General features: G+C 42.7%; 1 protein-coding gene and 1 long non-coding RNA gene across 4 annotated transcripts in view; one reads left to right on the top strand and one right to left on the bottom strand.

Moving 5' to 3' along the window:
* Positions 1 to 29,126: 29,126 nt before the first annotated feature.
* Positions 29,127 to 34,452, bottom strand: LOC309396346. Its single transcript, XR_014176090.1, has 3 exons — positions 34,332 to 34,452; positions 33,456 to 33,497; positions 29,127 to 29,416 (listed from the first exon to the last, which is right to left on the bottom strand). It is a non-coding gene; the product is annotated as an uncharacterized lncRNA (long non-coding RNA).
* Positions 34,453 to 67,225: 32,773 nt separating this feature from the next.
* B3GAT1 (beta-1,3-glucuronyltransferase 1) overlaps positions 67,226 to 72,089 on the top strand; it is a 53,479-nt gene continuing 48,615 nt past the window's right edge. For 2 of the 3 annotated variants that reach the window (XM_081960596.1, XM_081960594.1), the window contains exon 1: positions 67,227 to 67,601. The gene's annotated coding sequence lies outside the window, so the exon portion shown is untranslated. Of the gene's footprint in view, positions 67,602 to 72,089 lie in introns of all 3 variants that reach the window. The other variant, XM_081960595.1, reaches the window with a different exon arrangement.

Below are 72,089 nucleotides of genomic sequence, written 5' to 3'. Positions count from 1 at the left end.
TAAACACGCTAATCCCAGAGTGGCAATTTTGCCTTGCAGCCTAAGCTGCTTGTCTGCCAGGCTGCTCCTGGCTGCGCTTTAATCCAGCTTCAGACATTCCAGTCCAGATTGCAGGGATGGTTGGCGGAGAGCCAGGCTGGCGCTCAATCTGGACGACAGCCACTGTATGCCACTGATTGGCCATTCCTCTGCTTTTGGCTCTTCCGCATCCCTGTCGGGAAGGTGAGCCTGACTGCCTGGCACCTGTGTGGGTTAATGTTAGCAGAATCTGCTTTTTTTTAAAAATTGGAGGTTGTTCCTTCGTCACGAGTGTCAAAGACTTCCCTTTGATTTCCCCAGATGTTCCCCACAACATCCCTGAAAGAATAATTGAATAACAGAGTCAGAAGGGGTCTCTAGAGGTCTTCTTGTCCAACCCCCTGCAGGACACTCTAGTCTATACCATTTCAGACAAATGGCTGTGCAATCTTTTCTTAAAAACCTCCAGTGTTGGAGCACCCACCACTTTTGGAGGCAAGTCCCTTCATTTCTGCTCCTCCTATTATCCAAGATAAACGGACTCCTCCTCCCCCTCCTCCTACTGGAACAACTTTCCTCCAGAAGTTCTGAATGCTCCAACACTGGAATCTTTAAGGAAAGATTGGACAACCACTTGTCTGAAGTGGTGTAGGCTTTCCTGCCTAAGCAGGGGGTTGGACTAGAAGACCTCCAAGGTCCCTTCCAACTCTGTGATTCTATTCTATTCTATTCTACATTCCAATATCTGTTCTGTTTGTTCTGTTCTATTTTCTATTCTATTCTACTCTATTCCTCCTCCTGCCATCATTGAAGCAATATGGATCAGATTATTATTATTCTTTTCATTCCTAGATTCTTCAGGAAGTCAATGGCAAGGTAAGCAAAGCATAGCAATTGTGACCAGCAGAGAACATAGCTGTCTGGTATCCCAGGATGAAATGACTGTACAGCGTAGACATCAGCTGCTGGAGGGACGTGGCGAAGCCAAGCCTTGCAGCCAATAAAAGCTAGGCTGCTACTAGAGCAGAATGACTTGCTGAAGACTAACTGCTCTGGAGAGCTGGACCTGGCTCAGAGTAAGACACCAGCAGTTTTGAATCAAAGCTAGAAAACACAGGGCGGATTTGCAATGGGCTGGGAGTGGGAGGAAGACAAGGTTATCCACTGCATACTCAAGAGATGGTCAACCAAGCAGGAAGGGCAAAGATCTGCCCATTGATAGTATCCTTTAACTCAGTTTCCCTAGCAAACTGCTTTCAGTATCGGGGACTTAAACCAGTAGTGGGATTCAAGTGTAACAACCGATTCACTGAGTGTGCACATGCTTCTGGTAGGCCCATTTTTCACCCTCCCCAGGCTTACCTCGAGCCACCTGGAGAGCAAAAACGGCCTCCCCCAGGCTCCGGAGGCCGGGAATACCCCCATTTCCACCCCACCCCACCCTCCCAGAGCCTCCATGCACTTGATGCACTTATCTGACATCAAAAACTGGCCACATGGAGACTTCTGGGAAGGGTGGGGTGGGGTGGGAAGGGTCAGCCAGTCTTTGCAACTACCGGTTCTGCAAACCAGATTAAAATTAACATCCAGTTCGCCCGAACCGGTCCGAACTGGCTGAATCCCACCCCTAGACGTAACTATCTGTTGTATTCATGCTAGTATGTGTATCAACACAGAGAAGAGAGTTGTTAAAGAGACCGGCCCTCTCTGGAAGAGCCATTGCTGATTCTTCCCCCTGCCCTTCTGCAAGCTTGCATCTTCTGGGTGATGGAAACGTGGTGAATAATGAAGTGTCATGTTTGTCTAATGGATTTATCGCTCATTGTAAATGCAGCTTCATCAACAAAAGTAGGTAAAAATCAATCAAGAGACACAAAAGCAAAAGGCTCGACTTGGCGCTTATCCACTGCCTCTGCGTATTGGATTTTTGGATCTCCAAAGAAAGCTCAGAGCAAAATTTTTCTGCCTTGTAACTTTTGGGCAGCTCTTGGCTGAATATGCGGCAATGAGAAGGTCAACTGATGCCAAGACTTGGCCTCCTGTTTTAGGTCCCCTTTCAAGCCTCTGTTTTCACTAGCTGCGAAGCAGGGATAACCTCCTCCTGAGAAGCATTTGATTGAAAAAGATGAAATTGTTGTCCGACTCCTTAACATCCAACTCAACTACTTCTTTACAGAATCAGCAGGAGGAAGGCACCGTCATGCTAAGTGTTGTACAAGGTAGGCCTGGTTGACTAAAGGTGGCCCTGTATCTCCTGATCACATCGGTGATCAAGAAATATGAATAACAGAATAACAAGAGTTGGAAGGGACCTTGGAGGTCTTCTAGTCCAACCCTCTGCTCAAGCAGGAGACCCTCTACCATTTCAGACAACGGTTGTCCAATCTTTTCTTTTAAAGTGTCCAGTTTTGGAGCACCCACAACTTCTAAAGGAAAGTCATTCCATTGATGAATTGTTCTAAATGTCAGGAAATTTCTCCTTAACTTTAGGTTGCTTCTCTCCTTGATTAGTCTCCACCCATTGCTTCTTCTCCTGCCCTCAGGTGCTTTGGAAGAGAAGAGAAGAGAAGAGAAGAGAATGTAGAGGATAATAGAATAGAATAAAATAGAATAGAATTAATAGAGAATAGAGTAGAGTAGAAGAGAAGAGAATGTAGAGGAGAATAGAATAGAGAATGAAAGAATAGAACAGAACAGAATAGAATAGGAATCTTTATTGAGAAGGGAAGAGAAGATGAATCTTTATTGAGAAGGGAAGAGAAGGGAAGATGAATCTTTATTGAGAAGAGAAGGGAAGGGAAGGGAAGGGAAGGGAAGAAGAGTTGGAAGGGACCTTGGAAGTTTTCTAATCCAACCTCCTGCTAGGCAGGAAACCCTATATCATTGTACACAATGTTGTCCAATTTTTTCTTTAAAACTTCCAGTGTTGGAGCGTTCACAACTCCTGAAGGAAAGTCATTCCATTGATTAATTGTTCTCACTGTCAGGAAATTCCTCCCAAGTTCTCAGTTGGTTCTCTCCTTGATTGGTTTCCATTGCTTCTTCTTTTTTTGCCTTCAGGTGCTTTGGAGAACAGATTGACCCCTCTTCTCTGTGGCATCCCCTTAGAACCTGCTATCATGTCACCCCTAACCCTTTTTCCCATTAAACTAGACACACCCAATTCCAGAAATTGTTCTTTGTATATGATGATCACTGGAGATATTTGACACCGGGTGTGAGATGCTGCACAGCCTCAAAGCAAGTCAGCAAACGATGTGGCTTTCCATCAAATCAAACAGAGCAATATGTGAGAACAGTGATTATGTTAGTCCAGGGTGGCAAAACAGTATCAGAAAAAATCAGATTAGCACCTTTTCTGATTCATAAATTTTTATGCACAGGCATATGCTTTTCATCACAAAGATGAAATACCGATGGATAAAATTTGTTAGTTGGAAAAGTGCTACCAGACTCCTGGTTTGGTAGGGAAGACTATGGAAAGAGACAAGTGATAACAATTTACTGTCCATCAATAACTGAACTAAGTGGCCAGGGGCAGAGTTCAGCCATTTAAAGGCATTTATGGGCTCATTAGGATTCCTGTCAGCCCCATAGTTCTAAGATGAGATGTCTAAATACTTCAGCGATCAACAAAACAGTTCTATGCTTACGAGAAGCTTTGAAAAGTCCCATTGATCTTTTTACTTCTTCCCTTTGACATTCGTGATGTATCCCCAGTGGGGGACACCTTGGCACATCAAGGGAATGGAGTGGAATCAGTGGTAGTGGTGGTGGCGGGAGGTTCTGTGCACGCGCCTGGACGTCATCACGTCCCGTTTTTGACGCTAGGTGCATGTGCACACTCACATTTGCGAACCGGTAACAAAGGTTAAGTTGATTTCACCTTGGAGTGGAGTGGAGTGGAGTAGAGTACAATAGAATAGAATATAGAGCAGAGCAGAGGAGTGGAGTAGCGTAGCATGGAGTCGCATAGAATAGAGTAGAGTAGAATAGAATAGAATAGAATAGAATAATATATAGAGTAGAGTAGAATAGAATAGAATAGAATAGAACAGAATATAGAGCAGAGCAGAGCAGAGGATTGGAGTGGAGTGGAGTAGCATAGCATGGAGTAGCATAGAATAGAATAGAATAGAATAGAATAGAATAGAATAGAATAGAATAGAATAATGTAGAGTAGAGTAGACTAGAGTGGCGTGTTGTGGCATGGCGAAGAATAGAATAGAATTGGATTGGATTGAATTGAATTGAATTACTATGTAATGGGTCTAGTGATGTTTGTGATGGGACCCCTCACAAGTCCCTCATCGATTGTGACCCCCCCATCACAAGTCTTAATGACCACATGAAGCCCTTATAAGCAGAACATCAATGCTGACATTCCCTAAATTCCACTGAAGATGTTACCTAGCCTGGTAACAAAATGTTCCAAAACCAACCCACAATTTCAGAGAACGAACCTCTACCCTCACCCCTTCTGTTTACTTGAGGGAACAAAGCCATTCAATTTGTTGTTGTTTTTCTCTGCAACCAAATGCTCATTTGATATCATTGGCAGTGCCTCCAGACCTTAGCCAAAGAATCTGGTGCCTGTTTCCTTCCAAAAAAGCTGGCAGTTCTTAGATATTTGTAACAAGGAACAAAACAAACTGAATTACCCTCAGTCTTGTTTGCAATGCACTTTGGCTGCTTATTAGTGACTGGCAAGCCTCCATGATGTCCTGGTTTGTTAATGGAATTGGATAAGAGGCAATTAAAGTTTATTTTTAAGAGATAATACTGATTTGCACAAGGAATACTTCCTTGCAGCCTCAAGTTCTGGAAAGTTACAGACGTTGCAGAGATAAATTGGAGAAGTGAATCCTTTTTCGTTGTGAAATTCTGTTGCAGCTAAGTCAGCATATGGGAATTCTGGGCAGAGCGGAGATGTTCGCCTTCGCTCACCCAGAAAAAAACAAAAGTCAGCTATATTTCTGGTAGCATCTGGTAGAAGTGGAGATGAAAACTAGTGGAGGTTCAACTGATCGTCACTTCTGCTTGAACAATATTTCAACCAGTCACAGAAAAGGTTAGATTAGTTCCACCAGTCATGGTGCAGAGGAGTGGTGGGTTCCAGATCCCGTTGCAACTGGTACGGTGCAATGGGGCCCGGCATCCACCACATCAACACGTGCAGCGCGTGCATGCACCCTTACCTCCTGCGACGCTCCATGACGCCTCCGCGACACTCCAGCTGCTCGGCGGAGCGTCGCCCAGGCACTGTACACTCTCTGCGGGTGCACAGAAGTGTCGAAGAGCTCAAATAGAGGTAAGGAGGGCAGGCAAGCGGGTCGGCCCTCCGGAGCACCATACCGGAACGGTACCGGTGTTCGTGGCAGGCACTGGTATGCCCATACTGGGGCGTACCGCCTGTAACCCACCATTGGTGCAGAGATCAAAACTAACCTCTCTAAGCCTTTTTAAACCCTGGACTGGAGGAACTCTTGACATACGTTCTGTCTATGTTCCGACCTGAGCTTAGTTGCACAACATAATCTGCCATAACGTCCTACCTGTTAATGACTACTTTGACTTCAGCTGCAAGAACACAAGGGCTATCAACAGATACAAACTAAATGTAATCTGTTCTAATCTTGATTGCAGGAAAAACGATTTCAGCAATAGAGTATTAAATGTGTGGAACATCCTACCCGATCCTGTTGTTAGTTCCTCTAACCCCCGTACCTTTGACCTTAAGCTGGACCTTACGCATTTCTTAAGAGGTCCCTAAGGGGGCGTGCATAAGCGCACCAGCATGCCTCCCGTCCCTGTCCTACTGTCCCCATTGATATGTACTCTTTTTATGTGTTTATGGCTGTTTTTCGCTTATTTATATCCATTTATTTGTGCCATTTTTCATGTGTTTTCATACTTGTTTCTTTGTATTTGTTGACAAATAAACAAACAAACAAACAAACAAATACTTTTCAGGTCTCAAGGAAGCCCTCTATAAAAACTGCAATTGAAGGGAAAAAGAGAGAGGTGATCCAGAGCTGGGATTCTACCGTTTCGCCCGAACCAGTAGCGGAAATCGCTGTTGGCCCCGCCCACCCGCCTTGGCTCTACGGCATCCCATTCAGGCCCTTTTTAAGCGAAGAGCAATCTCTTCTCTTCCTTCTGGTTTTCGCTGGCAGAGCACAGGCGCCCCCAACACAAGTGATGTCGAGCTGGCCATGCCCACCCTGCCCATGCCCCCCCACAGCCACCCCCAAGGTCAATCACAACCCTGATGCAGGAAAATGGAATCGAGTTTGACACCCCTGCCCTAGACAGTCTCCTGCAAATATTGAATGTAGTTCTGTTTTTCTGGACTCCCAGAAGTGGAGATGGAGTTTAAGGCTTCAGATCTACCTAAATCAGTAATTTGCAACGGCAATTTCCAATCCCTTCTGTAGCCCTGGATGGGGAGATCTGCCCCCTTTAGCTCATGGTCTTTGAGACCTTTCCAACATCTGACTGGAGCCCATAAAATGCTGGCATCTCTTACCAACTCTGAAGCTCTCTATTGATTCTGGCTGCCCAGCACATTGAACTGAGCGTCATGCGCCCAGGTCCCCCGGCCACATCAAGCTGCCAAATCCGTTGCTCTTCTGAGCCTGGCACTCTATTGATCTTTGAATGTTATGCCATATGAATGATGGATTATCGCATATCAAACTTTGCAGTGTTCATTTAACACTGCTGAATAAAACATTACTCACAGATTAACTGAGCAGTTTTTAAGTGAACAACCATTTTCATCTGTTTTAAATTTTCATGGCTACTTTTCTGGAGAACAAGTACATGCTTAATAATTGAGAGGTACGAGGACTGCTAATCTCGTTGTATTTTAATGAGGCCTCTGCTGCAGCTTGGTCATTTAGGAAAACTCGGGCGTTTTATAAGAATTCACGACTCCCTCCCTCCTTTTGTTCTTCTCCGAAATTACTCCTGTTACCCTTGCACCCGTGGAATAAACTGCTTGTGAAACAGCAAAAAAGTGGGAGACGGCTGTGAGCTCAGAAAATGAAATATTAGATCAGCTGGAAAGGACGGGAAGAAGGGGCTGCTTTATCAAAGACAAGGAGAGAAAATGTCAGGCATTCAAACAGCCGACCGAAACGGGAAGGAAATATAAAGGTTTCCAAACATCCGTTCTCAAAAAGGGACCCACACAGTCGATTTGATTATTAAATAAATAGATTTCCACATCGGGGAATATTTGTTTAAATGGCTGGAAGAAGTGTCCATATGGGTTCAGTTCCAAGTGGGGAAAGAGACACTGGATTTATGGAAGTTGCTTGGAAAGGAGGTTTTAATGGACAGGAACACATGGTTTGAGGTCCAGGGGAAAAGGGGGAATCACATGCCCCGAAGATGTTGAAGAAAAAAAGGCCGTGATGCTGAGAGTCCCTGGGTTTTACACCCTCTCCTGGGTCCCACTTCCTGTTCCTGTCCTTGTGTAAGAAATGTATTCTGATTGGTTGTCAGACTTCCAGGGGCGGAGGGTGGTGGTCTTACTTAATTTTGTAGGCTGTCCTGAGACCCAAGCTTGTTTGCCTTGCTGGCTGATGTAATCTTCCCAGGTGTCATGTGGTGAGAAGGGTGGAGGGTTAATCCTACCTTGGTTATGTAGAATAGACTGGCTCAGGCCTTAATGGCCCATTGACAAAGGGGCGGGGGGGGCAGGAAACTGCAGGGAGCTACTTTGTCTTTAAAAACATGTTTCACCCTTTTCTCATCCAGGGAAATATAATATTCTGCCTTTTTAATATTTCCTAGAATATTTCATTCTTCTGGGAGAGGGGTGGGTGGGTGGGTGCTTCAATATCATACAGCATTTTTGTTAATTACAGATGGGAGGGCTTATAACTATTTGTAGACCCATTACATAAGAGGAGGGGAATGCGCTAAAGTTTTATGTATCTTTCAGCCTTCAGACGGTGGATGGGGTTTTTTATGTGTAATGTTAGATGTATTTGATATTTTGGAAGGGGTTGTACACACAAGGTTTTTGTTAGTGTTGAAAATTTGATAGGTCTGCTTTTTTTATTTTTATTCGATCTTTGGTGATAAAAGAATTTTTAAAAAGAGGGGGGGGGAAACCATGCAATAGAAGAAATAGTTCTAATTCTAGAACGCCCCACAGAATATTTTTTAGACTAAAAGAGAATGAAGCCAAAACCGTTAGAATTAAGCTTACCTTGAGCTGCCCCACTTCAGACTCATGATGGTAAATCACGTGGCAAAACACAGGCAATGCCCCTTTCATTTAGTAACTTAGCATGTAGCACCTAGCTCTGCTTTTCTTTTTATAGGAAGACAAATCACAAGATGGCTCCCAATTCTGAAAGCAAAACAGAATGTACAATGGGACCGTAGGCAGCAACAAGCCTAAAGCAGAGCAATAAAACAGGAAAAGCAGCAGGAAGTTAATGCATTAAAAAAATCCCTGTAGCAATAGCTTGAAAAACGCTAGGAAATCTCCAAACGACCCTTGCAAATAAAGCACATGTCAAAACGTGCCTGGTTGACACAAGGTGCACTCTAGAGATTGGAAGGAGGGAAGATAATTAATCACATTTGTATTATTATATTGTAAATTTTGCTTTCTGGTGGTTCGCCACCCAAAGGCATTCGCTTCAGATGAGCACCAGTGGGAGATGCTGAGTTCTAATCCCATTTTAGATACGAAAGACAACTGGGTGACTTTGGGCCAATCACCAGGAGACTGTGAGTTCTAGTCCTGCCTTTAGGCATGAAAGCCAGTTGGATGACTTTGGGCCAATCACCAGGAGACTGTGAGTTCTAGTCCTGCCTTTAGGCATGAAAGCCAGCTGGATGACTTTGGGCCAATCACCAGGAGACTGTGAGTTCTAGTCCTGCCTTTAGGCATGAAAGCCAGCTGGATGACTTTGGGCCAATCACCAGGAGACTGTGAGTTCTAGTCCTGCCTTTAGGCATGAAAGCCAGCTGGATGACTTTGGGCCAATCACCAGGAGACTGTGAGTTCTAGTCCTGCCTTTAGGCATGAAAGCCAGCTGGATGACTTTGGGCCAATCACCAGGAGACTGTGAGTTCTAGTCCTGCCTTTAGGCATGAAAGCCAGTTGGATGACTTTGGGCCAATCACCAGGAGACTGTGAGTTCTAGTCCTGCCTTTAGGCATGAAAGCCAGCTGTATGGCTTTCGGCCAATCGCCAGGAGACTGTGAGTTCTAGTCTCGCCTTTAGACATGAAAGTTAGCTGGATGACTTTGGGTCAATCACCAGGAGACTGTGAGTTCTAGTCCTGCCTTTAGGCATGAAAGCCAGCTGGATGACTTTGGGCCAATCACCAGGAGACTGTGAGTTCTAGTCCTGCCTTTAGGCATGAAAGCCAGCTGGATGACTTTGGGCCAATCACCAGGAGACTGTGAGTTCTAGTCCTGCCTTTAGGCATGAAAGCCAGTTGGATGACTTTGGGCCAATCACCAGGAGACTGTGAGTTCTAGTCCTGCCTTTAGGCATGAAAGCCAGCTGGATGACTTTGGGCCAATCACCAGGAGACTGTGAGTTCTAGTCCTGCCTTTAGGCATGAAAGCCAGCTGGATGACTTTGGGCCAATCACCAGGAGACTGTGAGTTCTAGTCCTGCCTTTAGGCATGAAAGCCAGTTGGATGACTTTGGGCCAATCACCAGGAGACTGTGAGTTCTAGTCCTGCCTTTAGGCATGAAAGCCAGCTGGATGACTTTGAGCCAATCACCAGGAGACTGTGAGTTCTAGTCCTGCCTTTAGGCATGAAAGCCAGTTGGATGACTTTGGGCCAATCACCAGGAGACTGTGAGTTCTAGTCCTGCCTTTAGGCATGAAAGCCAGCTGGATGACTTTGGGCCAATCACCAGGAGACTGTGAGTTCTAGTCCTGCCTTTAGGCATGAAAGCCAGCTGGATGACTTTGGGCCAATCACCAGGAGACTGTGAGTCCTAGTCCTGCCTTTAGTCATGAAAGCCAGCTGGGTGGGCCAATCACCACGAGATTGCCATTAGTCACTTGTCACTAGTTCTCATTTTGTTTTTTCCCCCACTTTACAGGGCTAATCCTGTAAGGAAGGCAGGAAGGAAACATTCTGGAGTTGTTTCTAGCCTAATCTTTATTGCCCTGCTTACAGAAACTGCCTCTCCAGTTAACCCTTATGACATTGTCACAGCTAAGGCGAAGCGGCCATCAACGTGAGTGACGTTGAGTTGTCCATGCCCACCCAGTCACATGACCACTGAGCCACACCTACCCAGCTGGTCATTTAAGCGGTTGTTAAATTATTTGAATCCCACCGCTGCTTCCACGTGCTCTCAACATTCATGCTGAATATTTCAAGTTTCTTGTTTTGTGTTAGCAATTATTTGAGTTTTCAAACGGATTTGGTGATAAGGAAAACATTTCTGACCAGCTGCCGTTATTATCCTTTCAGTGAGAAGGTGGTTATTTCTCCCGATTGCAGTCATTTCTTCACGTGATTCTTTTTTTTTCTTTTTCCCAAATTAGCCATAGATCAGTCCAACCAATTAGGGGGCATAGAGAGAAAGAGCAGAGTTCTTCGCTCTCCTTCCCTTCTTAGTTGAAGACAAATGATTAGATGTATAAGGACCGACTTCCTTTGAAACAGATACCAGTGTCAGACCACTTTTTCCAAAGTTGCTTCTCAGACAGATTTTATTGCAAGTTGACAACGCTGGGAACCAATTCAAGCTGCAAGTAAATACGGGCAAACAAATGGCTTTTATTTGTTTATATCCCGCCTTTATTATTTTTACAAATAATTCAAAGCAGCGAAGGTATCCAATACACTTCTTCCTCCCTCTGTGGCTTTAATAACTAAGGTGGAACTAGAATTCACCAACACCTGGTGATTGGTTCACAGTCAACCAACTGACTTTCATGCTTAAAGTGGGACTAGAACTTACCTTCTCCTAGTGATTGGCCTGAAGTCACCTAGACAGTTTTCCTGCCTAAGGCAGGACTAGAACTCACAAAATCACCCAGCGAGCTTTCATGCCTAATATGGGACTGGAACTCCCAGTCTCCTTTGATTGGCCCAAAGTCACCCAGCTGGCTTTCATACCTAAGGCAGGACTAAAATGTATCGTTTCCTGGTTTCTAGGCCAGCACCTTACCCACTACTCCGAGAGCCTCGGTGTTACAGTGGTTAGAGTGCAGTACTTCTGCTGCCTGCTATTTGGCAGTTCAAATCCCACCAGGCTCAATGTTGACTCAGCCGTCCATCCTTCCGAGGTAGGTAAAATGAGGACCCAGATTGTTGGGGGCAAGAGGCTGACTCTGTAAACTGCTTAGAAAGGGCTGTAAAGCACTGTGAAGCGGTATATAAGTCTAAGTGCTCAGTGCTACTCCAGTCTGGCTCTGACAAAACCATTTTTTAAAATCATAAAACCTGATGAAATGCGACTGGTAGTAATATGACTGGAAATCTATCCAGACTGTGTTTAAAAATATCTATCCCAAATTAAAGTCTTGAAGCACATCCATTTTTTTAACCACTAAAATTGACATGGCTCCCTATGGGCTTAACTCTGGCTGACTTATGCTCCCCGTTTCATTAATACCTATTACTAAACTATCACAAACCAATGCAAAGTCATAAAATACATGGAATTAATCAGACAAAAAATGAAACTCCGCCATTGTGCGCGTTTAATTTGAAATATGCATAGCTTTTGTTCTTCCAGCACCAAATTTCCTTGCAATAAATTTCAGATTAACCCTAATGGGATAAGCACATTCATTTTAGGATGAGTAAATACAGTTATAGAATGTGGGAGGTTGATTTAGACACGCGTTGTTACCATTAGCTTCCACGGAAGCGGGAAAGGGCATTGATGTTAGGAGGAAATTTGCAGGATTAGCCTGCCTCGTTTGCTTTTCCCTTTGAAGTGAGATGAAAGCAAAGCAATGACTAGGACATAGTTCTTGATTTGGGACTTGAAAAGGAGAAATGCAAAATTCACATTGCCACTCTCCAATCTTGCCAGGAGCTCCCTAAGCAAATAGGACTACGTTGGATGCCGAGAAGGAGAAGTCTATTTGATTTGGAGAGTCAAACTCTGGGGCAGAGGAAGATGGGGAGCATAGCTCAAATTGATGTAAGCAAATCAGGTTCAGGCTAAGCTCAGACCACAGGGCATTCCAGAAACAGCTGTCAACGCTGGCAGATTCAAAGCTCATTTAGACCAAAGCCAATTGCATGAAGTTCAACCCAATCTGAGCTGTGGGTTTGAGTTTAGAAGGATTCTGAATGACCTCACTTGTCCTTCCTTATGTCTTATTTATATTTATATACTTATTTCTTATTTATATTTGTGTTTCCTTATGGTCCTTCCAATATTTGAGGGGCAGCCAGAGAGAAGAGAATGGGGAGGTGTCAACCTATTCTCAAAAGCACCTGAAGGCAGGACAATAAGCAATGGATGGAAGATTATTAAGCAGAGATCCAACCTAGAACTAAGGAAACATTTCTTTAAATTAGAATAATTAATCAGTGGAACAGCTTGCTTAAAAAAGTTATGAATGCTCCATCACTGGAGGTTTTTAAGAAGAGATTGAGCAGTCGTTTGTCCAGAATGGTGTAGAGTCTTCTGATTGAGCAGGAGGTTGGACTACAAGATCTCCAAGATGCCTTCCAACTCTGTTGTTCCATTATCCCTCCAAGGGTTGTACACAGTGGTGAGAGTCAAATAATTTAACAACTGGTTCTTTGCCCTAATGACCAGCTGGGTAGGAGGGGCTGAGTAGTCATGTGACCGTGTGGGCATGGCCAACTCAATGTCACTCACATCGATGGGCGCTTCGCCTTAGCTGTTACAATGTAATGAGAGTTAACCAGAGAGGCAGTTTCTGTTAGCAGGGCAATAAAGATTAGGCTAGAAACAACACCAGAATGTTTCCTTCCTGCCTTCCTTACAGGATTAGCCCTGTAAAGTGGAAAAAACCAAAGTGAGATATCTTCCAACAACCGGTTCTCTGTACTGCTTAGAAAGTTAACAACCGGTTCTCCGGAATAGGTGCGAACTGGCTGAATCCCACCATTGGTTGTACAATTACTATTTCGTATGATTTGTTAGTTCACTTATCCTGCCTTTTCCAGGAGCTCAAACTGTTGTACAGAAGATTCACACTTCCCCTTTAACCGTACATCAAGGTAGGTTAAGATGGGATTGTGTGACTGGCCCCCCAAAACACCAAGTGACTTTTCACAGCTAGGGCGGATGAGAACTTGAACCTTCCTAGCCTTAGCCTTTCTACTCTAACCACTGCACCACATTCTCCAGTTGTAAGCAAGCCAGTATCTCCCTTTCCTCCGATCGCCAATAAAATTGTCAAATCATTCCATGCACTGTGGAAAGGGATGATACTTGAATAGCTTAGTACTCGTCTCCAGCTTGGTTTTAGAGAAGAAATGCTATTATCAAACCTTTATTGTATCGTGAATGGCCTGATTTTTTTTTAAAAAAAGTAGAGGGATTTGTATTCTCATGCCAACCTTTGAAGTGGTAGCATGGAGCTGCAGAGGAGATAGGGCTGATAGGATTTACTTCTGACATTTGGGATAGAGGAGAATAATACGGTAAAAAGCTTGCAAGTGAGCACAGCAATAAGTATTAGCCCTCCAGACACTCAAATCCATATTCGGTCACAGCAGAAACTTCTGAAAATTAACGCAGCTTGGTAGAATCCTTTATTGCAATAAAGGATTCCTTCTATCTGTAAATAAAGCAGTCCTATTAAGAAAAAAGATCTGCCTTTGGCAGAGCTCCAGAACTGAAAGGCAGAGAAAGGAAGAGAAAAGACATCCATTCCTTACTTACAATAATAGTTCTAGCTTCACCAGCTTCATCCCTTACACAAGTGAGCAAATTCCCTTCAACATTGCAAAAGTCAACAGAATTAGTTTGGGACTTTCTGTTCTCCACTTCAACTTCCAACTTTTCTTCTTCTCCCCACCCCTGTTATTATGTAAGGGCTTCTTTATCGTTAACAACTTTCCAAATTGTCCCTAAGCAGATTTTTTTAATAATAATAATAATAATGGGTAAATTCAAGGACAGCAATTGTTTTATTTCCGTAGTGGTTATCTAGAAATAATTTCAGAATAACAGTGGTGGAAGCAGTGCTGAAATTCAAATTTTTTTTTTATTACCAGTTCTGTGGGCATGGCAGGGGAAGGATACTGCAAAATCCCCATTCTCTCCCAATCAGCTGGGACTCGGGAGGTAGAGAAGAGATGGGTGCAGGGCCAACCAGAGGTGGTATTTGCTGGTTCTCCGAACTATCAAAATTTCCTCTACTGGTTCTCCAGAACCTGTCAGAGCCTGCTGAATTTCACCCCCAGTTGGAATGTCCGTTTCTGCAAAATAGCACCATGTTGCAGTTCAACAGAGGCTTCAGCAGTTCAAACATTTCGACTTCCATGCTGGGAAAAAGCAAATCATACAGTGTGTTGAGTCATGCATTGCCCAAGTGTGAGCTTGCAATTCAGGACATTAGAAAGATGCTCCAACAGTGAAGACATCTGTACAGCCCTTCATTCCCTATTTCCAGCACAAATTGGGGCAAAGCAACATCTTTCCTTCTGTAGAAAGTTGCCACCCACCCCTCTCCTAGAAGAACGAAATATTTTAGGAAATATTTAAAAGGCAGAATATTATATTTCCCTAAAGGAGGAATGGAGAAACATGCTCTTGGAGACAGAAAGCAGCCCCCAGCTTTCTTAATAGCCCTCAGCGGATGTCAGCACTTAAGAGGATGGAGGGAGGCATGAATTGATGATGAACAGATAAGAAAGCTCAGGATATACAGTATATTTACTCCTCCGCCTGCAACTAAGTGGCACACAAAAGATGTTTGTCTTCTTTTTTTCTAAGCAATTTGTCCTCTATTCTCTTTCTCCTTGTTGATGATCCACCACTCACTGTCCCCAGGATGAACTTTTAAATTCTGAGCTTTTTCAAGCAGTTTCCTAGGTTCAGATGCTGATCTGTGCCAAAATTCAGGTCTCAAATTTGTTTTCATTCACCTCTGGTCCTCGAATTCCGCTGGCCCCTTTATCATGCACTGCACTTAATAGCTTTCAGGAACATTATTGTTGTCAAGAACTTTCTTGACGCACCACACTGCTACCACCGAGGTGGCATTGCAAATGCATTCTCCAGCATACCTCTTTGCCCCAATGTTAATCCTCTCACAAGGTAGCATAAAGTCAGCTTTGGCTTCGAGGAGTGATCCAATAAATATGAAAACTGCTCCCACCGGACCCAAGTATTCGCTAGACAAGCAGAAAGAAAGACTCAATAATATAGCATGTAAGCTTCCCGATTTTATTAGCTCTGCTTCCTTTCTCTCCCCTTTGTAAAGCATTGCTGTACACTTATATTAATCGTTACTCCAAAGCAAATTAAACTGAGGGAACAGTGGTCACAGCAATATTAAGAACTGTCATTAATTAAGCCTCCTTTTGTATCAATTTGCGAAGGGGAAAAAAAAATAAAACTCCTTTGTTTGGTTGTATAGGTGCTTCTCTCGGTTTCTCAGTAGTCCTCATTTTCTTGCTTATAGAGAAATGCTGCTAAATCCCCCAAAATGAGCATGTCCTGAAGGCTGGGGGTGGTAAAGCTGCACTTAGTTTTTATGTGTGTCCTATGTGGCAAGTCATCTTGCCTGAATTTATCCAGGAAGTTGTAATTCCATAACGTTTTGTGAAGGGTGGACTGATTTAGCAAAGGCGGAAACCCTACAGGTAGGCCCTTGACTTACAACGGGTTGTTTAGCAACTGTTCAAAGTTACAACCAACCTGAGAAAGGGGACTTATGGACCTGGATATGATGCTCCAATGGTCTCTCTCTCTCTCTCTCTCGCATGAACACGTACACAGAGTCTCTTGACTACAATTCAAGCACTCAGTAACATTTATGACCACTTTAACAGATTTAACAGATTAACAGAGTTGGGAGGGACCTTCTAGGTCATCTAGTCCAACCCCCCAGCTCAAGCAGGAGACCCTACACCATTTCTGACAAATGGCAGTCCAATCTCTTCTTGAAAGTCTCAAGTGTTGAAGCTCCCACAACTGCCGAGGGCAACTCCTGTTCCATGGGTGGATTGTTCTCACTGTCAGAAAGTTCCTCCTTGTTTCCAGGTTGAATCTCTCCTTGTTCCTTGTCCAGCCTTCAGATGCTTTGGAAAATAGCTTGATCCCCTCCTCTCTGTGGCAGCCCCTCAAATATTGGAAGACTGCTATCCTGTCTTCCCTGGTCCTTCTCTTCACTAGACTAGTCATGCCCAGTTCCTGCAATCGTTCTTCATAAATTTTAATCTCCAGTCCCCTTATCACCTTGGTTGCTCTTCTCTGCACTCTTTCTAGAGTCTCAACATCTTCTTTATAGTGTAGGTGGCCAAAACTGGATGCAGTATTCTAGGTGGGGTCTTACTAGGGCTTTATAGATTGCAGCATTACAGAGTCATGTGACTATGTGTTATGAGGGTTTTGCTGAAAAGCATCCGTTACTTCTGGTTTTTGGTAAAATTGTGCCCATAGTGAACTACTGATTCACTTAACGACTGCAGCATTCACTTAATGATTGCATATTCATTTAACAATCATTGTTATTTATTTAATGACTGCCATTACAAAAAGTATCTTTAAAAAGTGGGTTAATTTCATGACTGCCTGTTCTATGATGTATGACTGTAATGGGCAGACTCTATTATGGTTGTAACTCAAGGATTATCTGTACTTTAGAAAAATCACTTCTCTACTTATGTTCCTTCTTGGAGTAGGGTAGGGTAGGGTAGGGTAGGGTAGGGTAGGGTAGGGTAGAGTAGAGTAGAGTAGAATAGAATAGAATAGAATAGAATAGAATAGAATAGAATAGAATAGAATAGAATAGAACAGAACCTTTGATATCTTCTAGTCCAGCCAATGGGTGGCTGGACTAGAGTTGAGTGATTGGATTCTCTCTCACACACACCCCTCTGAGCTAGTTCACAGCTAATTAAATACAGTAGTACCACAGTTCTTCTGTGAACTTTTCCCACAATTCTTTTCTCTTCTGAAACAATTTCCAAAGTACATTAATAGGTTAATTTTTTTTTAAGGCAGAAGAATTTCTCTGCTTCTGAATATCTACTATATGAGATCTTCATCCTGTCTGGTCCTAACATTCTTGCCTATATGGGAACTAGAGCACCCTTATGGGAGAACCCAGCCCAATTCACATCTAATTTTGGAAGTGAGATTCTGTAGAAGGAGTGGCCGAACCTGGGGTTGGAATCAAAAGAGCCATCAGCCTAGTATCCCCACGTAGCCACAATTGAACTAAATCCAACCTCCCTTGATTTCCCTTGACCTTTATCTAACCCCAAGCAGGTACTAACCATTAGCTGAGAATATTCCTCTGCATATGCATGCTAGCAATAAATCTGTTTACTTGGACGTTCATGTGTGGACTTGATATTTTGTGCCTGACAGATCCCAGCTCAGAACCACAATTCTAGAAGGAGAAAAAGGGGCCAAGAAGAGAAGCAGAGTCCAAATGTATATCCAAGACACAAAATTCAACAAGCAGAAATACAGCTCTGTGGGCTTTGCTAAATACAGATCTCAGATTGTTCATATTTGCATAAAACTGGCTAAATCAAAAGGGTTCCTCCTTCTTATCAATCATAATCGCAAGGGTTAATGAGGTGTACATATTTCATTACAGGTTTAGAAATCTCAGTGATTCAATTGTATGCTTTATTTTTGGGGCTTGGAAATTCCATCTCCAGATTACTTTTAATGCTGAGAAAAAAATGTCTAGAAGGTTATCCACTTTCATTCCTCCTACAACATCTTCTGTTCCTCCTCCTGCTTGCTCGTACAGCATCCTTTAAATCGGTTCCCAGGTAAAGTCTGAATTATCCAGGGTTAAGCTGCTCGACTTTATTTAAGCTTTTATCTTTGGAAACTTCAAAGCAATTTTCAGCCAACGTTGATTAACTGTGACTGCTTCCCAGGTGTGATGCCATCAGATTCAATGTACATAATTGATCCCAGTGAAGGGGAGATTTACTTGACCTCTGATAGACTTTAAGGCTTGATTCTACAAATTCAATGGTGGTATTGAAGGCACAATCAAGGTCTCAGAGTTTCAAATCTGTGGTCAAGGTTCAAAGTTATGGTCAACCTCTCGACCTGTAATCAAGGGTGTAAATCTATCTATTTTCCATATTCACAAATAGGAGATAGATAGATAGATAGATAGATAGATAGATAGATAGATAGATAGATAGATAGATAGATAGATATTAATTGATTGATTGATTGATTGATTGATTGATTCTGGGAAGCTTTTTGCCACTTTAAGGAGCTTTTGCTAAACAGTTTGGCAACTCAAGAACCTGTATTACATGCAGAAAGCCCCAGCTTCTAAATCTTAAAGAATGACTCAAAAGATTTGATAATTTAAAAGGCACATGTGTGTGGAAGTTACCAGGCAACTACTATGTATCAGAGTGCAGAATTGAATTGCAAAACTTCAGACAACGACAAGAGGGCAGCAAAGAGTTAGAGGTCTGTATATCTCTGTTGCAATTTCCTAGTTGCAATGTGTGGCTGTGAAAGTTAGACCATAAGAAAGGCTGAGCGCCAAAGAATTGAGGCCTTTGAACTATGATGCTGGAGAAGACTCCTGTGTGTCCCTTGGACTGCAAGGTAAACAAACTGGTCAGTCCTAGAGGAGATCAACCTTGACTGCTCTTTAGAAGGCCGGACCCTGAAGAGGAAACTCAAATACTTTGGCCACCTGATGAGAAGGAAGGACTCACTGGAGAAGATGCTGGGAATGATGGAGGGCAAAAGAAGAAGGGGATGGCAGAGAATGAAGTGGCTGGATGGAGTCACTGAAGCAGTTGGCGTGAGCTTAAATGGACTCCGGGGGATGGTAGAGGACAGGAAGGCCTGGAGGAATATTGTCCAAGGGGTCAAGATGGGCCGGACACAACTTTGCAACTCACAGCAACCACAATATCTCTGCGAACATTTGGTGGTAAACTGGAGCATTTTGGAGTTAGCCAAAAGAGATCCATTGCACCAAATCAGTGCTTTGGCCTAACTTTCCTTCCTCTAAACATGAATAAACTTTCCATTCTAGCTTTACATGCAACAGCATCATCTCGCTCACCTGACCATCAAATCCTTGCAAAAAAAAAAAATCTCAATGGACCTGCACAATAGTTCATGGAGAATGTGATTTCACTTCTTCGTCTCCTGCACTGTTGGCTGATTACATTATGATGTGCTATTTACCTCAGCCAGGGAAAGAAAGGCCTTTACCCAGCCGCCCTTGTCAGAAATGTATCACACAAATCACTAATTCAAAATGGGGTTCAGCAGAGTTCACTGCCTGGATGAATGGCTAGCAATCACTCCAAGAATAATGCGGAGATAGTAGAAGGTTAAATGCATCCGTGTCAACAGTCCAAGATGGCAACCACTGCCACAATACAAAGAGGAGAAAGGAGGGAATGTTTAATAGCTGTGGAAATAAATAGCCACAGGAAGAGGAGGAAGTTGGGGTCTCATTTGAGCAAAGGGAGCAACCACAGAATAACAATTGCCTTCTGGTCTCCCAAAATTTTTATTAAGTTATAAGGTAAAAGTAAAGGGTCCCCTCGCAATATGAATCATACTTCAAAAAAAAAATTTTTTTTTGCTTTATCACATGTCCACCATAAATGATAAAAAGTCACTTCTTTATTTTTACACTTCCTACATTCATTTGACATGCCTTTCTACATCTATATCCAAAGCTGCCTAGTTACATTCCACCTCTTATTTGTGAAACCCAACAATTGTGCATTTTTTTCTCTTCATTGAAGAGATTAGGTGGGCCCAGAGAGCACCAGATAGGAAGACCAGTTTATGGAGGAAGATCCTAGGCTGAAGAAATTCAGTTTGTAATGTGGGACCTTGTTCCTGACAGCCCCATTTTTTTCTGGAGATATCCTATTACATGTCAGCTTTTTTTTTCAAATCGAATTCCCATATTTATGCATACTTCAGTGCTGGATTAGCAGTTTAGGGTGTTAAAAATTTCTCTCTGAAGTAGCTCCATTTTTTTTTAAGCCGTGGGGCTTCCTCATTCTTTAAAACCAGACCCTTCAAGCTATTGATTCCAGATGCCTGGGGCATACAACCATTAGAAGCCTTAAATAACATTTGGCCATTAGGGGATTGCAAAGTGTAGTAACTGCTGTATTAAAGCTTTGCCATTAACCTTTTTGTTCCATTATTATAGGCTGGAAATACTAATGTGCAGGACCAGGTGAGTAAAAGTTATAGAGTGATCTAGGCTGCCATGAAAATGCAAGGAGAATTAATGGATTTGGAGGTTAGTTCAGGACTGTAGGAAGGAAAAATGCAATCCAGATTTCTTGGGATGGGGGTAGGGTGCGATCCTATCCAGTTTAATGCCCAGATTTGGAAAGAGAATTTGAAAAGCTGAGCATTGTTTACCCATCTCTACCATGGGAAAATAAGATAGTTACAATGTTTTATTAGGTAAAGGTTCCTCTTGCACATATGTGTTAGTCGTTCCCAACTCTAGGGGATGGTGCTCATCTCCGTTTCAAAGCCGAAGAGCCAGTGCTGTCTGAAGACGTCTCCATGGTCATGTGGCCGGCATGACTAAATGTTGAAGGTGCACAGAATGCTGTTACCTAAAATAGGTGGTTCCTATTTTTCTACTTGCATTTTACATACTTTTGAACTGCTAGGTTGGCAGAAGCTGGGACAAGTAATGGGTGCTCACTCCATTACACAGCACTATGGATTCGAACCGCTGAACTGTTGACCCTCTGATCAACAAGCTCAGCGTCTTAGCCACTGAGCCACCATATTCCTGATGTTTTATTAGAATTTATTTATTTATTAAGGAAATTTATATGGGTGCCCAACTCACTCATGGTGACCCCAGGCAGCTTACAGTAATAAAGACCCCAAGACATCTCCATCCCTCTGGACAATGGAGTGAGGTTGCCCACATGTACACCTGAATAACGAAGAGTCACAGAGATTTCAAGGTATAGTTCTTGAAAAATGAAATGCTTCTGCCATCATTTTCACACAGAATATGTAGAAACTGCACTGATTAACCCCTGCGGTAGAGACCAAGTTTAGAGAGAAAGCGTCATTGATTGATGGAGAGATGGGTTGTATGCCATCAAGTCCTGGTGGGATTCAAAAAGTTTTACTACCGGTTCTGTGGGTGTGGCTTGGTGGGCGCGTCTTGGTTGGCATGGCAGGGGAAGGATACTGTAAAATCCCCATTTCCTCTGAATCAGCTGGGACTCGGGAGGCAGAGAATAGATGGGGGCGGGGTAGTTACCGGTTTTCCGAACTACTCAAAACTACTACTCAAAATTTTCGCTACCGATTCTCCAGAACGGGTCAGAACCTGCTGAATATCTCCTCTGGTTATGTCGTCATGAACTCTTAGCTACCACATAAATGGAGTTTCTCCATGATGATCTGTCCCTAACTTGATCCTGTAGGTTTTTCAAAAGTTCTACCCTTTGGGAGAAATCTTAGGCCGAAAAGCAGAGGAAAGCTGCTGTGCCAAATCCTCTGCCCTTTTGCTGCTAATGGCAGTAGATGATAATGAATCAGAGAGATGAATGGCATGACTCAACCCAAGACAAATAATATTGAACTAAGTGGACAAATAGGTTTGCTCCAAAGCCATTTCCTGGGAAGGAAGATGCTAAAGATAAATTTCAGCTGTCCTCTTGGATGGTACCAGGTAAACAATTTATAATATATTGGTCTGGAATCCAAGAAGCTTCACTGCTCTACATATTTAGCTATGAATCCTAGAATGAGGAGTGGATTGCTTGGACTTGCCAAGTGCAACATTTCTAGGGGACAAGTCTGCCACACATTCTGATGCCATCTGCCACTGCAGAAGGCTTGGAAAGGATCTGAAGACTGAAAGGATGCCACCTGCATGGAAAAGTAGGACAAAGGGTGACATGATAACTGTTTTCCAATATCTAAGGGGCTGCCACAAAGAAGAGGGGGTTAACCTATTCTCCAAAGCACCTGAAGGCAGAACAAGAAGCAGTGGATGGAAACTAATCAAGGTGAGAACCAAGCTGTAATTAAGGAGAATTTTTCCGACAATTCGAACAATTAATCAGTGGAACAGCTTGCCTCAGAAATTGTGGGTGCTCCATGACTGGAGGTTTTCAAGAAGAGATTGGACAATCATTTGTCTAGAATGGTAGAGGGCTTCCTGTTTGGGCAGGAGTTTGGACTAGAAGAACTCCTAGGTCCCTTCTAACTCTGTTATTCTTTCTTTTACCACTTGCTTCTACTATCCTGCCTCATCAATATTGTGGTGACTTGATTTCCTTCAGCAGAAGATACTGTTAAACAGAAAACAGTCTTGAACCCTGCACAAAAAGCAGGATGCATTAAATGTCTATAGAAAAGGGATTTGCCATCTGAAAGCCCAATATTTTTTTATGGGGGGGGGGTTAGTTTTCAGATTTCCAGAAGCTGTCGCCACAATTGTAATTCTTAGTGTGACAGAGGGGGCAAACTATTAATCACAAGAGAGCAATTAGATGAATTATCATGAATAGCTGAGTGCAAATCAGTTAAGATCCAATTTGTAATTCCATTCAGAGTCAATTCAGCTCAGGTTTGAAATGTATAGAGAAGACATTTTGCATTTGATTTGATCAAAAGGAACACGCAGTAAAAATCCATCAGCTCTTTAAATCAACTGGAAAGCCCCCTGATTTGATGTGATGGATCAGCGTATTTCTGTGATTCAATCTGGATGTTTGGTATAAAGAAGTGAATTGATAAAAATCAGAGCTTCAGATCAAAGCTTCTGATCAACGTTTCAAACAACCTCTTAACCAATCTTGGCTAAGTTTAAATGTAAAGTTGAATTGAAATTAAATGGAATGAAATGAATGTTTATTTAATACAAATCCACCCTAACCCAAATTCTCAGTGCAATGACCACAATCTGAGTGAATTAAATGAATATCAAACATGCTTACGGCCATCATGTGTTATCCACCACCAAAAATCAAAATTTTGGTCACCATGTTGAGACTCTAAAACAGGGTTGTGAAACTCTATTTCATTGAGGGCTGCATCAGGGTTATGTTTGACCTTGTGACGCCATGGTGTGTGTGGTCATGGTGAGCATGGCCAGCTCGATCTCACTCGTGATGTCGGTGCCTGTGGAACCCCTGTTCTAGAAAGAGTGCAGAGAAGAGCAACCACGATGATTAGGGGACTGGAGGCCAAAACATACAATGAACAGTTGCAGGAACTGGGCACGGCTAGTCTAGCGAAGAGAAGGACCAGGGGAGACAGGCTAGCAGTCTTCCAATATTTGAGAGGCTGCCACAGAGAGGAGGAAGTGAAGCTATTTTGTAAAGTCCCTGAAGGCTAGACAAGAAATAATGGATGGAACCTGATCAAGGAGAGATTCAACCTGGAAATAAGGAGAAATTTTCTGACAGTGAGAACAATCAACCAATGGAACAGAAGTTGCCTTCTGAAGTTTTGGGAGCTTCATCCCTGGACTGCCATTTGTCAGAAATGGTGTAGGGTTTCCTGCTTGGGTAGGGGATTGGACTAGAAGACCTACAAGATCCTGTCCAGCTATGTTAATCTGTTAAAACCTATCACAGAGGGGAAATCTTCTTTCTCTCACACAAACTATCTAAGCTTCTCTATATCTTGGCTCCTCTGGAATGCAGCCCTTACCTCTTGGGAATCCAGACTACATTCCATCACATATGCAGAGGTTCACCAATGTTCCTTTTGATTGCAAAATTCTACATTCATGAGTTGAGTGAATTCCCATTAAAAACTGAGCAAAAGATCTTCTTTTCCATCTATACTCAGTAAACGTCTTCAGAGAGCCAGATCCCATTGGGATGCTGTAATAAACAAATCACTGTTGAAAAAGGGTCTGAAAATTGAATTATTGAGAGTAACGAGAATCTACTTACAATCAGCAGAGATCACAAAGAGTGCCTTTGCATTTTCAGAAAGACTCTTCTGTGAAATGGGGAAGCTGCCAAATAAACAAAAGTTGGAAGGATTAAAAGTCATCTGCTATCATCTGTTTAAAGGTCAGGAAGACAAGAAGGATGGATGCTAGTTATCTCCAGGATATGTGGAAACACCTCCTGCTAAATCTACATGGTTGCCTCTGCTGTGATATGTTCATATGGAGAAGGAGAATTGCAAAAATATAATGAATGTAAAATCTTGTAAAGATGAAATTCAGTACCTCATAATAAGGAAAAAGCAGCAAAATCATACACAAAGAATACATTTTCTTGGAGCAAAAGAAAAAGATGGGGAAGAGGAAGTAAAGAAAGCAATGCTAGAAAGAAATCTTACTTCCCCCCTCCAGTGCTTCTCACTTAGCCACTACACAAAAAAGCAATTATTGTTGGGGTGACATTGGATTTCTGCACAGTAATTCTCCCTTATGAGTCAAGCTAATTAGTTTAGAGAATTTCTTTCCCCCCATATGAGTTACACAGGCTGGAGTAATAATCCAACTGAGATTGGGAGTGAGACTCAAGCATTTTGCTCACCTGTGTAAATTGGCCTTGGGAAACAATTCCAATAGCTTGTGATTTCCAGGTAGGAAGGTTAATCTTTTTCATGAGACAGCACCAATTTGTCATGGTCCCAACTTTGAGCAGCAAACTAGGATGTGGATACCAAGGGTGGGGAATGAGTTCTAATTTTAAAAAAAACCCCACAGCTGAGGTTCAGTGACTATGAATCCTCAATCCCGGACCAGAGTATCAATCAGGTCCTTAAAGACCAAAGTATTTCTGAAATGGGATCCTCAAATGTATATTTCTTCCTGGTCTAGATACTTCTGAGAAGCATCCTGCTTAAGCCATTGTCAGGCAAAGCACAAGACTGGAGTAATTCTGAGATCTCAGAAGTTATGAGATGTCAACCAGAGTATTACCTGGCTGGTTAAATGGCTGGTTGCCATTTGGCAGATCGAAAATCACCAGGCTCAAGGTTGACTCAGTCTTCCATCCTTCAAAGGTCGGTAAAATGAAGACCCAGATTGTTGAGGGCTATAGGGTGACTCTGTAAAGCGCTTGGAATGAAGAATGAAGACTTCCTATAGAGTTCAGAGGCTGCTTGGAGCTCTCCAAGGTGCTGTAACTCCAGCCTGAATCTGAATCTCTTTCAGGAATGCTTCACTGCCAATGTTCTCATTGATGGAGAGGGTAACAGAAGATGCAAGCTTTGCAAGATAATAATAATTCTTTATTGTCAGTGCACAACATATGTACAATGAGATTGGTTGAGCTCCCTCAGTCTACCCCCTGCCCAACACAATACAACTCACAGTGAAGACAAAAAAAGAAGGAAATATCCCTAACCCAATACATCATATTAACAAACAAGCTACAAAATGTGAGATCTTGCAGATCAGTTCACCCCTCATTAAGAACAAAGGCTTGGACCAGTTTTTTAATTTTCTAAAGGCACATAATGCCTTAATAAAAGTATTTAAAATACTTTTTAAAAAAGTGACTGCCCAGACAACAGTAGATAAACCTTTCCAACCACTTACTCCAGCTTCTTCTGTTGATTTTCTGTCCGCAACCTCAGCCAAGCCTCTATTAGCACACCATGCCCAGAGATCAATAGCCTGAAAAGGAACACTGCTTAGTTTCCAATTACTGTAGTTCAGAAGTTCTCCAATCTTGCAAAGTGATCCAACACAGTAATAACACTAAATTAATATTCACTGTTAATTTCTTTCCCCTCTTTGCTGTGGCAGATTTTGCTTTGTGACTTCTTTCAGTGTGACCTCCCTTCTGATTGAAACATCGATGACTTACAAGCTCTCAGATAAAGTTTTATCTCTAATTGCCTGCCAGGATCAAACTCTCCTCCAGATTTTCAACAGGCAGTCATGATTATTATACTTTCTTAAAAGCCTGGCTGTGGTTAAGCCAACGGCAGATCTGAAGAATGTTTGTGCTTTCATGAATAGTTCTGTAAAGCCACTCTGGGAGAGGAGGCCAATTTATAAACAACGCCTGCTAATTAAGATGCACACAAAGACTTATCAAAGTTTAGACATATGCATCATGCCTGCTGCATCCCTGTGATAATAAATACATTTTATATCTTAGAGAGGTGTGATGATAGCTCAGAGCTGGAGCCTGGAATTTTCGGGAGCCATATTTCCATTGTCATTAGACCACAGATATGGTTGTTTCAAAAGGAGGATGAGAGGGAAAGAGAAGGCAGATGAGAAGAAAAAAAAGCAGAAGGAAAAGATGGAGGAGAAGGAGGAGGAGAAGAAAAATGAAGGATGAGAAGGAAAATGAAGGATGAGAAGGAAAATGAAGGAGGAGGAGGAGGAGGAGGAGTAGATCTCCATAGCTACTGTTCTAACTGATAAATAAACCATCTTGCACCAAAGGGTAGTTTCTATCCAGGAAGATGTTTAATGGCTGAAGTTTCTGGTTTCTCTTTGGTCCACTGTATTTCACCAATTTCATTGCCTTTCAGCACAATCTCAAGCACAAGCTTTTCCTCATAGCATTTGTCCTTCCAACAGCTTCGTGTGAAATACAGAGAGTCCACAATTTATGACCACAGTGGAGCCCAAAATTTCTGTTGCTAAGTCAGATAGTGGATAAGTGAATTTTGTCTCAGGAAAGGAGAATATTTGTAGCTCAGGGTGACACTCTAGGATCCTTGGTGCCTGAGCTTGGTTGGTTTTTTTGCAGACGTTTCATTACTCAAACTAGATATCATCAGTACTAGATGCTAATACTAGCATTGATGAGGATAATAAAAGTTTGGATAATAAAAGGTCTGCAAGAAAACAAACCTTAGAGAGCACCAAGGCCCCTCTAATTTTGCCCCATTTTATGACCTTTCTTGCCATCCTTCTTAAGTGAATCACTGCAGTTGTTAATTATTAACATAGTTATTAAGTGAATCCGGCTTCCTCGTTGATTTTGCTTGTCAGAACGTCACAAAAGGGGATCATATGACCCAGGGACAATGCAACCGTCATAAATATGAATCAGTTGCCAAGTGTCTGAATTTTTATCATGTGACCATAGAGATGCTGCAACAATTATAAGTGTGAAAAACAATCCTAAGTCACTTTTTTCAGTGAAATTGTAACTTTGAACCATCACGAAATGGACTGTTGTAAGTCACGGACTACCTTTACTCCCTCGTTTTGTTCCTCTACTGCCTGCCTTTCCAGTAGATATTTTGCTATAGGTGAAACTAAGGCGATTAATAAAATGCCAGATTCTGCTTAGTGTGCTGGAATAATTTTGTGCAAGTGGCAATGTATATCTGGCCAAGGAGCATCAATCCTCTGGCCAGGAAAGTGAAGCAATTCATCCAAACTGTCTACTCAAGAAAAAACAAGTTTGGAAAACTCTATCTGACAATCCTGAGCCTAATAGAAAACTGTCAGTTAAAAGTGGCTTCTGTTAAGGCAACACTTATATTGAGAAATGCATGAGCTTTTCCTTAATGTGTTCACAGGATATATATGCATTTGATGATTTACAACTGTATCATCAATGTGGTTCTATTGTCAATCCTAAAATTGACTGATGTGTTATGCTTTATTAAACAAAGGTATAGAGCTGCCCAAGTTACACTTGGATGAGTCCAGGTAGCTGATGACACTGAAAAAAAAATCCACCATATAATAAAACCCATTAAAAAAAACCTCCCCTCACCATCATGGCAGCAACAACACAATGAAATCACCCAGATCAAGAGATTGAAAGAGCTGACCTTCACTGGCTGGCACAGGACTCTGAGATGGGAATCAAAAGTCTGAGACTTCCACTGTAAAAAAAAAAGTCCGCAGCTACCTGAAGATTCCTCCCCTTCTCTTGAGGTAAACAAGAGTAACAAAACCAAGCAGGTTAGCTGAGAAAGACCTCTAGACTTTTCTTAACATGAATGAGAAATCAAAATATGTCAATAAACTCGGAATAACAATGGTCTTCTGCACTGTCACTACCCGCGTGAATTGAAAAAACCCACTCATGGTGCTGAATGATGTTGGTATTTGTGCATAAGAAGTCAGTAAAAGACTTAACGTATGAATGACATACTATCCTTGGTTGTCACTTTATGTTTTAAGTTGGATAAATCCATCTGGGTTTGATTAGTTTATGTCTCAAAGCAAAACCCAGAAATTCTTTGCAGCCCGAGATTCATTGAATATCCCTAAGGCAGTGTGGAACGAGTTTCCAATTTTAACCATGACGAAGAATTCTGATCATGGAACTGGTATTCGGAATGGGTGGGACACCCAGTTTGGTAGAGCAGATCTATACAATCAGTGGTCACCAGCATAATTTTCTGCACATTGCTCTGTAACCTATCAGGTGCATTTGAGCATCGGATGTAACTTCCAGGAGACGCATCTCAAAATTGTAGTCCTTGTAGACACTTGGAAGGTGTGAGGTTGAGAAAATATAGACTAGGGATCATTACATGACCCAAGGAGAAAATTCTGGCTCAAATGCCACATGTAATATCGCATTTGTGAACATTTCAAGGCCTTACAAGTCTGCCATAATGTGAGCACGCAGCTTTCTCAAACACAGAGGAGATATATTTAGGGATCGCTGTGAAACAGAGGTAGCCTGCCTCTGGAGATCCAATTCATGTGTCTTTGCAAACCAATAGGAAATGAATGGCTTGTGCAGCTTCACTGGATACCAACCTGCACATGGCAAAACTGGAATGAGTTTTATTAATGTCTTCAATTGGCTAATCCATCATCTTCTCAACAATGCATTTCTGACAGTTAATTAGGTGCCACACAGTGGAATAATTCACACCGTGTTTAGAATAGTAATCCTTTATTCAACAACAGACCACATTGTGAGCCATCTTGCCAGCATGAGACCTTGGACATCTTAAATGTTTTTTTATCCCAAAAGTCTGTTTAATCATGTTGGGTAAATATTTCTGTCGCATGTTTGCAAATGGCTTCATTAGTATTGAAGGGCTAGACCTGATGCACTGGAAGGCTTCCAGGAGTCATTAATTCGTTCAACTTGCTCCCCAAAAATGTGGCAAAAGCTGCTGGCTAAGCGAGCTTTTAAAAAGAGATTGAACACCTTCATGGAGGACAGATCTGTCACCAAATATTAGCCAGGGTTGATATAAGTTTCTTTGTTCAGAAGCAGTAAACCTCAGAGCCACCAGATATTAAGGATCTCAGCTTCCTATTCTTCTCTAAATCTTGAACAGTCATCCAGGTGATTTCTGTAAGGAAGTAGAATAGGTAGAAGGAATAGCTCTGAGGAACAGGAGGAAAGGATACAACCTAGACAAGAGTTGGCTAAGGGAAATCTGAGTCCAGGCCAGATTCAAAGCAAAGCTTAATACATTTATTACCTTAGAGCTGAAGTTGGGCAAGAACCCCTGAAGAAACCACCTCAGATTTTTCAGATTTATAAAGGAGTAGGATAGTACCATATCAACTTTGATGAAGGAGAATGAAAGGAAGGGGTACATTTTCACTGGAGTAGCTGGCATTTAAAGTTACTGTTCAAAAGTTATATCTTTAATATTTGGCAAAGGACAAAGGAAGTCCCATTTAAAATAGGCATTAAGCATCAGAACAAGCTGTGCTGTCTTTATTCTCTCACTCCTAGTACCTCATCATGGTTATGGAGTGTTCCTTTGTTTCTACCTTTGCTGAAGGGCTGTCAAAACCACCTCACCAGCAATCACCATCCAGAGAGAAATCGACATCAGGATTAATAGCAGACCTATAATCAAGTTGTAAAAAATAGCCCAATCAAGGAGAAAGGAGAACCAAGAAGAAAACACTCCCACCAACATTGACAGGGCAGACCCCTTGTACATAAACAAAGAGCAAATCCTACTTCCTTCTAGCACTGATAATATTACCTATTTTGGTAATGAAATGTCTGCAAGCAAACAGAGAGCACCAAGGACTTCGCATTTATCAATTCATTCTCCATCTCTGGAATTAAAATTTCTCCTTTTTTAAAAAAAGTGAGAAATCCTCTTCCTCCCTCTGAAAGGAATGCCATTCATGGTGGCCTACTTTATTTTACTTTGCCAAGACCCAAACATACCTTCCTCTCACATGTGGCTGAGTTAATTATTTAATGAAAGTTCCTTCCTGATGGGTTTGCATGCCTAGAGCAATGTGACAAAATCTTTCTCCTCTTAAAGATGCTTCCCTCCACTCTCCCCCTCTGCAACACACTCCTTTCTAGGCATGCATCAAAAGAGGAGGGGGAAGGGTGGTGTAAAATGTTTGTTCAGAGAGAGTCAAGAATAAAACTAGAAGAAACATATGCGGTTGTTTGTTTGTTTCTCCCTGCTAAATCCCTTAGAGATGTTTTCCTTTTCATCACTTTTATTAGCCTCACTTGTGAATAATCTTCACAAACCCCCTTCCCCCAACATCTGATTGGGCTGCTGGGAGAAAGAAAAAAAAGATTGTTAGCTTCATATTTGCCCATTAAGAAAATGAAGCAAATTAATGAATCTGTATCCAGACTCAGCATTTCAACTTGATTACAAAGACTTGGATTTAGGATTTCAGCTCTAAGGTTGCAATGGTTTTGAAACAATTGAAGGATTTTCTAACAAGTTCCTTGCTGCTGATTATTAGGATATTTCAAATGAATATTATTACTGACAAAGAAGTAGGGCTGGATCAGAAGATGTGAAGAGACTTGGCCCATTGCATTGCCAAGAGTCAGACACAACTGAATGGAAACATTATTACTACTCAGAGCTCATCCCTGCTTAAGGTTTCTGGATTTTCCATTTTAATGTTTGCCTTTTGTTTCTTTTTTAGCCCATCCTGTTCTCCATACATTCCCATTTGGTTCTGAAAACTTTAAGAACTCAATACATTGCTATGTAAAATTGGAAAAAGAAAAAAAGAAAGCCTAGGCCGATTCACTTTCCCTTCTTTTGCTCCAAGTCTATGCAAGAGTATTTTATTTTACCTACAGAGGAAGTCGTCTTTAGACCCCAGATTTAACACCTGGAAAGTTGTGGCATAGACAAATGAGGCCAGCTACAAAAGGGAGCATCTTCAAAGAAAACTGCTTTAAAAAAAGAGATAATTGTTCTGTAACTATTGCTGCTGGTTGGTGGATCAAAGCAAGGAACTTGGTCATTATTATTAAGTGTGAAGCAGATGTCCTCAAAGAGAATGCAAGCTAAAACTGCCAGGGAAATTGGGATTTGCTCAAAGGCCATATTTCATATGCCACAGCACAGAAGTGAAATACATTTAGCTATTGACAATGAAGTGGTTGGACAAGATAGATTTTGTCACTTAGCTTCCCTGGTGATTACTTTCTTTTCACCACACTAACAGATCCTCTTTGTTGTTGCCATCATCATCATCATCATCATCATCATCATCATCATTATTATTATTGCTGTTCATTAGTAGTGAAACAAGTAGGACCACCAGAAAAAGAGTGCAGAGCATTTTTCCGCTCTGTTCCAGTCAGCCACAGATGGCTTCCTGTGATATTCACTTTATCTAAACCCAGAATGGACAATTGATCTCAGTGACATTTTCATGCCCACTTCAGCCCAAGCCCTCACTAGCCAACCTTGTTCAGACATTCAGAAGCATGGTGCTGGATTGGCCCCCATGGGCCTTTCCAGATCCCGCCACTCTGTCCCCCACCTCCCCAGTGCCTGAGGCCACTGCCAACCAGTGAGCAGGCAGAGGAACATTCCTTGAGTGCAAGGATTGCTGGCGTTTAATCATCCCGCATTGTGAATCGGCCAAGAGCACGTCTCACACAGAGGGAGGGAAGGACAGGGGACCAGTGGCAAGGGTGGAGTGTTGGCAGAGGGCCAACCAAGAATGAATGCCCATGATGGTTTGGCCACAATGGAACTCCAGGCTAAAGAGGACCTGAAAATGTTGCTGCAATCAATTTCTCTAGGCCATGCTTGTGAGGCCCTCTCAAGCTATCACAACCATGGCTAAAATTACATCAGGGGGAAAGAACTAATTAGTACTTTAGTAATCCATGGCAACACCTAGGATTAAAAGGGGATGTATGGATTTTCTTTTTGGTATTAAGAACCATTTCCAGCTCTAATACTAAGCAGGCAAGAAAATGATGAAATCCATCACCATGGCCACAATTATGCCAGCCAACTATTCTATACAATCTCTTCTCCCTCAACATTTCTGGTTCTAAGAACCATCGCCATGGCCAAAATTACGGCAGGCAAGTGTTCTATACAATTTCTTCTCCCTCAACAGCCACATCTAGCATTAAAAAGGGCCGTTGTACACCAATCCACATCAAACAATGTTTGCAAATTTCAAACAATTGGGCTGTCTGACAAGTTTGGCATCAATAGATACATAGGCATAAACACTGTGTACATCTGTGCACATGATACAATCAATAAGCCCAAAATGCAGCTATATAATCTTCAAGATTAACATCAGACTAATAAATCATGGAATGAACAATACATGAATCAAGGAAATGGCAAACAAGTTAACAACCAGAGAACCTCAAAGACCAGTTCTACCAACACTGAAATGACAAGCCACTAAAACGTAAGTTGAGAGCAATTCTCTCCTAGCAGTGATATCCCCTAATTTGGTAACATCTACAAGGAAACCACCAATCTCATAAAGCACCAAGGATCCTTCATTTCAACCATGACGCACAAATTGTTATTTGTATACAGCATCGCCAGTTTTACTTTCAGTTCGAAGAAGTCTGACTGGTACTGGCATTCCTTTGAAGAGAATAAAGGTGGGAGGGAGGTGATCCAAAAGCATTCCCTTCCAGTGGGAGTACTGAGAGGGTCCTCAGGGACTGGAGGAGGCTTGCAGCTGAGTGCTCGAGTCCTCCAGGTTGATTCACCCTCAGTGGTCACTCAGGAACTGAAAGGGTCACCCAGTGGAACCCCACAGAGGCCATCCAGTGTGAGTCTCCCAGAGTGTGTACTCAGGGATTGAATGAGAGGCAGCGGCCAAATACCAGGCTCATTCAGTCTCACGGGCCCTCTCTAGTTCTACCACAGCCAATGGCTAAAATTATCTCACATCAGAAATTGTTTATACGTTTTAGATACATTTGTCACATTTATGCCTACTGTTTTGCCATCATTCCTTTTTTTTCAAAACTTTGCTAAGGCATGCCTTAGAGTAAGCTTTAGCAAGGCACAAAGGTTTTTGCAGTAATGAACCACATGTTGTTGCCAACAGTACCTGTCAGGCTTCTTGGTTAAATGCAGCACTGAATAGTTAATGAAACTGACTTACCTTTGATGTCTTCAGTTTTGACTCATTTTGTGTAGTGAGTGCCTTTGAAATAAAAAAAAACACACATCATCATCAAATGTCCCACTGATGTTTGGAGACTAGAAAACCAATTCAGCAATTTTACAAAGGGGCTTTTATGTGTTTTACCCTTGGAAAAAAGAAGCAAGATACAATGAATTGGAATGTTGTGCCCTTGAGAATACCTCAAGCCACAGGTTTTTACTGTTCCCAAAGATATGACCTCCAACCCCAGGAGTTCTCTTATTCTCCAGGAACAGGAAGACGTCCCTAAAATTGCTTCAGGCCCTGAGAGTTTACCTTCCTGCAATAAAGTCAAGGTCAGCTCCTGGACCTGAAGCAATTGTAGTTACATTTTTTTGCCTTTAGTTCCCTGAAGTAGCTAGTCCTCTACATTATTTTGCTTCAGTTAAAGACTTGAGCTTGGCTAGAATTATCTCAGGTTCCAAGAACTGACTTTATTCCTAAGAGCAAGGTCAGTTTCTGGACTTGAAATAATGTTAGTTAAATTTTCCTTAGCTGAAGTAGCTAGTCCTCTACATGTTTTGCTTGTAGAGAAGGGAAGGGGAGTAGAGTAGAATAAAATATGGAGTATAGAATATAGAGAATAGAGAATAGATTTATTTGGCCAAGGAATTTAAGGACTTGAGCCTTGCCTAAAATTACCTCAAGTACCAAGGATTCACTTTATTCCCGAGTGCAAGGTCAGTTCCTAAGGTGGTATTTTTTTACCTTTAAAGCTATTTTTAATTTTGACTCAAACTGGGGTCGTTTGGTCCTTTCAACAGGACATGGCTGGGATTACCTGAGGTTCCACCAATATTTTATTAAAAGAACTTAAGATTTGGCTACAATTACCTCAGGCCTCAAGAGCTGATTTTATTTCAAGAAAGAAAGGTCATACGCCTGGACCTGAAAGTAATTTCAGTTAACTTTTTGCCTTGAGTTACTAGAAGTAGCTAGTCCTCTACACATTTTTGTTTCTTTTAAGAACTTGAACCTTGGCTAAAATTTCTTTAGGTTCCAGGAATCCACTTTATACAAGAAATAGGAATCAACTTCCATGGACTGAAGAACTTTTGACTTTAAGCTAATTTTAACTCATATTCACCTGTGGTCCTTTAGCCCTTTTCACTGCACATGGCTAAAATTGCCTTAGCTTTATTTCTCCTCAGCCAATTTTAACTCTTACTCCTCATCTGTGGTTGATTCGGTCTTTTTTTTTTTAACGGGACATGGCTGAGATTACCTCAGATTCCAACACATTTTTACTTCCAAAATCTCGAGTCTTGGCTAAAATTATCCAGGACGCAAAAATTTTCCCTGAGAGAAACCACTTCGTGGGACTGAGGTAATTCACCACAGGTGAGCTGTGGTATAGGAGTCGTTTAAAATAAGACGACGTTGAGACATTACCTCAGCCACCAGTGGCGTTTTAATCCTAAAAATATATTCCGTGGTAAAAAAAAAATTTTTTTTTTACCACAGATGCTTTCCTTACGCCCTGAGGCTATTAATTATCTCCCCTTCATATCTCACAACCTCAGCTAGAATTGCCTCAGAACTAAAGAGGTCATGTATTGGTGTAAGGCACGAAGTCTTCAGCTGCGGAGGCGCAATTGGGAGAGGTTTGAGAGTTTGTTTGTTTGTTTTGCTCTCCTGCTCCGCAGCAGCGTCTCTTTCGAGGAATGAGAGACGCTAAAGCGGCGGCGTCCGCTGCTTCGGCAGCGCGCTCGCTCTTTTACCTCCGCCTGAGGTTTAAACTGTCCCCGTCGCTTACGATCCAAATGTGAAATTGTTTTCTTCTTTCTCTATTACAGAACTCTTCTCTCCATTCCATCCCAGTTAAATGTTTTCAAAGGTAGTGCTTGTCCAAAAGTGCAAAATAATAAATGGCTATCTTGGTTGGGTTCCTTTATTCATGGTTTAATTGTGGTTTATGGAACTAGCCAGATTTTCTGGCCGTGATGAATTGTCCTAGATCCCTCAAGCTTACTTCTGCTAAATAGCCTTAAACTGGTGGGCTATTCCCCCCCCCCCAATCGGCTCATGAACCCAATGTACATATTCTGTCAATGAGCTGCGTTTGGAGTCCCTTGGTTGCTTTCTCCTAAACACGATGAGAATGATGCCAATACATTTTTATTGTTGTTTTTGTTGTCTTGCAGCGGGGAACATTCAGGAACAAAGCTGCCAAGGGAGAGATTGAAACTCTCCCAAGTCATGCACAGCAATCCCCATAGAGATCAGGACCCAACATCTTCCCCTAATTAAAATAGATTGGCAAAGTCGTTTCTGTGCTGCATAAGTACTGCCATTTGTAATTAATGATCCAGAAATGCCCACTCTCAATTCATCTCCTAGAATGGAATGGGAGGCAGGATGGAACTGGGCTGCTTTGGAAAAATGGAGCCCAGACTCCAATCTTCTCAGCCTTACTCCAATCTTCACTGAACCCTGCTCTCAAGGAGCCTCAGCTTGAGAACAAATAATATGTTGACACTCCATTAAAAGAAAAGAAAAGAAAAACCTAGCATAAGAAAACTCATAATTTTCTCCCTGTGCAGATAAATCTCAATCAGATATTTGCAAAACAAAATTTCTTAAGTAAGGATTCAATTTAGCTTCTCTCAAGTTTCTCATCAGCATTCATTATGCAGGCAATGATTGTAGACAAAGAAACCTTTCACATTTATGAATATCTTCAGAACATCATCTCTTATTTTGTTAAAGATTCAGCTAATAAAATTAGTCTATTCACACACACATTCAGAGAGAGAGAAAGAGAGAGGGGGACTTACAGTATGAATGCACAATCATTTATTTACTCATTCCTAGCCTCATTTCATTTCGCTGTGTTATTTATTTAAGGGATTTCTTTCCTTTTTCTTAATTGAGCACAATCGTAAATGTAGAAAGGACAAATGAGATACTCAGTTACCCATAACAAAATAAATTGCTTAGCCATGATTGGACAGAATGCTCTGATGTCATGACAACCACCATTGGCTAAAGCCGAGGTCTCCAACCATGGCATCTTTAAGCCTGGCAGACTTCAACTCCCAGAATTCCTCAGCCAAAGCTGACTGGAGATTTCTGGGAGTTGAAGTCCGCCAGGCTTAAAATTGTCAAGGTTGGAGACCCCTGGACTAAAGGATTTACCATAAATTCTAGAGCAGAACAGCCATGAAGATGTGAGAGAATTTCTCTTAATCTTCTTTTGTGTTGTTTTTGTGTTTTTCTATTGATACTTTTAAATGTTTTTAACAATTTGTTAAATCACTTAGAGTCACTGGGAGATAGCCAGCTTCTAAACATAAACTGTTATGGTTGGTCATATGGTCAGCCAGATGTTTAGACTGCATTTGGCATTGTTATCCACTTATCAAGTCCTTCCCAAGGACCTGGGATAGGCAGATTGTTGCTTGATGTTGTTAAAGGTATTGCTGCAGGATGTAGTAGGCTGTTCTGAATAAAGCTGCCATTTGCAATGAACTAGTGTTGATTTTGTCAATGCTGATGCTATTCAAGCGGTGCTCCAGATGTTTTAGAATTGCACCCAAGGTGCCTATCATTATTGGTACTATCTTTGCTTTCTTTTGCCATAGTCATTCTACTTCTATTTGCGGATTCTTGTATTTTGTTATCTTCTCCAGTTCTTTCTCTTCTATTCTTCTATCTCCAGGTACTGCATTATTATTACGATTATAGGTAATAGAGCTCACATTACCTTGTTTTCTTGTTTTCTTCAATTCCTCATTTCCCACCATCTCATTCTTCCTGCTCTAAATATATCCATACAAGTACAAACTTTGTAGGAAAAGCAGCACAAAAGTCAGACACTATTCAGCACATTTGAAATATGTCTGGTACATTTTGCAACTATGTTAGTTTAAAACTTTGGTTCAGTGAGGCCTGCAAGCTCACTCCTAGGCCTTATTACCTGCAACTTTCCAATGAATATTTTCTCCCCTCACACCTGTGTCTTGCAGAAACCAGTTGATACCATCTTCTCTTTATTAATTGTTTCGAGGTTTGAAGATTGGTTCCCTATTTTGTACTTTATTGAACTGCGACAATAAATAAATCAAAATAACTTTCCTTGTATTCTTACGTTGCAGTGTTTTTCTGCACACCATAGACAAAATCATCATGAAATACACTGACAAAACATAATGCCTTTGATAACACAATAGAGTGAGCAACAGGGAATGACCAATTCTTACATGCCTCTTTCGGAGAAGCAGTGATTCATAATTCATCAGACTAGCGTCTGCCTATGATATTCTTTTCAATAATTATCTAGGACGAAATACATCTTGAAAGGACAAGGATGACCCTCTCAAAAATGGCAACTCTTTGGAGTTGACCCAAGGTCAGCAAGCGGTTGAGTTTAATTCCTCTTTTATTTGTACTGCAATCTCTTTAATTGCAGCTTTTCCGTATTATTCATCAGCTCAGACTTCCCACTGGAGAGTCCAACTAATAAGGCAAGCTATTGATAGGAGCATCTTCCCAGAGCCAAAAGTGCTGGGGATTAAAAATGAATGGAGTGTTTACCTGTAGATCATTTTAATGGGCATCAAAATCCATTCTCATGATAGAGCCATAAATGTCACTTTCAGTCAGCCCCAGCAAAATACATGTGTAATGGATGATGTGCTATGGTTATGCTCAACCAGAAGTTTTTCAAGGAAACCTGACTTGCATCTCTCAAGCTGATAAGCCAAACGAGGAATTTAGATCAGCCGATGGAAGGAGAGAAGGGAAATGCTCTTCTACTTCAGTGTTTCTCAACCTTGACTACTTGAAGATGGGTGGACTTCAACTTCCACAGTTCCCCAGCCAACATGGTGATGATGTGTAGGGACTCCGCTTCAGAGATGGTATTCATAAGGTCCTGACCAGTTCTGGAGAACCGGTAGGGGAAATTTTGAGTAGTTCGGAGAACCAGTAAATACCACCTCTGGCTGGCCCAGCCTCCTCCTATTTTCTGCCTCCTGAGTCCCAGCTCATCGGGAGGAAATGGGGATTTTGCAGTAACCTTCCCCTGCCACGCCCACCAAGCCATGCCACGCCCACCAAGCCACACCCACAAAACCAGTAGTAAAAAAATGTGAATCTCATCACTGTTCCGTTTCCAAAAAGAGAGAAATTCATAGAATCGGTGAAAAACAATAGAGATAGTCCTCGACTATCATTTAGTGTTCATTTAGTGACCATTCAAAGTTACAAGTTGCAGTGTCCCCAGATTATGTCAACACCTTTTGCGACTTAACAAGTAAAGTCAATGAGGGAAGCCAGATTCACTTAACAACCGGGTTATTAACTTAACAACTACAATGATTCACTTAACAACTGTGGCAAGAGAAGTCACAGCAAATGTCTCACTTAGCAACATAAACTTTGGGATCACTTATGGTTTCAAGTCGAGGACTGTTTTGTATGATGGCATTCCGGACTGTTGCAAAAAATGAAACAATTCAGCACACTCCAAAGGGGGACCAAGGAAGGAAAGGGACAAAATGCAAGAAAACATTACCAACCAACCTAGAACAAAGGAAACATTTCCTGACAGTGCGGACTATTAATCAGTGGAACGACTTGCCTCCAGAAGTTGTGAATGCTCCAACACTGGAAGTTTTTAAGAAGAGATTGGACAAACATTTGTCTGAAGTGGTGTAGGGTTTTCTGCCTAAGCAGGGGGTTGGATTAGAAGACCTCCAAGGTCCCTTCCAATTCTTGTTAGTCTTATTATTTTGATGATATGGTGAAATGCAGTCTGGATTCCCAGAAGGGAGGCACTGCATTCTAGAGGACCAAGAGACAGAGAAGGTTAGATAGCTTGGTTGGTAGAAAAAGAGTTAAGAACGCTCCTCCTTAGGAATTTTTATTGTATATCTTTAGTGATGCAAACAGTTGCTTTAGTTTGGCGAGATTTCTGTCTGCAGGTGAGAAAGAATAAAGAAAACTGCTCAGAATTAATTCTACATGTCTTTCTTGCTTCTTTGGGCCTGATGCATATATGCGTAGCAGTTGCTGGAATGCTTTGTTTATAGCTTCTATTTTCCTTCGATAAATATTTATTTGAAGTCCTTGGATATCTTGTGAGCATTTCTACATAATTTATTCCTGGCTGCCATGTGAATCCTGACACATGCATTCCCAGAGAATTTCCGGAGTTGCAATGCTACCAGCATAACAGGTGGAAAGAACGTCGCTTTTTATTCAAATATTAACGAACAGGCAGATGGCCTATTGCCCAGGACACTATCTCCCCTCTCATTTGTAGAAAATAAATTCGGATGGCTTGGGAAGGAGGGGAGGAAGGCAAGAGAAATGCCTAAATTATCAGTGTGCAAACTAATTTAAGAAAGGGATCCATATTAGTCACTCCATAAATAGTCGTAGAACCCCAGAGGAGTTTTTACAAGATTACAGTTATTAACCTTCTTCAGCCGACTAATTGCTTATTATCTCATCCAAATTCAGTTGGCACCTTCCCATCCTCGTCTTTCTGCCTTGGTGTCACCATTTTAATAGGGGGGGAAGGGGAGCGGCTGGGAGAAGACGATAGACCCAAAGTCAACAATTCAGATTGCGTGCATCTTGTGCAGCTCCTGAACTCAGACCCATCTGTCCAAAAGGCTAACCCTTGAAGAGGATTTCCGAGTGTGGCAGCCCTGGGGAAAGCTACTTTTGAAGGCAGACAACACAAACGTACAATTTGCATAGGCTTTTGTTTAATGCCAGTTTTTCAGACTCTGGAATAGATCTCGCCATTAAAAAAAATATATCCCAACTTTTAACATTCATTTGATAGGCTTCTGCCTTCAGAACACAAGTTATAACTGTGGAGACTTTGCTTATGGTTGTGTCTTTGTCTCTCAGTCATCCAGCTCACGGTTGTCCCAAAAGTGCTTTTTTTTTTCTTTTTCCAAGAGGAAACTGGACTTCATTGGGGTTTTTTTTTCTTTGAAGACATTTTGCTTCTCATCCAAGAAGCTTCTTCAGCTCTGCTGAAGCTCTGCTGAAGAAGCTTCTTGGATGAGTAGCAAAATGCCTTCAAAGGAAAAAAAAGTCCAGTTGCCTCTTGAAACAGAGCTGAAGAAGCTTCTTGGATGAGAAGCAAAACGTCTCCAAAGAAAAAAAAAGAAAGAAAGTCCAGTTGCCTCTTGAAAATCCAGTTGCCCCTTGAAGCAAAAGGACCTTGGTTGTTTTCTTGCAGATGTTTCCTTCTCCAACTAGGTAACATAATGTTTGTATATATACAAGATACACAATACAGAGAGAAGACTCCACCATGTTCTAGCACTGATGATGTTATCTAGCTGGGTAGTAAAATGCCTGCAAGAAAACAATCAAGCTCAGAGAGCACCAAGGCTCCACTGTCCAACCCTGAGCTATAAATATCCTCTTCTATCAGTACAAGTTATAGCTCCTTTCTTGATTTCTTTAATTCTCTGTAGGGTTTAGGAGAAAACCAAGGCTGATCTTTACGAACAAAAGAAAAACATGGCTCAAAACAGCATAATTAAGTCATAAGCAAGTTCACAAAAACAGACTTGGAAGTCATTAAGTTCCTATGGATGATGACTGATAGGAGAATCATGTGTTTTCCCCCCATCTCAACCTGTCCTATCTCATGTAGCAGGTGCTTCCTATTTGCAGAAGACTGAAATGCTTAGATTTAAGCAAAATTGGAGGTGCTGGAACTCTGAACCCTAAATCCCTTTGCAGTATCAATTCAATGTCCAATGGAGTCTCTGGTTTATTTTCAGGTCCTGGAAAACATTTTTATCACTTGCCCCTTCTGGTTTATTCGCGGCTAGGTCTTATCTAGTGAGGTAGTGACAGATTTTATGTTCCTTGCCTCCAAGATCACCGCAGATGGGGACTGCAGCCAAGAAATTAAAAGATGCTTGCTCCTGGGGAGGAAAGCTGTGGCAAATCTAGACAGCAGACTAAAAAGCAGAGACATCACCCTGCCAACAAAAGTATGTATAGTCAAGGCTATGGTTTTCCCAGTTGCAATGGATGGCTGTGAAGGTTGGACCATAAGGAAGGCTGAGCATCAAAGAATTGGGGCCTTTGAACGATGGTGCTAGAGAAGATTCCTATGAGTCCCTTGCACTGCAAGGCGATCAAACCGGTCAGTCCTAGAGGAGATCAACCTTGACTGCTCTTTAGAAAGCCAGATCATGAACATGAAATTCAAATATTTTGACCACCTGATGAGAAGGAAGGACTCACTAAAGAAGAGCCTGATGCTGGGAAAGACTGAGGGCAAATGAAGAAGGGGATGGCAGAGAATGAGGTGGCTGGATGGACTCACCGAAGCAGTCAGCATGAGCTTAAATGGACTCCAGAGGATGGTAGAGGACAGGAAGGCCTGGAGGAACATTGTCCATGGGGTCAGACATGACTTTGTAACTAACTAACAACAACAACAACAAAGTCTTATCCATCTTGCCGCTTTCAAAAAAAATGAGGAGCCTTTAATAAATCCAGAATTAGTCTGGTTATTAGTGGTTTTGTAGAATCATGCTTCTCACTCAAATTTTGAAAACATCTATTGCTTCAGGAGATGCCAGGGGTGGATTAGAGCATACGGTAATCAATGAACTCCTTGCTGGAGATAATTCTGTCTGAAGGTATTCTGCCTTTGCTTCTGTTTTCTTTTCCTGAGACGTTACACTGAAGCTTTTAATCCTCTTGTTCTCCCCTCTGACCGGTTCTCTCTGCAATTGTTGTCGGAGAAAAATGATAATCCTTGTAACCCTGTTATACACCTTTGTTATACAGTATACTCTTGAAAGCTGGAATCACAGACATAAAGAGTGTATGTATAGTATAGCCTTTATTGTCATTGTGCATCATATATATAACGAAATTGGTTTTAGCCTCACTAGTGCCATCCATGACAACAAATACAAACAACATAAATAGTATAAAGAATGATCCCTATGCAAGTAATTAGGGAAAGAAAGAAAGAAAGAAAGAAAGAAAGAAAGAAAGAAAGAAAGAAAGAAAGAAAGAAAGAAAAAGAAAAACTAGTCAATGTTTTGGAGTGTGCATGGAGTGATTGTGGTTGTGTTTAAGAGTCTGACAGCCCAAGGATAGAAACTATATTTAAACCTATTTGTCTTCAATGTCTTCTGCCCGATGGTAAAAGTGCGAAAAGACACTGACCAGGGTGTGAATCATCTCTGAGTATCTTCCTTACTCTGCTAAAGTAGCGAGACCTGGCAGTGTTATCATGTGGTGTTAGAGGGCAACCAGTGGTTTCTTGTGCCAAATTGATCGCTCTCTGTAGTGCCACAGCAGTTAAACCAGCGTACCATACTGTAATGCAGTATGTGAGGACACTTTCTATCGTGGACTCATATTAGGCAATAATCCTGCTAGGTAATCATAAAGGTAAGGTAAAGGTAAAGATTCCCCTCACACATATCTACTAGTCATTCCGAACTGTAGGGGGCGGAGCTCATCTCCGTTTCTAAGCCGAAGAGCCAGCGCTGTCCGAAGATGTCTCCGTGGGCATGTGGCTGGCATGACTAGACCCCGAAGGCGCATGGAACGCTGTTACCTTCCCACCAAAGGTGGTTCCTATTTTTCTACTTGCATTTTTGTGTGCTTTCGAAATGCTAGTTTGGCAGAAGCTGGGAGCTCACTCTGTTATGCGGCACTAGGGATTCGAACCGCCAAACTGCCAACCTTTTCTGATCGACAAGCTCAGCGCCTTAGCCACTGAGCCACCACGTAATCATAAGGTTATCCTAATACAAGAAGCTGTCTGATTTATAGAGCGGAGCTGGACTTTTTATGAGGAGAGTGCCGGTGGCTTATAATCACTCTTTTCTCTCTTTTCTCTCTTGCCCTTGAAATCCTTAACCAGATCTTGTAAACAGCACTTCTGGGAATCCCGGCATCCCTGCGTGAAAAGTGCCACCTGCCAGGTACAAGAGCTTCTTCCCAACCAGCCTCTAGATCCCACACCTTCCTATATATCAGAATACAGCAGTTATGAGACCTAATAATACGTGGTTTTCAGAAAAAAGCAGAAGCACAAAGGTTGCTATCAGTTCCAGCTATGCTCAGTGCAAGTTCTATCTAATTTCTAGACTCCTCTGCAAGGAGCATTTCGTGTGTACATTGTTTGCAAGCAGAAATGTTTCAGTGTGGATGGGGTAGTCTGCTAGTCTTCCCTTCCTAAGCTGCTTGCTGAGATTGGAACAGGACCAACTGCATTTTTTTTGGGGGGGGGAGATGCATTATTGTTGTTTAAGCATACCCCAAGATGGGCCCCACCATGATTTTCTTATAGTAACCAGGCTTATGGGACTCAGTTAAAGGGAGAGAAGAGGAAAACTAATCATCACTTATCAGAGCCTCCTTCCTTCCTCTCTCCCTCCCCTCCTTCCTTCCCTGCCTTCCTCCTTCTCATTCCCATCTTTTCTTCCTCCCTTCCCTCCTTCTCCTTCCCATCTTCCTTCCTCCCCTCCTCCCTTTCCTCCTTCTCATTCCCATCTTCTTTCCTTCCCTCCTTCTAATTCCCATCTTTCTTCCTTCTTCCCTCCTTCCCCTCCTTCCTTCCCTCCTTCTCATTCCCATCTTCCTTCCTTCCTTCTCATTCCCATCTTCCTTGATTCCTCCCTTCCCTCCTTCTCCTTCCCATCTTCCTTCCTTCCTACCCTCCTTCTCCTTCCCTTCTTCCTTCCTTCCTTCCTCCTCATTCTCATCTTCCTTCCTTCCTTCCCTCCTTCTAATTCCCATCTTTCTTCCTTCTTCCCTACCTCCCCTCCTTCCCTCTCTCCTTCTCCTTCCCATCTTCCTTCCTTCCTTCTCATTCCCATCCTCCTTCATTCCTCCCTTCCTCCCCTCCTTCCTTCCCTGCCTTCCTCCTTCTCATTCCCATCTTCCTTCCTTCCTTCCTTCTCCTCCGAAATGAGAAACGTGTCTGCACAGGCTCTGTAAAGGCCAATTTTGGTTCCTCATAATAAGAACCACTGACGTGTGCCTCCCTCCACCTGTTTTAACAACTGTCTGGAACAAAGTGACAGAGGAGACCCTCATAATCCCAAAAATGCAGAACTGAGAGGGAGCCAAACTCTTAATAGGCAATGAAACCACAACACGAACATTCACCTCCCCCCATCAAGCACCAAATTAATTACACATATAGTGTGCAAAAGGAAGAGCCTACACACAGCAGCAGCTGCTCAAGGGACGTCCATGTTTTTGTGAGCAACTGGTGGGTGACCTTTGCTGGAATACAGCGAGATACGGTTGGTTGGTTTCTGTGATCTCTAACATGGCACCTTCTCTCTGGCATAACGTCCCCCTAGAGGTTCTGACTACCCAGGCCTTGCAAATCCTTAGATCATCTTTAAAAACTTGGATTTTCCCCTCAAGCCCTAAGATAAATCAGTGCTGCTCCCATTTGATGTATCGTCTACCTTTTTAGGTTGTTGCTCCTGATGTTTGGCTCTATTTCATGTTTGGCTTTTAGGTCATTTATATAGCTGCCCATCTCACAAAAGGTTACTCTGGGTAACAAACAACAAAGATATAAAAATGATAAACATGCTTTTAATTTTATGCCACCCAGAATCTATGCTGGGTTGGCTAGCGAGTGACAGACAGGCTCTTTAGTTCCTCTCAACTTTCTGCCATTAAAGTGGTGTCATCTGCATATCTGAGGTTGTTGATATTTCTCCCGGCAATCTGAATTCCAACTTTTGATTCATCTTGCCCCGCCTTTCTCATGATGTGCTCTGCATATAAGTTAAATAGGCAGGGTGACAGTATACAGCCTTGCTGGACTCCTTTCCCAATTTTAAACCAGTCAGTGGTTCCGTGTCCAGTTCCCACCAGTCAGTCCTAGAGGAGATCAACCCTGATTGCTATTTAGAAGGCCGGGCCCTGAAGATGAAACTCAAATACTTTGGCCACCTAATAAGAAGGACGGACTCCCTGGAGAAGAGCCTCATGCTGGGAAAGAGTGAAGGCAAAAAAAGAAGGGGACGACAGAGAATGAGGTGGCTGGATGGAGTCACCAAAGCAGTCGACATGAGCTTAAATGGACTCCAGAGGATGGTAGAGGACAGGGAGGCCTGGAGGAATTTTGTCCATGGGGCCATGATGGGTCACACAGGACTTTGCAACTAACTATAACAAGACAGACAGGCAGGCAGACTGACTCACTCAATCACTGATTGATTGATTGATTTTTGGATATAGCGACTGGATGGATGGATAGATGAACAAATGGATGGACTGATCTTGGACAGACAGTAAAAATGCTTTATATATATACAATAGTATGTATATACTATACTACCCTGGCTCAACTGATAAGGAGGAGAGCCTGTGGCTTAGTGGCTAAGACTCCTGCCTAAGATATAATACAGCCCAGGTACAACACAAATACATACATACATACATACATACATACATACATACATACATACATACATATACCCATCAAAAGGGAGGGAGGGAGGGAAAGAGAAGAGAGAGAGAGAGATTTATATACTTTTTACTGCAAAGGCTCTTTGATTTCTTCCTTAGAAGAATGGCTAACCTATTATTGCAGAACTACATTCTAATTGGAAATCATTTCTGGACTATAATTTAATACACAAATTTGTTCCAGACTCAAAACTTGGCATTTCTACATTTAGATTCTTTAACTCAATTTTATGGAAAATTAGATTTCTAGCACTGACCTAATTTATTGCAGCTTATAGTCCTACTTAGTGACATCTCTTGGGTGAGCAGGGATTCTCAACGTCTTCAAAAAGTGATAGGATTTATTTTGCGACTTCGTAACGAAGGAACATTGAAAAATTGTAATTATGACAAATTAGATCTTGCGCGTTCACTTATCTGCATTCTGCTATCTCTGCCCTGCTCTTTTATTCATTTCATGTATCTTTTTTCCCCTCCTTCTTATACATCTTTCTTTAAAGTGTTTAATTAAGAAGAAGAATTGTCCAATGGCCTTTGAAGGCTACAAATATTTCCACATGACAAAGGAAATACATTTTTAATCCTTTAAGCCTAATGTTGTGGCCCACCAGTGGCCAGCAGCGCTGGGAGCAGATTCAGACAGTGAGGAGGTTGGGGAGGAACATGGGCCAATCCTTGAGGCTGGGGAAGGCTCGGACGAGGGCTCTGTGTCAGAGGCAGAGAGGGGGCCAGAGCCATATGCCAGTTATCAGCTGCCTTCAGAGTCAGACATCAGTGAGGCAGATGAACAGCTGGAACCTGTTCCCAGTGTGCGCATGTGCAGAGTTGCCAGTCGAAGGAAATAGCTAAAGAACAAGGGTTGACTTGGGAGTAAGGCCACAGGTGGACGATGAATGGCCCCTTCCAGAGGAAATAAAAGAGGAGCAAAAGGGGAGTAGAGTTTGCAGGAGACAATTAGTTTGCTTCATTGGTTCGTGACTCTCCGAGGCTCCTTGCCAAATTTTGCAGATCTCGGCCTGGCAGCTCTCCAAGCAGATAAGGTCTGTGACTATAAATCCTCCCTTGAAAGACTTTGCTGGATGTGAATGAGCAGAATTCATAGCAAATTTATAAAAGGTTTTTTTGTCAGGACAAGGAGTTTGCTTCGGGCTCTTGGGAAGCCTCAGTCAGAACACCTATAAAGAAGTTCCTGCTCTATTTGAAAGGAAAAACCGACTGAACTGCTGCTATCTTTTTCCTTTTCAGAATCTGAAAACTAGACAAGGTTGCTCTGTCAACATTTCTTGGGTCACTAAGGCATGGCTGCAGGAGCTAGTTCAAACATTAGCAACCCAGCAGAAATTATTACTGGGCCCTTTTGATTTTTAAAATTGCGTCATGTTCCCGTCATATATTTTCCCTAAGTTTTCTTTGTCCTCCAAATTGAGGGCAAAAGCAATTGAGGTTTTCAGGGCACCAAGTTCCTTCCAAGCCAAGCTCAGAATGCCATCCTTGAGTCGATTACTCAGCTCAATTCCCGACAAAGGAAAATATAATTTATCCCAGAGGAAAAATACACATACAAAATGTAAATTTACACGCCAGTGGCCCTCCGAGATCCTGTCCTATTTCATTCCTCCTTGTGGACTGCTTCCCAAATATTGGTTTAAAGGGTGGGGGAGCAATGAATGATTAATACTTAAGTGCTCTTGCACTTTTTAACAGTTGGGTTTTTTTAAAGAGGGGGAATGGGGAGCGAAAAGCTTTTCAGGAGAAACAACGTATGCATATTTCATGAAATAATTTCCCTGTCTGGTTAATCGTGAGCTTTCTTTCCTAGGCCCTGAGATGCTAACTGCTCCTCATTAAGTAATTTGAGCTGACGAACAGGGAGGTGACTATCAAAGTGCTCTCTTATTTTTAGGTGTTTTTTTTAAAAAAAATAATTCCAACTTTCCTTGGCTTCAGTGGCTGAAGCTCAGAGGTGTTCAAGGCTAAATGATTATAAAAAGCCCCATTGCTTTCAGTGGTACAGACAAGAAATAATGGAGGGAAACTGACCAAGGAGAGATTCAACCTAGAAATAAGGAGACATTTTCTGACAGTGAAAACAATCAACTCATGGAACAGAAGTTGCTTTCGGAAGTTGTAGGAGCTTCATCACTTGAGACTTTCAAGAAGAGACTGAACTCTTCCATCTGTTAGAAATGGGGTAGGGTCTCCTGCTTGGGCAGGGGGTTGGACTAGATGACCTACCAGGTCCCTTCCAACTCTGATAATGTAAAAAATCTCTAAAAACCAAAGCCGTAGGAGGCTGACTTCAACGGTTGAGCATTTCCACAGTTCCTCCTAGTTTGCAATTAAAAGCAAAAAGGAGCATCTTAAAGTAAGAAAATTACAGATTTTGGGGGTTTTCAACTGTCATCTTGGGAACTCTGCTGTAACAGGGTCAGGATAAAGCTAAATTTACTCTAAGTTTAACATCCAGGTAAACTTAATTAAATCTAATTCTCTTCAAGGCATTGGATAGAATTACTCCCTAAGCGTTTCGTAATCCTGTCTGTTCTGACCTAGGCTTCCCCAAAAAGCACAAGGCAGAGTCCTGGTCCCGACAAAACCCCTTTTATTAATCGAATGTGAATTCCTCTCATTCATATTCAGCAAAGGACTGGCAGACAGTCTTTCAAAGGAATATTTATGACCACAGACCTTATCTGTCTTGGAAAGCTGCCATGTAAATATTTTCCAAAGGAAGTGCTGTGCAAGGAAAGACTGGGCACAGAGTCTCTGAGATTCATGGACAGATCTTCACACTCCTGAAATGAATCTAATGACTGAACGAATGAATTGTTTCCTGCAAAAGCCCACTCCCCTTTCACTCCTCTTTTATTTCCTATGGGAGGGGCCAGTCACCTGCCACCTGTGACTTTACTCCCAAGTCTACCCTGATTTCGGAGTTGTTCTTTTCTTCTGGCAGCTCTGCGCATGCGCACACTGGGAACAGCCTCCAGCTGTTCCTCTGCCTCACTGCTTTCTAGCTGTGTAGGCACCTGATCACTGCCAGACGGCCTCTGATGCATCTCTGCCTCCGATGCATAGACTTCATCTGAGCCTTTTCCAGACTCCAGGACTGGCCCATGCTCCTCCCCAACCTCCTCACTGTCCGACTCTGCTGCCAGCTCCAACCTGTGACAAGGTTTGGGTACAGTTGACCAAGGATTTTGTGGCTCAAGCTACATACCCCTCTTTTACACCATCCGAAGTGAAAATATAGGCGTCCTGCAACCTACCTGCAAGACTCAGCTAACTGTTTAATTAAAACCTGGTTGGCAAATCGAAGTCTTGAGGGCCCATTTAAAACAGACAGCCCAAGCTGCGAATTCCTATCACAGTTGTGCCCACAGTCTCTCAGGAATTTCGGATGGTGTGAGTTTTCATAGATAACAGGGCTCTAAATGCAATGTGCTGTAGATTTCCATGGTAGCGACGTGATGCAATCTGCTAAAACAGATCAAGGCACGAAATACATCAACCGACTTGAACGGCGGCGAAGAGTAAGACTGTCAGTTTGCAAAGTAGAGATAAACTAATATGTCAACTCTGATTTTGCTTCGATTCCCCTTTCCCAGCTCTTCCGTTGGGTTGATCTCCTTTCCACGTTACGTTCAGAGCAATTCCGAAATTAAAACATCCCCATAAAAAATGTGTGTCTTCTCTTCCTGCGCCTTCGTCCCACCCTTCTCGTTTTTGTGTAACAGCTTCTCTAATGTATGCATTTGGCCAGAATTCATCCTACGTAATAGAGTTGACATTTCGTTTTAAGCATTACCATTTTTTTTGTTTGTTTCCCCAATGGGCCCATTAAGATGCACATTCCTTGTTTGCTAAATAAAATAAAAAAAACAAGCACATTTTCAAAGGACAAAGGTGTCACATTTGTGTTGTGTGTCGCCAGTAGCCAGCAGAGCTGGCAGCAGATTCAGACAGTGAGGAGGTTGGGGAGGAACATGGGCCACTCCTGCAATCTGGGAAAGGCTCTGATGAGGGCTCTGCATCGGAGGCAGAGAGGGGGTCAGGGCCATCTGACAGTTATCAGCTGCCTTCAGAGTCAGACATCAATGAAGCAGACAAACAGCTGGAGCCTGCTCCCAGAACAACTTCCCAGAAGTTCTCTTCTGGCAGCTCTGCGCATGCACACACTGGGAACAGGCTCCAGCTGTTCCTCTGCCTCACTGCTGTCTAGCTCCCTCTTTGCCTCCGACGCAGAGCCCTTGTCTGAGCTTTCCTCAACCCCCAAGACTGGCCCATGGTCCTCCCCAACCACCTCACTGTCTGACTCTGCTGCCAGCTGTGCCAGCTGCCGGAGGGCCACAACAAAACTAACTACCATGATTCTGGCAAGATGTATAAAGACAATGACATTTTCTTTCATTCGTTGTTTAACTATTTAAACATATTAAACGGCCTACATTTAGAATATTGCCATTTTTCAATGGCCTATGATACTTTTTGCATTCCACCCTGAGAAATATATTCCCATTATTGGCAAGGATCAGAATAATGATTAAGAGAAAAGAGGGGGGGGGAGCGGAAGGAGGGAGAGAGAGAGATAATATCGTTCGCTATCTGAGATAATGTCCTTTTATATCATCCTGGGCTTAAAAACGTTTAAGCCTCCATAGTCCAAGCAAGCATATGTACCACATCCTCAGGATCTTCTTATCCTTGAATTCCTCTATAAGGGTAAAGCCTCCATTATCCAGGATATGGGTTGTTCAGAGCAAAAGATTAAAATATAGAACGCTTGAAATGACCACTGGTCTGCAGAATAAGAGTCTATGAATTATAATTGACACGGTTGTTTTATTTTCCTCTTTCTCCTTTCATTCTTTTCCTGAAATAAAGTTAAATTTATAGTCGGCAGTAGATTTTTTTTTCTGACTTATACTTTATTTTGTGATCAGTGTGAAATAGGTCACGCTGTACAGAATGTGTGGGAGCTTATGTTTGGAAAAAAAACGACTTCTAAAATAGGAATTCTCCATCCAGCAATAGATTTCAGTGCTGCGGTTAGAAGATTATTATCCCACTGTTTGAAAATAGAGAATGGGGTTTCCTTGCTTTCGCCACTTAATTTTAAACTCATACATAGACCTACCACAGTTAATAATACACATGAGCCTAGTCTTTTGCCCCAAATGTATTGGTGTAAATCAGTTACGATATGTCAGCGGTCTGGAAAAAAAATAATGTTTCTCCTCTTTTGTGCTACTGACTTTTCCCCCTTCTGTTTTCTTTTTCATGTCCTTGTGTCTTCACCTTGAGGTTAATCTGTGAATCTGATGCATTGCAGACAAGAGTTTGAAAGATTTTATATAAGCAAGGGGAAATAGGTATTCCCGGTCCTAAAATTTCCAAAAGAGCACACTGGACAAGAAAGAGTAGGTAGAGGATAAGAAGCAACAGATGGAAGCTAATCAAGGAGAGATCCATACTAGAACTATTGAGAAATTCCTGATAGTGAGAACAATTAACCCGTGGAATGTCTTGCCTTCAGAAGTTGTGGGTGCTCCAACTCTGGGGTTTTTAAGAAGAGATTGGACAACCATTTGTCTGAAATGATATAAAGTTTGCTGCTTGAGCAGGGGGTTGGACTAGAAGATCTCGAAAATTCCTTCCAGCCCTCCTCCTCCTTTTTTTCTTTCTTTTCTCTTTCTCTCTCTCTCTCTTCTCTCTCTCTCTCTTTCTTTCTTTCCTACTTCCTTATAGGACTGATGATGTTATCTAGTTGAGTAATGAAACATCTGCAAGTTAACACCCAAGATCAGGAGCACCAAAGATCCCACAGTCATTGTCCTTATCCTCCACTACCACCATCTCCTCTTTTCTGCAAACCCGACTCCCTTATAGGACTGATGGTGTTATCTAGTTGGGTAATGAAATGTCTGCAAGAAAACAACCAACCTCAGAGAGCACCAAGGACCCCATAATCCTTCTATTCCTCCTCCTCCTCTTCTTCTTATTCTCCTCCTCCTCCTCCTCCTCCTCCTCCTCCTCCTCCTCCTCCTCCTCCTCCTATTTCACAAAACAGTGGGAAGCGCTGGCTGATGTTGTTTTTTCTTTGACCATTGGACAGATGGACACAGAGATTGGAGAATTCTCTTCCTGAGCAGTTTCTTTCCAGCAATGATGGTTGGCTATTAACCAGAGCTGCTCCGGGGGTCAAATTCCTGAAATTACATGTGTAGGGTTTCTAAAATTCTTCCTAATGCTATGAGTCCCCCTGTCTCTCTTCAGTACTGCTTTAGCTTGATCCACTCAGTGGCATCCAGCTGAGTATTAAAAGTGCAGGGCAAATGTTTTCAGAAAGTTAAGCCAGATCGACGACAACTCCTTACGGTTCTAAATACAATTCTTGGCAGAAGATGAATAGGACCGAAGCTCAAGGGGGTTTGGAAAATTTCTTTGTGTGCAGAGGCAGATCAAGGTTGAAGGGGCAACAAACCTGTGAATGTAATGCCATTTTCAAACTACTATTTATTTAGTTAGTTAGTTTGTCAAACATGTACGAGATAACAGGTATAACTATAAATATGGACACTGACAAAGGAAATGGGTACGAATAAATGAGGACAGTAGGACAGGGACGGCAGGCACGCTGGTGCGCTTATGCGCGCCCTCTTTACGGACCTCTTAGGAATGGGGTGAGGTCCATGGTGGACAGTTTGAGGTTGAAGCTGTGGGGGTTTGAGGATGTAACAACGGAGTCGGGTAGAGCATTCCAGGGGTTGACCACTCTGTTGCTAAAGTCGTATATCGATGGTTTGCCCTTGTATTATTGTGGTTGAAGCTGAAGACAGAGGGAGGAAAGGGAGGGAGGGAGGGAGGGAGGGAGGGAGGGAGGGAGGAAAGACAAAGGGAGGCAGGGTAGGATGGAGGGAGGGAAGGAAGGAAGGAAAAAAGGAAGGGAGGGAGGAAAGGAAGAGAGGAAAAGGAAGAGGGAGGGAGGGAGGGAAGGAAGGAAGGAAGGAAGGAAGGAAGGAAGGAAGGAAGGAAGGAAGGAAGGAAGGAAGGAAGGGCATTATTGTTCCATTACCTATGAACTGACTTTATTGCTACTCTTTTCGAAGATCAGAATCTCAGAACAAGCAAATTCTTCTGTCAAACACATTTTCATTTGTATTCGTGTGAAATATATTGGCAGTGCAGAACCTTCATCCAAAGTGCTACTGTGCCACTCAAGCTTGTTTTGACAAACCAAAGAGTGCCAGAGATATTGCACTGGGTTAAGATCTAAGCTTAACCCTAATTTATCCTCCCTGCAATAATGAAGATAAAATTGTTTTCAGACTGTCCCCACTGATTAATGTTAGGCGAGTCAATGAACAATGCAATTTCCCCATGGCGGGTGGAATAATCGTGTACTGACAAAGTTTTAAAAACATTCTGATTATATTGTAAAGACTTCTCAGCTGCGCTCCAGAAAGAGGGGAAAAAATCCCACCTCACGTGTCTGACAACCCGCTAGAAAAACAGCTAATTTGGTGCCATAAAAACTGCATTAAAAGTGCATTAAAATTCCATAAAAATTAATAAGAGCATCTAAATATGACAAAGTAATAAACACAGAAGGAGCAAAAAATTAACACACGATAACAAAGGACTGTCCAAAACCAAGGAAAACAACAACTTCTGGACACCTCCAAGAAGGTCACATAGAGGGAAGTATTCAATCCCCTGCAATCTGTAATGTTACAATCCAGTTTCCCCTGGCCCCTCTTCTGATTGACAGGCCTCTGTTTGAAGGCGTTTTTTTCATCCAGTCTAGTCTACTTTAAACTTCAAGAAGAGTCATTTAAAAAAAAACTAAGCAGGCATTTCTGTCCCTTTGCAATGCTAATTTGCATTGTTTCTGCTCCCTGAATAGGTATGTCATTCAAAAGTATTATATAGAAGATTGAAATGATAGAAGATATAGATAGATTAAATAAAGATGACAGGGATGATATAGACACGATAGCTAAAGATAACTAGATGGGATAGATAGATGATAGATAGATAGATAGATAGATAGATAGATAGATAGATAGATAGATAGATAGATAGATAGATGATAGATGATAGATAGATAGATAGATGATAGATAGATAGATAGATAGATAGATAGATAGATAGATAGATAGATAGATGATAGATGATAGATAGATGATAGATAGATAGATGATAGATAGATAGATAGATAGATAGATAGATAGATAGATAGATAGATAGATAGATGATAGATGATAGATAGATAGATGATAGATAGATAGATAGATAGATAGATGATAGATAGATAGATAGATAGATGATAGATAGATAGATAGATAGATAGATAGATAGATAGATAGATAGATAGATAGATAGATAGATAGATAGATAGATAGAAGAGAGGGAGGGAAAGAAGGAGAGAGAGAGAGTTCTGCATTAGCCATGAAAGCCAGCTGGGTGACTGGGCCAATCTCTCTCCCTCTCTCTCTCTCTCTCTTTTTTTTTTCCCTCTCCCTCCCTCCCTCCCTCCCTCCCTCTCCCTCCCTCCCTCTCCCTCCCTCCCTCCCTCCTTCTGACCCTCCCTCCCCCCCTCTCTGCCTAATGCTGAGGGTTGCCATTGTGGGGAAAATAGGGGGAAGATGGAATACTATACACATTTGCTGCCTTGAATTACGTATAATGTAATAAAGGCAGGATAAAAATCAAATCAATAATGTAGAAGTTCTGCACTGAGAGGACAGAGCTACAGAGGGGAAAAATGCAATGGCAAAGGGGATGAATACTGAACACCTGTAATGAATAATAGAATAACAGAATAACGGAGTTGGAAGGGACCTTGGAGGTCTTCTAGTCCAACCCCTGCTAAAAGCAGGAAACCCTAACATTTCAGACAAATGGCTGTCCAGTCCCTTCTTAAAAACCTCCAGTGTTGAAGCACCCACAACTCTGGAGCCATTCCACTGATCAATTATTCTCACTGCCAGGAAATCCCTTCTGTTAGATACTTCCTCCTCTATTGCTGCTAAACAATGGAAGTCTCCACTCAGGTCCTCTGTTGCCAGCGGGAACAGAGGAACACCTGATTGGCTGAGAGGCTGGACAGCTTCCATTTAAAAAGGGATCTAACACCTTCTTAGTTCTAAGTTGCTTCTCTCCCTCTTTAGTTTCCATTCGTTCCTTCTTTTCTCCTGCCTTCAGGTGCTTTGGAGAATAGGCTGACCTTCAGATATTGGAACACTGCTATTTTCATGAGAATGCAGATGGTGTAAATTGTGGGGACAAACTTTTCATTCCATATATTCTCCAGGTTTTTATTTTTTTTAAAAAAAAAAAAACCAGACTGTTTATTACAATCAAGGGATTGGCTTAAGAAACAGCGGTAAGAAGCTTGCTACAGATTTATTTCATATCAAAATGTGCATGCTTCCCCCAAAATGGGTTCCAATAAGACACGGATAAATTTGCTGCAGTCTTTTGTCTTCTTGCTGGAAAGCGTTCATAAAAAAAAGCCAGCATGCCTTTAGGAAGGTTATGTAAAATTCAGCATATATTTTGGAAAGCTGGGGGGGGGGGGTTTATAAAAAAGGAAAGAAAGAAAAAAAAAGTCAAGAAAAGCATATTAAGGCGGAATTGTGTTTTAAACACAGCAAGTATTAGGAAAGTCATTAGAGAAAATCCTATATGGAAGGGAGCTGCAGAGCCAAAATGCATGCAAGTATTGGGACTGTCACATAAATTGTAAAGGAAAGTATGTAAATTGGGGAATAAATGCATAGAAAATGTGCACAAAAGCAGCTGCAGATTTACATAGTTGTTAGCAGAATAAACAATTGGTAGCCGAAACCTGGAAGCAAAAAAAAAAGAAAGAAAGAAAAGAAGACCACCCTTAATGGGACATTTGCATGGTAGAAAAACAAAGCTAATGACAAGGGAGCCATCCTGTTTCTGACAACTTGAAGAAAATGCAGAAATCTACAATCTGGTGCAATCTCACAACTTCTCCAAAGATTGCCCCTGAATCGTAATTTTAAATCTGCAGCAAGGTGCAGTGGTTATCTTTTTTTTTTTTGTCCTGGTTCTTATTCATTTCATTTATTTTTAATTTTTATTTATTTGCCACATCGGGGAAAATAAGTCCCAGAGTTCCATTCCAAGCACAGATGCAGCCTCTGCACCAAAATATCTTCTCTTCTCAATTCTAATATGAAGCATCTGGAACAGGGGTGAAATGCTCTGAAGTCTACTACTAGCTTGCTTTGCACGCCGTTCACCTGAACCGGTAGTAAAAAAAATGCTACCGGTTGGAGCGAACCAGTAGTTCCGATGATCAGCTGTGTGACATCAGCTGTGCTGCGGGATTTCTAATCAGCTGATTGTCACACAGCTGATCATCGGAACTACTGGTTCGCCCGAACTGGTAGCATTTTTTTTACTACTGGTTTAGCCAAACTGGTAACATTTTTGACTACCGGTTCAGGCAAATCGGTAACTCCAATGATCAGCTGTGTGATAATCAGCTGGTTGTCACACAGCTGATCATCGGAACTACGGTTTCGCCAGAACCGGTCGCATTTTTTTTTTACTACCGGTTTGCGAGAACTGGTAGCATTTTTTACTTCTGGTTCAGGCCAACGGGACCAAACCGGTAGCATTTCACCCCTGATCTGGATGATGTAAGAAACCCCAAAATAAACCACACGTGAAATCTTGTGAACGCTCTCAAAATTTGGACAAAATCGTAATTCCCTAGCTCGATGTTCTTAAGAGGGCTTCAACCTTCAAAATCCTCAGCAAAAAAAACTCTACAGAAATAAGTGAAGCAGAAATTTCTTTGATAGCATCCATGTGTTTGCAGCCAATGGGAGGAGCTCTGAGCTGGGAGGTAGTAGGCTGTGAAGCCCACATATGTAGAGAGCCTCCAGGTGAGAGAAAGCTTCAGTAGGCCTTGATGTGTTGGATAGAAAAGTCTGTATGTAGGGAAGCGAGGCATAAAAGGAATGTACCAATGCAAGAGAATATTGGTAGCTCAGGGTTGAACTGTGGGGTCCTTGGTGCTCTCCGATCTTGGTTTTTGGCCTGCAGAAAATTCATTACCCAACTGGGTAACTTCATCAGGGCTGGAAAGGAATGGGGTTTGTGGAATGGAGGAGGAAAAGATAAAAGAGAAGGAGGATAAGAAGGAAAATGGCTGAGAAGGAAAATAGAGGAGGAGGAGGATCCTTGGTGCTCTCTGAGCTTGGTTCTTTTCTTGTAGACATTTCATTACCCAACTAGATAATATCATCAGTCGCATAAGGGAGTCAGGTTTTCAGATAAGAGGAGGAGGTGGTGGTAGTGGTGATGGTGGAAGAGGAGGATAAGGACAATAACTATGGAATCTTTGATGCTCCTGATCTTGGCTGTTGACTTGCAGACATTTCATTACCCAACTAGACAACATCATCAGCCCTATAAGGAAGTCGGGCTTGCAGAAAAGAGGAGGAGTTGGTAGTGGTGATGGAGAAAGAAGAGGAAGAGGAGAAGGAGAACAACTGTGGGGTCTTTGGTGCTGTTTGATCTTTGCTGTTGTCTGGCAGATGTTTCATTACCGAATTAGATAACATCATCAGTCCTATAAGGGAGTAGGGTTTGCAGAAAGGAAGGGAGGGAGGGAGGGAGAGAGAAAGAGAAAGAAAGAAAGAAAGAAAGAAAGAAAGAAAGAAAGAAAGAAAGAAAGAAAGAAAAAGGAGGAGGAGGAGGATTGTATGATCCTTGGTGATCTCTTATTTTGCTATTGACTTGCAAATGTTTCATTACCCAATTAGATAACATCATCAGTGCTAGGACAGATGCTTAGCATTGATTATATTTCCTAGTCGGGTTAAAAAAAAACATCTGCGAGAAAACAACCAAACTCAGAAAGCACCAAGAACTCCATGGATAGGAATGTGTAGATTTGCAGAGAGGTGAATTGTCAATACTGGACCATATCTGGAGCCCATTTGCTCTTTTCACAATCTGTTCTTCTAGATTTCTGGGCAGCCCAGCCTGGGGGAAACCTGCTTCTGATCCTACTTCTGTAACCCTCCTGCTTTTGGATCGAATCCCGCGAGTCTGGAACTTTTCTAACACCAAACGCTTTTATCTGTTGCTCGGCAGACTCTTCTCGGAGTCAGCTGTTGAAACCCAGCACGGCAGCGGCGAACGCTGTCTTGCCAAGACTTTGCAATCTTATTGAAACAGAGGGAAGTGGGGCTCTTTGGCTTTCTTCTTCTCTTCTCACATTGGTGCCAAGTCTTCCCACCTGTGCCGAAGCCTAGCGTGGAAATATTTTCTAGCTCAGGGAGGTCCAAATGATGACAGATATGCTTGTCTTCCCGATCCACAACTGTAGAGAAAGAGGAGAGATTGGAAAATGGTAATAAAAATAGCAGCAGAATGACCGAGCCAACGATGCAAGCCTGCATATTAAGATAATGTGGATGATTGGTAAGATTATTTGGCATTTCAGAAAAAAAATAAATGCACGGATAAATCTCACCAGCCACTTTCTCAGAGATAAAGTTCATAATCAGCCAATGCAGGCCGTGGCATTTTCAGCATCCCTAAGAGAGCAAAGCCAAGAGGAAGGATGATGGAAACACATCTGGAGGGTCCCAGGTTTCCCATCCTGGTTTTAGGTTTCAGTCTCGTAGGAACTCCCTTTGATGGCTAAAAGTCAAATCTGGACTCAATCTAGGATTTGCATTATATCGTTAGAAGAGAGGTGTGTGCCCCCCCCCAAGAGAAAATACAAAGCATGGAACTAGGAAAATGTCAACATCTGTGAATGGATTAAGGGAGTAGGGAGAGGACAAGAGTTTACGACCGTATACATCTTATTTCTATTTTTTTTAACATCTGAAGGCCATAAAAACTATGGTTGTGGTGTGTGATGTCAAATAAATGGCAGAACTCCCAAAATATGGGATTATACCCTCCCTCCCTCCCTTCCCTTCTTTTTCTCATCTTCCTTCCATCCTTCCTTCTTCCCTTCCTTCCCTTCCATCCTTTCTCATTTTCCTTCCTTCTTTCCTTCTTTCCTTCCTCCCTCCCTTCCCTTCATTTTCTTTCTCATCTTCCTTCCTTTCTTCCCTTCCCTCCTCTTTCTCATCTTCCTTCCATCCTTCCTTCTTCCCTTCCTTCCCTTCCATCCTTTCTCATTTTCCTTCCTTCTTTCCTTCCTCCCTCCCTTCCCTTCATTTTCTTTCTCATCTTCCTTCCTTTCTTTCCTTCCCTCCTCTTTCTCATCTTCTTTCCTTCCTTCCCTTCCATCCTTCCTCATTTTCCTTCCTTCTTTCTTTTTTCCATCCCCCATTCCCTTATCTTTTCTTTCTCATCTTCCTTCCTTCCTTCCCTTCCTCTTTTCCACAGATAATCAAAGTGCTCTTATTGGATGAGCACTTTGGGGCATGTGGGCTGCATAGTTAAGGGGGTCACAGATTACCACTCCTGGGGTAAAGGCCCAGCATCACCCAATATCAGCGAAAATTTTGCAATCCTTCCACCTGGAGAAGGGAAAAAGAAGAAACCATTTTGGCTTGTTTTCATGGCAACTTTGTTGTTAAAACAAAAATAGAGAGCTTAGCGTAATTAAAGACTGAACAGACAAAGGTGTTTGCTAAGGAACTGCGGAGCTGCTGAATCCTCATGGGGCACAATTAACTGATAAGAGTAAACTAATTGTTATTCATATTAAATTAGAGCACAGGTGATTTGGAAAAATCTATAGACCGTCCCATATGTTGGGTGGTTTTTGTTTTGTTTTTGTTTTGCTTTGTTTAATTTTTCTCTCTCTTTTTCCCCGTGGCAGATTGCAGCTCTCCCAGCCTCTTTCAAAATTCAGGTTATAAAACTGGGCGCCTATGGGAAGACACCCTTTTTAATAATGGTGTTTTTAAAAAATGATAAAATAAATGTAAGAGGATTTAATCTGTCATTATTGCATATACATTGTCTTATTATTAACTACTGGGGAAAGTTGCTTGCATTAACAACGGTTAGAGCAGGGGTCCCCAACCTTTCGGACCCCAGGGACTACTAAATTCATAATTTTAAATCCCACGGACCACTAATATGATCTGCCTAATGATCAGCTGGGTGGGTGTGGCTAGGTGGTCATGTGACTGGGTGGTCAAGGGCAACCCAAAGTCACTCATGTCAAGGGGTGTCCCAACGACCTCTACTTATCCCTCCCCTCCCAGCCACTCCTCGCCTGCCCTCCCGGGCTCCTTATAGGAAGTAGTTGTTGGAGCTAAGCAGCCACCATGAGAAAGAGTTGGCAAAACAGCTCAGTTCAAATTGGACCTGACTAAGAAGTAGGCTCAGTAGAAGCACCTCACTGGGGACTAGGAGCATAGGCTTTCCAAGTAGAGGGAAGACCTGTGAGAGTGCAAGGCCAGGTACCAGCACCTGGAGGCTCAGTGGGCTGGATGGTCAGCCAGTTCCAAGCCATGATGCAGTCCCACTGGAACGAGGCCCTCAGACTCTTTTGCCACCAGTGGCACTTCCCTCCAGCCTTCGGCCAAAGGAGCACCAAGAGGCCTAAGCAGACCCCAAGTTGGAATTTCTGCTCTCCTCCGACCCACACAAAAAGACCCCAAAGGGGGGAGACTCTTTGCAGCAACACAAGTGTTCATTTCACGTATCCACCACAGGGGCCATCGTTTGAGGACCTCTGATTTAGTGCAATATTTAAAAAATGCAAATATATTTTTCTGTGGACCACCAAAATTTTCTCGTGGACCAGCAGCTGGTGACCCCTGAGTTAGAGAGATGCTGTTGAAGGGAAGTGTTTTATGGGCAAAGGTACCATGCTCACTTCTAAGGATGTGGAGACATTGAAGGAAGAACTGTGACGCCTCCTGTTCCTTTTCTTTTTGGGAAGGGAGGGCTGAAGATCAGAATTTGGATGGTTCTGCTCCTATTCCAACTCTCCAGTCTTCCCTAACATTAAACCCTAGTCTACTCTCTGCAGCTAATTGACTCTTCCTGGACTTCTGAATGTCAAGGAATGTCAGCACGTCCAAAGGATTTAGTCCGTGATGAGAAGCAACAGTAAATAAACAGCCCAGTGTGGCAGTGGGGGGGAAAAATTGAAGAGCTTTGGTGAGTTGTTCCATTTAATCCTCTGTAGTTCTTCTGCGAATCTTGTTTAAAATATATATTTAGGCGTTGGTGAAAACTGCTCTACTCAAGGCCGCTTTAAGCAGTGTTTAAAAGCCACAACTACAATCGATGCGGCAATCAATCCTGGCTAGAATCAATGGGGGGGCTCTGCTCGCAGTTATTCGTGCCCTTAACACCCCTCGTCTGGGCTACTCTAATGGGCTCTACATGGGGCTGCCCTTGAAGAGTATCCAGAAGCTGCAACTGGTGCAAAAGGTGGCATGGAAGTTGTGGGTGCCCTTAAGAAGACACAAGCAACACCTACCATATTTTTCGGACCGCAAGACGCACCAGGATTTTGAAGAGATAAGGAAGGAAAAAAAGGTTTTGTCCTCCCCGGCCCCCAGGAGCACTCGGCAGGCTTCAGCACGGCTGGGGGAAGGCAAAAACGCCCCCATTTTTGCAGGAAAAGGGCCATTTTTCACAAAAACAGAGGCATTTTTGCCTTCTCGCAGCCCTGCTGAAGCCTGAGGGGAGTTGCTAGGGATTGGGGGAAAGCAAAAGCGCCTCTGTTTTTGTGAAAAATGGCTCGTTTTTGCCCGGATGTTTTTCAAAAATGGGATGTGGGAGTGGGGCTTTGGGATGGCAAAAATGGCTGTATTCGGTGTATAAGACGCACTAACCTCTCCATGTTCTTTTAGGGGGGGGAGGTGCGTCTTGTACTCCGAAAAATATGGTATGCTTCATGAGCTGCCTTGGTTAACCCATACAAGGTTTGGCTTGTAACAGCATGGCATGATATAAGGCAGGGGTGTCCAAACTTGGGAACTTTAAGACTTGTGGACTTCAACTCCCAGAATTCCCCAGCCAGCCATGCTGGCTGGGGAATTCTGGGAGTTGAAGTCCACAAGTCTTAAAGTTCCCAAGTTTGGACACCCCTGATATAAGGGAAGAATTTATATTCCTTGCGGACAGCTGGTCATTTGCATTCTTTTAGAGGGTCTTTTAGAGGACACCCCGAGGACAGAGATAAACCTCCAAGTGGCTCAATGACCCTCTAAAAGGATGCAAATGATGAACTGTCTGCAAGGAGTATAAATCCTTCCATTCCCCACCATCCAGTCAGAGGTGAAGAAGCTTCTTGGTTGAGAAGCGAAACATCTTCAAAGAAAAAAACAGAAAGACCAGTTGCCTCTTGGAAAAAGAAGCACCCTTGGAGAGGAGAGAAGAAGGGAGGGAAGGAGAAGGAAAGAGACGGACTGACTTCGTAAAATTGAAAATGTGATGTATTATAAAGGAAAATTTATAATAAAACAATTTTTTTTTAAAAAAAAGAGAAGAATCCAGCTGAGTGAGGTCAAAGGATCGACTAATCTAGGCAGACTATTATGTCTCTCTGCAAAGATCCGCAGTCTGTTTCACAGAAGAAGAAAACTTGGTGCACAGGTACAGCATATGTGGTACTTCGCTCAATAGTAGTAACTGTGAGAGGGATCTTGGAGTCCTAGTGGACAACCATTTAAATAGGAGCCAGCCGTGTGCAACAGCTGCCAAAAAAGTCAACACAGTCCTAGGCTACATAAACAGAGGGATAGAATCAAGATCACGTGAAGAGTTAATACCACTTTATAATGCCTTGGGAAGGCCACACTTGGAATGCTACATTCAGTTTTGGTCGCCATGATGTAAAAAAGATGTGGAGACTCTAGAAAGAGTGCAGAGAAGAGCAACAAAGATGATTAGGGGACTGGAGGCTAAAACATATGAAGAACGGTTGCAGGAACTGGGCATGTCTAGTTTAATGAAAAGAAAGACCAGGGGAGACATGATAGCAGTCTTCCAATATCTCAGGAGTTGCCACAAAGAAGAGGGAGTCAAATTATTCTCCAAAGCACCCGAGGGAACAAGAAGCAATGGGTGGAAACTAATCAAGGAGAGAAGCAACTTAGAACTGAGGAGAAATTTCCTGACAGTTAGAACAATTAATCAGTGGAACAGCTTGCCTCCAGAAGCTGTGAATGCCCCAACGCTGGAAGTCTTTAAGAAGATGTTGAATAGCCATCTGTCTGAAATGGTATAGGGTTTCCTGCCTAGAAGACCTCCAAGGTCCTTTCCAACTCTGTTATTGTATTGTATTGTATTGGTAGAAACCGCATTGCAAATGTGAACACAGCCTTCCTATCTACCCATTGCAACTCAGATAATCCTTCTTCTTCTTCTTCTTCTTCTTCTTCTTCTTCTTCTTCTTCTTCTTCTTCTTCTTCTTCTTCTTCTTCTTCTTCTTCTTCTTCTTCTTCTTCTTTCTAAAATAAGATTGGTTGCCTTGGTCCATCAACAAGATTGCAGCTCAAAAATCTTTGAACGTGGCCTGGGGAAAAACATCGATTCGGGCTAAACTACTTAATGCATTTATTATGCATGGACGGATACCAGCTCAGAGTTACCTTCATCCATTGGGAGCTCATGATCTATGGCTACCTGAGCCAATTCTGGCAAACGTCTGCAAACAAGGAGTTTACTAAGCCACGGAAAGCCAGTAGGAGTGATTCAGTAACCGCCGGACGCATCATCCACCGCCATCACTTCTCTCCGATCACTATCTTGGCTAAAGGCCAAAGTGGAGATTGTTTGGGGACTAATGTCTCCCGGGGAGCAGTAAATCACACGCCTTTATAAAGTGTCCTCCATAGGATTTTAATTCAGTGCCAGGCCAGACTCCCCAAATAAACCCACAAGCAAAAGAAAAAGAAAAAGAAAAAGAAAACAATACTCTATCTTAGTCTGTGGTGTGCTCTAGCAAAAAAATAAAAATAAAATGTGTAACTTACGGGTATGTCATTTCCTGGACTTGGAGGGCTTCAGGCATGTTATACTAATCAACTGCCAAGCCGAGAGAGAATAACGAGGCTGTTCACACCGAAAATTGGAATGTCAGAAGGAAAAAAACGAAACAAAAGAAAGCTAGCATCCTATCAAGCTAGAACACCTGTTTTGCACAGCAAAGTGGCTGCCACGGAGCTATTCCCAGGACCTCCAGCAAGGGATTGTTGTTGTTGTTAGTTGCAAAGTCATGTCTGACCCATTGCGATCCCATGGACAATGTTCCTCCAGGCCTTCCTGTCCTCTACCATCCTCTGGAGTCCATTTAAGCTCACACCTGCTGCTTTGGTGACTCCATCCAGCCACCTCCTTCTCTGCCGTCCCCTTCTTCTTCTTTTGCCCTCCATCGTTCCCAGCATGAGGCTCTTCTCCAGGGAGTCCTTCCTTCTCATTAGGTGGCCAAAAGCGTTGAGTTTCCTCTTCAGGATCTGGCCTTCTAAAGAGCAGTCAGGGTTGATCTCCTCTAGGACTGATCGTTTTGATTGCCTTGAAGTCCAAGGGACTCAATGCAGGAGTCTTCTTCTCCAGCCCCAGAGTTCAAAGGCCTCCATTCTTTGGTGCTCAGCCTTCCTTATGGTCCAACCTTCACAGCCATCCATTGCAACTGGGAAAACCATAGCCTTGACTAGATGCACTTTTGTTGGCAGGGTGATATCTCTGCTTTTTAGTATGCTGTCTAGATTTGCCATAGCTTTCCTCCCCAGGAGCAAGTGTCTTTTGATTTCTTGGCTGCAGTCTCCATCTGTGGTGATCTTGGAACCCAGGAAAATAAAATCTGTCACTACCTCCATTTCTTCCCCATTTCCAAGAAATGAGAGAGCTGGATGCCATGATCTTAGTTTTCTTAATGTTGAGTTTCAAACAAGGGATTATCCTAGACTAAATGGTCCAAAGCTTTAAAGACTACTCACCATCTTTCTGATGGGTCCATTTGTCATGTATGGAGAGATGCATTTGTAGGAGAGTCCCATTCACATCTCATCTTCTCCATCCCTCTGTGGGCCAGATGAGGTCAACAGGTGTCCATAAAGAAAAAACCCATCTATTTTACTCTTTCTGGGAAAAGGGACTAATGGTGATGGAGCAATAAAGGGACGTGAGAGAGAAAAATGAGATGTTGTGAATATTTATTTTCACTATTTAGAGCAGAAGGCATTCTGGGACATCTCTGAAGTCAAGAAGCTATGTGGTGGACATGCAAAAAAAGCAAAGAATTTTGGCAAAGTATACAGATGTGGTTGGAAGAAATGATTGGACGAAGGTTAGAATTTAAACCGGAGTTATTCTTATTAGGAATCATAACAAAAGATTATAGTAAAGGGTCAATATATTTAATATCACATATATCATAATGACAGCGAGAATGGTATACACCCAAAAATGGAAAAATGGAAATATACCTTTAGGTAGGAGACCCTATACCACTTCAGACAAATGGTTATCCAACATCTTCTTAAATACTTCCAGTGTTGGAGCATTCACAACTTCTGGAGGCAAGTTGTTCCACTGATTAATTGTTCACACTGTCAGGAAATTTCTCTTTAGTTCTAGGTTGCTTCTCTCCTTGATTAGTTTCCACCCATTGCTTCTTGTCCTGCCCTCAGGTGCTTTGGAGAATAGTTGGACACCCTCTTCTTTGTGGCAGCCCCTGAGAAATTGGGATACTGCTATCATGTCTCCCCTAGTCTTTCTTTTCATCAAACTAGACATACCCAGTTCCTGCAACCGTTCTTCCTATGTTTTAGCCTCCAGTCCCCAAACCCTCTTTGTTGCTCTTCTCTGCACTCTTCCTAGAGTCTCAACATCCTTTTTACATCATGGCGACCAAAACTGGAGGCCGTATTCCAAGCGTGGCCTTACCAAGGCCTTATAAAGTGGTATTAACCCTTCACGGGATCTTGAAACTTCTTCCCTAACTTGTGTTCCACTCTCAACACTTCGGCTCCATCTTCTGGTTCCCGAATTCCAAATATGGAAAGCAAAATAGGGGGATTCAAAACCCAACCAATTATCGTCTTATCCACCACGAAGAGGAAGAAATCATCCTTTAAGAGCTGTCAATTGTCACCGTTGACCTCAGGGATCAGCGCTAGGGAAGAAAAGACCATCCTTTTACTTGAGAAGCGGGGTTAAAGGTTTGGGGAGGGGGGGAGAAGTCCTCAATGGGGTATTATCTATGAACTCCAAGAATAGTTAGTCAATCCTGATTAAGCCAGTGGAAGACGCGGGTTGGGTTTTCCCCATCTCTTTGCTGCCCTCTAGAGGCCACCTGGACCTTCACACCCCAGATACGGCAGCCTTAGTCCTTCGTATTGTAACTCACCCATCCTTGCTATGTCAATGAAGAGACCAGGCATAGTGCGAGGACAATGTGCACAAACAGGAAGCAGGATTTCTACCAGGAGAACGATGGCTTCTTGCCAAAAATGAAGAATGGAAGTTAAAACACTTCGGTGCTTCTCAAGAGTCGATGTCTGAAGCATCAACCATGCCAGCCTAGACCATTTGCCAGCTCTGAACTTCGCTAGCCACAGGGAGTCTTCCAAGCTGGCCTCCGACCTCATCCTTCCCCCTGTTTCTCCCGAGCCCAGGGTTCCCCCATACCCCTTCCTCCCTTGCGCCTAGTTGCCACCATTCCCGAGCCCAGGGTTCCCCCTATCCCTTCCTCCTTGCACCTAGTTGCCACTGCTCCCGAGCCTAGGATTTCACCCTGCCCCTTCCTCTCTCTTGCACCTAGTTGCCAACTGCTCTCCTTGTTCCTAGGGATGTGGGTGTTAGCATTTCCTACCAACTCCAGCAGCAATAAGGTCAGGGGAGATGCTATGACAAATCGGCCAGCAGAAACCAATTTGGTGAGGGGACCTCGGGGAGGCTGGTGTGGCTTGCCTTCCCTTCGCGAGGAGAACTGGCCCCCCTGCTTAAGTGCAATAAATTGGTACAGGCCATTATCAGCATCAGGAGCCCTCTGATTCTCCAAGGGGGTGGGGGCCAGGGCTTAAGGGGAGCGAAGCCCATCAGGCACAAATGTGAATCCAGACTCAGCCCCTTTCCTCCCCCCACCCCCTGCTCCCTCCCATTGCCCTTTCCCTCCCCTTCCTCGTTCGTTCTCTCTTCCTCTCCTCCTCAAGGCTCTCTTCCTCCTTCCTCCCTTCTTTCCTTTCTCTTCGAAGCCACTCCTATTATTTATTTATTTCCCCCCCTCCCTCCCTCCCTCCCTTCCGAGGCAAGCCAGCGCCAAGCCAGGGGTCTTTACAAGAAGACAGCCAAGCAGGCAGAGGAGAAGAACTGGTGGTGCTGTGCTATATATATAAATATATATATATATAGAGAGAGAGAGAGAGAGAGAGATACATTATTTTAATCCTCCTCCTGATTATTGCTCGGAGGTGGGAAAGGGAAACGGAGGGGGAGATCGCTTGGGATTTTGTCTCCCCCCCCCCGAAAAAAAATAAAAATAAAACCAACACCCCAACCGCAACCAAGCCCCCAAAAGGCAAGCAAGCAAGCAATGGGAAGCAGCAGTTGGGAAGAACCTCGTGCGAGGCGATGTTTTGAATTGCTCCTCTGTTCCCGAGGATTAAAGGATGAATAGGCACGGCTGCGATGAAGAGAGAAGGCGATTCAGGATCCCCGAATAAGGTACTTCTCTCTTTCCCTCCTCTCCTCCCCCCCCCCACCCCAACCTTTCCCTCCCCCCCGCCACCCTTATTTCCTTTGCAGAACTAGACACAGATCCTTTATGCTCTGGGAATCCGTCTCTGGGGGGGGTGGGGGGAGCAAGGGGCGAAGAGAAGCAGGAGCAGAAAATAGGTTTAGAAAATAGAAAATAGGTAGCGGGCAGGAGGTTCGAGGGTGCTGCTGTTGAGCTCCCTGAGCTATTGAGTTGCTAGAGAAGGCGGGGGGGGGGGGAAGCCAACGGGCACCTTCATTGTTGAGTTAAGACCCCCTTCCCTTGCTATGTGGAATCAGACCGAGTATGCATTTCCCGCTTCCTCCATCCTTTCTCTCTGCCTTGGACTTGGGTGTTCTTACTCTTTGACCACACCACGTTGCTGGTCTTCCTTCTCTCCCCACGCAGCCACCCCAAATGGTCTCGTGGTGGACCACCGTTACAGACGTGTGCCATGGACAAAGCACTGCAGCCTTCTGGCACCCCAACCGCCCCCACCCTGCAAACACAGGTCAACGCAGGCATGGCATTCTCAATGGCAAGGGGGAAAGAAAGAGAGGGTTTGGGTTGTTCTCCTCCCCCCCCCCGTTTGTTCCTTGGGGTGGGTGGGGGGGGAGGAAGGTTTCCTTCTGGCATATCTTCTTGGTCTTGCCACCTTCCTTCCTTGTCTCTCACCCAACTCCTGGACCAATTGAAAGGGGGAAGCTAATCTCTTTAGGAAGGAGAGGCAGAAAGAATTCTGATGGGGTGGGGAGGCATGGAATGAGACTTTCTCATGTTGCAAATCCTACTTTTGTGGTTGGGTCTCTTTTAGGGGATCGGTTTTCTCTGGGAATCTGGGTCTCAGAAAGAATGGATAGCTTGACTTGGGAAGATTAATGGGGAGCATTGGATTCCGAGCCAGATTTGAAGGAATGAATGACCAAGTCTCATTTATTGATGAAGCTTTGACCATCCAGGATCCAGTATGTCAGCCAAAGTGTCTGAGGTCTCTCAAATCAGTGGAATAGCCAAGTTACCCTATGTGTGTTGTTCAAGTGTTGGGAAACTCAACCCCTTGACTTTTGGAAAAATAAAAGGTGTAATTTCTCAGTCCAGGAGAAGCAACAACTGCGACTGTCACGTTGGGGGAGCCAATCCACAGCGGACAGGATCCACCCCGCTAATGAACCAAGAGGTCTTTGCCTCTGGATCCTATCTACTTGCACTTTCCTAAGCTGTCAATCAAGGGGAGATATCAAAACAGCTAAAGCCAAGGCACTAATGATGCTTTTGGGAGAACTTCCATATCATTTGCATGGTCTGGTGTGGGGAAATGCAGGGAAATTATACGTGGACATCTGGGCTGTAATGGAATTTGGTAGGATTATTAATTTTAGCACAAGTGTTATGCCAAAGGATGCTAGTTCAATCTTCGGCGTTTTCAGAGGGAGCCTTAAAAAAGAAAAGAAAGAAAGAAAATTGATTGGGACTCAAGTAGAGAAGCCCATCTTGAGTTAGATAACCTAAGTTCTGATTTAATCCTTAATATTGTTTCCTTTCTTTGAAAGAATGAGTGACTTCAGGTTTTTTCTTCTTCTCAGAACAGAATCCATCCAATAAGCAACATCTTAACCACATTGCTCTTCAAAGATGGATAGCTATAAAGCCAATAAACGTTACTGTCTTCTATAGGACTGGCTTGTAGAAGAAGAGTAGTAGGGAGGATTGCTCATTGCCCAAGGGATTCATTAGATGAAATCTTGGTCGCTCACAGTAAAGACAACGAAAAATGTGGATTTCTGGAAACCAGAGATGATGTAGATAAATGAGCCAAAGATGGAAGTAGAGGCCATACAGGGTATCTGGAAATCTAAGCAACCAATCTTGCAAAAAAAAAAATCAATTGGTCTTCCAAGGCCCAGCACCTAGATAGAAGCATCAACATCCCCCATTATATGTTTGGGGTATTTTCAAACATAAATGTAGGTACTTAATTCTAGATTCACTCAATGACACATCTATATTTTGGGCTTCAGTATCACTGCCCAGGTTAAAAATCCATGGAATAGACCATGGATCTTTGACTTTGATTGCCAAGATTTCACAATGCAAGCAAAGGCAACAGCTACGCAATCGTTCTGATGGGATTGTGTTGCATGCTTCTGTGGAGTGGGGGGGGGGCACACACAGGATTTCTGAGCTGAAAGGGGGGAAATGCTTGAAAATGAGAGGAGAAGAATGAGGATGGGTGTGCTAGTGAAAACTCTCACCGTGGCTGCAAGCTTTGGCCTGTGGCCAAATTACAGCATCTCCTAAAAATAGAAATTCTTCTAATTAAATGCTTCCGGCTTGTCCAGCATCATAACCAAGAAATTTTCCAAAGATCAGAGATTTCTGATCCAGAGATTTCTGGGATGGGTCAATCAGTCTGTGATCTCTAGGTACCCCGTTTCGGTTGGGACCTATCACCTTCTGTAGATGAAACCATTTGGGAAGCAATTATGAAACACCACTCTGGGTGCTTCAACTGTCTGTTGGGCATGGTTTAGGATGACTAGGTTTTGCTGTTGGAACTTGGGAGACAGCAGTTTCCCCCTGCAAGATTAGTTCCTTCAGATGGGTTGGAGTTTAGCTACCTTGATGTTCAACCTTCATGGCCTTTTGGCTATCTTGGATGAGAATCTGAGGGCTTTGGGATAGGAAGCCCACTAGAAGTCAACGTTAATACATGAGATTGCATAATACCGTGTTTCCCCAAAAATAAGACAGGGTCTTATTTTCTTTTGACCCCCAAAATAAGCTCTTGGCCTTATTTCTGGGGAGGTCTTATTATTTTTGAGGTGCAGTGAGCATGGTCACGTCAAGGCTGCTGCTGTGTTGCAATATTTTCGGGGAGGGATTATTTTTTGGGAGGGATTATTTTTAGGGAGGGATTTTTTTAGCGCATGCACTCAGAAGCACAATTGGGCTTATTATCCGGGGAGGTCTTATTTTTTGGAGAAACAGGGTATATAGCAAGATATCCCTACTTTGTTCTTTGCAATGGATCAGTCCCACAGCTGGACATCTATAATGGACATCTAGGGGGCATGCATAAGGGCACCAGCATGCCTACCGTCCCTGTCCTACTGTCCCCATTTATTTGTATTCATTTCTTTCGTTCATGTCCATGTTTATAGATATACCTGCTCTCTTGTACATGTTTGACAAACTAATAAATACAAATACAAATGATCTGAACTTTATCCGGCTTTATATAAATTCTGCCACTTGACCTATACCTCCCCCTCCCCCTTCTCTGTAATATCTCTGAAGGGTCATTGTGAACCATTTGGGGAGGAAATAGGTGTCGTAAAATTCAGCTTCTATCAATAAGACTTAAAAGGGACATGAGATTTGGTAGAAAATCAAGCTGAACAGGCCAGTTCCCATCTAGGGTGAATGATATGGAGATTTTTGATCTCTCTTAAAAGGAAAAGGTGGAATTAACTTATCTTAGAGTGGCTTCGGATATTGAATAAGTCGCAAAAAAAAAAAAACCCATTACGACACAGGGTTGCAGAATCTTACTCAGAAAATTCTGAGGAAAGGCAATAGCTTTACGCATGGGATTTAAACGGTTTTTTTTCACACTGTAGGGAATTGGGGGGGGGGATGGAAGAAAACCTGTGGTTTTTTTTAATGAAAATAGATTTTAAACAATGGAGGGACTTTGATGGTTTTCCTATTAATCTTTGGTAGCTAACATACAAAAAGACAAGCGCTCTTTCTTCGAGTGGCAGCCCAAAAGAAATTTCTGGAAGTGATCTGTTGAACATTTCTCACAACCCTGTAAAGAAACATGTTGTTTTGTCGTTATTTAATGGTCCCTGCACCATTATAGTGGCTCAGTGGCTAAGACGCTGAGCTTGTCGATCAGAAAGGTCGGAAGTTCAGCAGTTCGAATCCCTAGCGCTGCGTAACGGAGTGAGTTCCTGTTACTTGTCCCAGCTTCTGCCAAACTAACAGTTCGAAAGCATGTAAAAAATGCAAGTAGAAAAATAGGGACCACCTTTGGTGGGAAGGTAACAGCGTTCTGTGTGCCTTCGGCATTTAGTCATGCCAGCCACATGACCACAGAGACATCTTCGGACAGCACTGGCTCTTCGCCTTTGAAACGGAGATGAGCACTGCCCACTAGAGTCAGGAATGACCAGCACGTATGTGCGAGGGGAACCTTTACCATTTACCTTTAATGGTGCCTGCAAACCTACCATCTCAGGTAACCAGGTCTCTTTGGCGTAGAGCAAGCTCAGCCTTGTGGAAGAGTTGAGTGGTTGGTCAAGAGCTCAAGAAAATCTGCTTTCCATTTGAGGAACAAGAAACTCTAGTTATCTGAAGAGTCCACAAGCAGTTAAATCTATAGAACCAATTTACCATTTCAATTCATGCAGAAGAAAAAAACGTATCATTTTAACTAGCAGGTGGTAATCGTA

The sequence above is a fragment of the Natrix helvetica genome, assembly GCF_964273705.1.
Source record: "Natrix helvetica genome assembly, chromosome: 8".
In the NCBI taxonomy this organism is placed as follows: domain Eukaryota; kingdom Metazoa; phylum Chordata; class Lepidosauria; order Squamata; family Natricidae; genus Natrix; species Natrix helvetica.
This window is presented reverse-complemented; position numbering and strand designations above follow the sequence as displayed.